Below are 53,883 nucleotides of genomic sequence, written 5' to 3'. Positions count from 1 at the left end.
CATGGAAAGAGGAGGGGTGGTTGAGAAAAGACTAGCATATGTCATTCTCTCACGTAAAAAGTACACCTACTTTGTTTTTGAAAAAAGTTAGACCTTTTTATGGACACATTTTAACATGTCAGTGTTTTTTTTTTTTTTTTTTTTTTTTTTTGAAGTTATGGTTTTTGACTTTGGTAATCACTCCTTGAAATCTATAAATTGGCTTCCGAAAATTACTATATAACTATTAAATCATGTGCGAAAAGAAACTGTGATATTAGTAGCATTTCACTGTTTAAGACTTCGCCAAATTCTTTTTAAAAATCTTTCAAGTCAAGGGCTAAAGACTCCATCCGAGTTTTTAATTATAAATTTGAAAAGTTAATATAAGTTATTAGGATAAATTTAAAACACATCGTTTCAATATTTTTAAAATAATTAAAAAAAATTGTTTTGATTTTCTTAAAAATTCAAATTGGTTTTTAACTGTGTTATTAGTTAATTCACCAGGTTTGACCGGGTTAACTTTATATATATATATATATATATATATATATATATATATATATATATATATAATTTGAAAGAATTCATAATCATTAATAAAATAAATTTATAATTTTTGCAAAATAGATTTTGATTTAGATGAGTTTGGATATATATTTTTTTAAATTACCATCAGGACGGGTTATAGTGCTTTTTTTTTTATCATTGTTTTCACCTTTAATCTTCTTATAATGTAAAACTTTGGATTTGAATCAATGTAATCTAGGTGTTTGTGGTTTTGTCTCTATGAATACCTTTATTTTGATAGTAGAAGATACTGTTTGGGAACGCGGTTGAAACCACGTTCCCTCAATTTTTATTTATTTATTTTTTTTGTTAAAATTAATTTTTTTTATATTTTCATATCGTTTTGATGTGCTGATTTTAAAAAATAAAAAAAATATCATTTTAATATATTTTTAAGCGAAAAACACACCACCGCTACCACAATCCCACACATAAATAAAGTATCTTGCATTATTGTTTATATTGCCTTGGAGAGATTACGTGCAATGCACTAAATTTATTTGAAGATTTGATGCAAAAACAAAGAGTATTTTTAGGGAAAAAAAACACTAAATCAAAGAAACTCAGCACCACATTAAAAAAAAAAAAACACGAAAGGACTAAGTTATTAAAAAATTTAAGAACATTGAAATTGATTTATTACTTTCTCAAACAACAGGATGGGATTAGTTCATTTTGTTAAACTATAAGCACTAAGTTGTAATTTGCCCTAATAAACCCAAAATTCCTCAAGAAAAGTATAGTTGTAATAACTGATCCAAGGATCGATCTAAGATAAGGTTTGAGTCATGGGTTGAAGGATCAACATTGAGTTTTTTTTTTTTATATAGAAAAAGGATTAAAATGATTTGTTTTTTAAAAGTCAACAGGTTGAGAATCGAGTTTTGACTGAATCAATTTTTAATCGACTAAAATAACATATTAACCTGAGTTTTTGACCATGTCAACTATATTTTTTTTCTTTAACTCGAATAGCTTGGGCTAGCCAAGTCCCAAGTGACCCTTCAAATTAGTCCAGTTTTATAACCATGGACAAAAAATTAATTTATATTTTAAAATCTCAACTCAATTCCTACAACAATTTAGAAATTAAAACTCAAATTGTATTTATTTATTTGAGTTTAGAAATACTTGTTGGTATTGGAAAGTTATCAAGGAGGTTAAAAAGGATTGTTTTGATGAGATTTTAGTGGTTGCAATGAAGTTCCATCCTGGAATAGTGATGTAGAGAGGTCTCAATCCAAACATTCCATAGTTCATGTATTACATTCAAGAAAACAAAAATTACTGGGGGTGTCAATGAAAACTGTATAACTCGGAGGGTCAAACAATAAAACAAATACAATAGTAGTAAAAAAAAAAGAAGCCGACAACGCTAGGGCCACATCCATCCATTAAAATATATAGCAAAAAAAAGCAGTTCCATTTTTAAATTTTATTTTTCTCAAAAACCAATAAAAACAAAAATCAAAATCCCTCTTTTCTCCTCTCTCTCTCTCTCTCCAAAAACCCTAATTCTATCGATTCGGTTTCACCCTCGACCAATCCTAATCTCCGCCGTCCGATCTATCACACCGCCATATCTCTCACTCTCTCTCCTCAGGTCTGCCTCCCTCCCTCCCTTCTCCTCTTTCTCTCTCTAAGTTCTTGCACTCAATTTTGATTTGGTTATAATTAATTGACGGAACATCAATCGAATTAGGGATTTGAATTCGATTTTCTTGCTCTCTTTAAGACTTAGAATCTAGATGTTTTGGAGACTTTTTTATGGATCTATCAATTTTGACTATTATCAATTGACCGATAATTCTGTCATCTGTGATCGTAATCAGTGGAGTAATGTTGTTTCTAAGTTATTAAAGGATTGAAAATTCCGGTGCCGTAAAATTTACATTCGAAGGAGAAGGAAATTAATACTTCGTTTGTTGTCTTGCGGCAGTTCTTTTTTTTTTTTTTTGTTTCGAAGGAGAGATCATTTTTTAGTGTCTGGCTTGGTCTGCTTATGATGAGATGGAAAATTAGATTTTTTTTATTAAAGGTTTGTTTAGGATTGTGTTAGTGTTTAAAATGTTTTTTGGTTTAGAAATGTATCAAAAATATTATTTTTTTATTTTTAAAAAATTATTTTTAATATCAGCATACTAAAACAATAATAATAATAAAAATTTAATAATTTTTTTTTAAAATTTAAAGAAACGCTGTTTGTACATTTCCAAATAGAATCTCAGTCTCGAGAATTGAGACTTGATTAGGGTGAAATTCATTGCAAGTTTTGGTTAGTTTTATCTGGCGGGTCATTTTATTGTTTTTGATTATGTTGTTGCTATAGTGGTGTTATATCTTAGTTGTAAAGCACTGGAGTTGATTGTTAGCATGTTAGCCCTTTTGGAGAAAATTTTACCAGAAATGCATGAACAATTAATTCAGATAAAAAGTAATCATACAGTGATACACTATTGTATTTGTGTTGAGCTTTATTAGACATGTTACATAGGGTAACAGTGATTGTTTGGGTTTAAATAACATTATTGATTGTTGTAGGAGAAGTTAGGATGCTAATAGACAGTTAGGTTGAGTACTTGAGTTGATGTGGTTCTTTGTGGTTGCTCCTCTTGATTACACTGTGGGATTGCTTGAAGAAATTAAGTTCATAAGGGTGATTGAATCTCGAATTCAACTTTGCTTTAATGCTCAACGATTCTTTTTGGTGATAGAGAAACAGAAATGACACAATTCTGTCTATGGGTGTGTTTTTCTAAACTGCATTTGGAAATGTGGATCACTTCATTGAGATTCTGTAAGGCCAGTGACTTTGGAATGCAGTCTTAATGGGTGATGGTGTGAAGATTGGAATAACATTGTTACTTAAGCAGTTGTTGGAATTGAATTTTGTGTTTGTTTCTTTTACAGCTAATGTAGTAATGTACCTGCAAACTTATCTAGCATCTATAAAAATAAACCTAGACAATTTATTCTCTTCAAAGGATCTATGAGGTTTGCTTGGTTGAACGATGCTGTTTTTGAACTATTATTTTTTACTTTTAAGGTCCTAATGGTACTGAATATTTATGCTCTGGAAGAAGAGGCCTCGTTTGTGGAGATTATTCACTGCCTTGCTTGTGCTTAGGACAACCCTAGCTCTTTTGACGACTCTTTAACATTTGAAATTACATCATTGGATGATATTTGGACCTTTCAAGTGATTCTCAACTGTTGGCATCACAATAAATTTTGAAACATTGCTATAGCCAAATGGGGACACAATAGAGCTGAAGGATTGGAACAACAGTTAAAGGCACACAAGAGTTGGCAATTTAGCTGTTTGAATGCTTCCAGAGTAGTTTTTCTTGCAATAAAGGAGGTGTGTTGGAACAAAATTATAGGCTTTTAGTTGTTGACAGAATTAGCTGATCAAAATGTTCGTATGGTTTGTTAAGCAATGTGCTCCTTAGAGGGTAGTCAAGGATATGGCAGTATTGGGGTTCCCTGGTTAATAATAGCCTCCGTATGATTTCCGGATCATCCATTTTAGAAGCCAGAAGCTTTGCTCAACTAAATCAGTTTCAACAGTTTTAAGTTCATGACTAGGGTGAAGAATTTTTTGATGCTTTGTTAAATAGGAGAGAGCTATCTATCGTGGGGAATCTTGTGATTCAGTAGTAATGCTTAACTTTATTACCACAGTATTTTGTAATTTCCTTGATTGTTCTGAGGATGACATGTACGAGTTATCACTAAAATAAATTCTCAAACTTCACATTCCTGATGTATATAGTCTGCATTTTCCTGTATTCTGATTTGGAACAACTTTTCTGGCAATTTAAAATGAATGATATTCGTGGTAGTAAATTACACATGAAAAGTGAGTGAATGTGTTTTTGCAAAATAAAGAGCAGGGAAAAGATGGTTAGTTATACAGTGGGTACTTTTGGTTTGGTTCTCTGAGAAGCATGCTCAATATGGACAACATGCCAGAATGTGCATTTATGAGTTGGCCAAACTAATACTACCTATGTATTCTATACAATATTAGTCCTCAGGGTATCAGTATTTGTAATGAACAGTTTTTTGAATTTCACATTCTTCATGTATACTGGTGGTTTCTTCTTTCAATTTAAAGATCTGCAACAGGCATCACTAAAACATCATTTAAATGAGATATGGTCATTGGTGTTTAGGCCTGTGTTTACTCGTTATGTGTCCATTTCTGCAGATATGAGATTCTGACTCTTTAATAAATAGCATACTATCTGTATCTTATAAGCATAAACTGACTTGTTTTTTGGCTTCCATATAAACTCTTATGAAGATATTGTGGTGGATGTTTACTGGTTGTTATACTGTCTGATTTAATGATGATCCACCTGACTGAGTTACTTGTCTTTTCCCACAACTGTATACTAAATGTCTTAATCATTATTGTAGACATCACAGGAACATATTTTCCTTTTGAGATGTCTCCAGCTTCAAAATCAAAGTCAAAGGACAAAAAGGCTGGCAAGGAACCCCAGAAGGCTTCATCAAAGCCTTCGGGACCTGCTAATGCAGGAAGTGGTATCTCAGCTAGTGCATACAATCCACTGTCTGGAACATTTCATACCATTGAAACAGTGCCGACATCCTCTGCTTCACCTCTACACAATAATAGTCGTTTCCGAAACATTGACGAGACAGATGATCATCTTGGAGGCTCGCTTGGAGCTGGGGTTGAGTATGATTCTGTTTCGAATAATGGTAGCTGGTCTGGCGAGTCAGAAGATCATAAAGAGAAGACATCTAATCATCCAGTCCGGCAAGAAACAATACCAGGCACTGAAAATGATAAGCGGGAAAAAATCCGCCAGAAGAATGAGAAAAAGCATCAGCGTCAAAAGGAGAGGCGAGCACATGAGTTGCATGAGCGGTGCACTGGCTATCTTATGTCGAGAAAGCTGGAAGCACTAGCTCAACAGCTTGTTGCAATGGGATTTTTGCATGAACGGGCAACAATGGCTCTTATATTGAATGAAGGCAAGTTAGAAGAATCTGTAACATGGTTGTTTGAAGAGGGTGAACATGCAGATAAGCACAGAGATCAAAACCTTGGTGGGGGTACTTTGAAAATTGATATATCAGAAGAGCTTGCTCGGATTGTAGAAATGGAAATCAGATATAAGTGCACAAAGCAGGAGGTTGAAAGAGCTGTGGTTGCCTCTGAAGGTGATCTTGAGAAGGCAGTAGAAAGTTTAAGACAACTGAAGCTAGATCCACCTTCTTCTCCTCCAAAACCTGATGAAAATGGTGATCCTCCAACGTCAAGTAATGATAAGCATTCTTTAGCAGGTAGCCAGAATATGGTGAGACCACAACCAAAGCTCAACCCAACTTCCATGATACAGCAAAGAAGAGATGATAAAGATTTTAACTATACAAAAGCTGCTGTTCTGGTGGCAGGATCTTTGGAATCAGGTAGTAAAAATGTGCAGTCCTTGAAGAGAATACAACCGAAGTCGGAGTGGCCAAGACCTCAGCCAACTCCTACTCCAACTGACAAGAGATGGTCAAGTGTGGGATCAAATCCTTCTGTCTCTCACTCTTTGGCATCTCCTTTGCATGGGCCACCTCCACCTGCCAAGACAGAAACCAGTTATGTTGCTGTTGGAAGTGAATACAAGAGCCTTCAGCCTGGAACTATTAGAGAACCGGTTATTATGATGCAGCGGCCTCATTCTGTAAATTCAAAGCAGGTTCCAACTGCAAGCATAAGCTCATCTCCTCCTGGAACAGCCACTGGTTGGTATCCCACCAATAGTGCTGATATCATGAAGTCAAATGGCTTGATGCCACACATTCCTAGCACAAGAAGCCCCAGCCCAAACATTCCGAGTTCGAATCAGATGTTCCACCAATTTCATTATCAACAACCGCAGTATTTTGTCCCCAGCAGTGGCCCAGGGGATTCTCCTGGAACCAGCAAAGTAAATGGCTTATGGAGTAGAGCTGGTGCATCGCCATCACTTGCTGCTGCTTCTTCCCTTGGACTTTTCTCTGGTTTGGGCTCAACAGGTTCATCAGGGGCAACCTCTCCAGTTGATTGGAGCACTTCCGGGTCAATGGAGCAGTTAGATTACACCAGCATAGACTGGAGTTTGAATCGAGGTTTATCTTCCCCAAGGCCTGGTGGATTGTGGTTAGGACCAAGTTTAAAGAGCAGTGCTCAAGCGTATGTTTCCACCGGCGCTTCTGGCTTTGGTGCTAGATTGGCAATGAGAGCAGCTCCCAGCAGCAATGGCATACCGATTCCGGGATTGCGGGATGGTGGTGTGGCTAATTCAGAAACATCCACCTCCGGTTCCCATGAATGGACCTCTCCATTTGAAGGGAATGATATCTTTGGCTTGTCAAGACAGTTTGTTTCATCTCCTTCGCTGTAGGGGCGGCAGGGGATGATTTCAATGAATGAATGAAAAAGATAAAAAGGAAGAAGAAAAGAAAGACCTCAAAATGTGTTTGAATTTGATGTTGGTTCCTTTTGTTGATTTTTGGTGAGTATCATTCCGGTTTCGAAAGTCCTTTGCCTTCGATCCCCTTTTCCCCTTCCTTTTCATTGATTTGCTATCCGTCAAGTCATAATTTGAAAAAAATGATGAAGGGAAATTAAGTTCCATTCACTTGAAGTAGCATAAATCAGATGCGCTATTAAAAAAAAAAAATCAATTAATTTTTATATATTTACATTGCTTTGATTTATAGATTTTAAAAATTAAAAAAATATTATTTTAATGTATTTTTGAATGAAAAATATTTTAAAAATAATAATTATTTTTAGATGATTTGACATTTTCAGTACAATAACTTTATTGGTTAAAGATCATTTTATCAATAAATAATTAGATAGACTAAGAATCTTATTTCTCTCTTATAAAAATAAAATAAAAACAAAAAAAACTCGCCAATAAAACTCACTTTTATGTGAGCAAGGAGTCCGAAACAGTGCTTTTAGGCGAGGGGTAAAAATAAACGTGGTAATGAATATTTATGAATCGGTTTTATATTATTTATTCTTGAATCTAAATTCAAATCTAAAATAATTATTCAATTTTGATTGAATATGAATTTTTTATACTCATCCAATTAGGTTTTAAATATTTTTTTAGGATCCATGAACTCAACCTAAGTTTAAAATATGAAGTCAAATACTATGATTTATAACTATTTAATACTTAATTTATTTGTATACATGTAAGTTTTTCAAACTTTAATGCTATTTATTTATTTTAAGTTGAGTTCACGTCAAGTAAACCTAATAACTTACCTTCAAATTTTACCTAAACCTAATTAATTCTAAAAGTTTTTTATCGATTCACATCAATATTAATAAGATGAGTTTAGGTGAAATTATCATCCCCAAGATTAAATTTTGCATATGATGAATAATCCTTCAATTTCATTATTCAACATCATGCTTTATAGGATATTCATATTGATAAAAAAAACTAAAAAAGAAAGGGATTTTACTTTACCCTTGCTCATAAAAACACTATTCATTAAAATAATGTTTTGTTTCTTCTTTTCTGTTTTTTTATTTTTTTTAATTTCAATTCTATCTTTTAATATTAAGTTTATTGATGATTGTGTTTTATAATTTTTTTCAAATTAATTTTTATGAGGTTATTCAAATCTCATTACTTGCATTATAGGTTTGGAGGGTTGATTTGAAGTTTTTTCTCCCTCTTCTTTATTAGTTTTTTTTCTTCTCAAATTCATCATTCAACATTTAGTTTATTGAGAATTATACTTCGTGATTTATTTCAGCTTGTTTTTTATGAGGTTATCTTCATTTTATGATTCGGGTCACAAGTTTGACTAGTTAACTCGAGTTGAATTAAGTTGCTTTTTATATCTTATTTGTAATTGAATCTTTTTTCAATTTCATATTTTAACACCAAGTTAACTGGAAATTAGACTTTATAATTTCTTTTAATTTACTTTTTATTGAATTATCCTGATCTTATGATCTATGTTACGGGTTTGACTGGTTAACTCAAATTATTTTTTTGTTCTTTTTAATTTTATCATTCAACAATAAGTTTATTGAAAATTGAAATTCACAATTTATTTCTACTTTTTATAGGTTGTTTTGATTTACTTTTTATAGAATTATTATAATCTCATGACTTTGCATGCAGATTGACAAGTTAACCCAGACTATTCTAAATTAATATAATATGTTTCCATCTTACTATTCATGAAAAAAATTTCTATTTTTACCAATCATCTGGATTGTCTTTGAACCCACCAAGTTAAATTAATCACATCACATCAATACTCATGCAATTTAAATCTTTTTTTCTACTAAAAAAGATATTAGCTACACCTATATATTTTTTATGTTATTTTATTTTTTTAATTCTCCCAGCAGTTCAGCATATATTCTGATAATACCCCCTCCCATCAACATGTCTAAAGCTTTCTTTATTCCCAGCTACATAGCTTCATTAGCTTCAGAAAAAGGTATTACAGTTGCAACTACAGCAAGATTTTGACTCGAAATTGCTTGGATATCTTTCCCTATCCAACCACCTAGCATTTGCTATTATTCGTTCTGATTAACAAAAATTGTGAAGACTACTCACAGCAGAAAAGAGGCAGCGAAAATTCGAAGTTGCACCTCAATGAATGATACAATTATTCAGATGTGACCATTGTTTTATACAAGAGAATAATTCACTCAACAGACCGGGAAAATTCGGGTGGAGAGCTACAAGTTGTTGAAGCAGGTTGTTGATACCATTGATTTGCTTCACGAGCAAGGAAGTTGGCTTCTGCAATTAGAAAGAATGATGATGTGAAAGAGTCAAATTTACAAATAACATGAGGAATGTGAAGAAGAGGTTTCTTCTTTCATTGAGTGCGCCTTGAGTTTTTCCTAAAAGATGAAAACTAGCCTCTGATTGTGTACCTTAATCCCTCTTGCTTTTAATGCATCTCTAAGTAAATGGAAACCTACTTCAGTGATATTAGGGATTTGCTCTTCAAGCTTCAGGAATTCTAGTGAGGCATTTATGAAATAGGAAGCTAATGGGCGGGACTAGCTTTACCTGACACAAAAACATCCTGGTACTCATCTTCGTCATATATAAATTGCGGAGGATCTGGTGAGCCAATCCCAACTATTGTGCTTCCACTGCATGGAATATATGGGAAATGGAATTCAGATTGAGGTACAATGGATGTTCTAATATTATCAACTTGTCTTCTTTTGGCATATCAACATTAAAATATACAACTACGCAAACAAATTTCAAAAGCTACAACTGATTAGATACTTCATGCAAACAGTTTGTTTTATTCCAACTCTCCTTGCACCATTAGAGATCAACTACCAATGCTCAATTATTAAGAGGTGTGAAATAAACAAGATCATCTTGTAAAACTTGAAAGCAAGCACAGAAAAGAGAACCTAGAAAGCATACGAGTGATAAGATTTTTAACAATATACACATGGTAGGGCATAACATTCACAGAATATGATAAAGATACTAACACTGTATCAAGGCTTGCACCACCTTACATTCAATCACAGCTCATTCACGGCAAACAGGCTGAATTTAACAGTTAAGAGACACCTCCAAGGCAAGAATATAACCTCATTCCATCCTTATTTCAATGTCGGTATGAAACGTACATGCACTTGAATGATTACATTCAGAAATGAGCTTCAAATGCTTAAATGCAGCCGAAACAGGTTGCATTAATGAATATTTAAGGCAGCATTGAGTAGTTGCAGATAGATTAAGGTTTAAAGAGGGTATAGGGTTTGGAAATGGAGAAAGGATGGCCTTCTTCTGAACTATTGAAAAATTTGTACTTGACATTAGGAGTATTAGAGAAGCTAAACTATCAGTTTCAACTTCTCCCTCTCTCTCAAGGAGAAAAGCATTCAAGTGTACTCTAGTTGGGCCAATGCATAAGAGGATGTCTAAATATCAAAAGATAAATAGTTGACCTGATTGTATATCTGCTGTGTAAGTGAGCTGTAATGACCATTAGGATAACTGCTGTGTTACAGAAAATTATGCAGCCTGTATAGAGGATTTGAAGGCCTATTGGACAGCATGGTTGCTCAAACGACCAGCATTTAACTTGAACCTAAACTATCGTTGTGAACATGGGGTTATTACATGTTGATATCAGAACTACAAAAATTACAATGACAAGGTGCATTAAAGAGTTTGTCACTTGCCATTACCATAGCTTACAGTAACCAATGCATTGAAGTGCAAAAAATCAAATCTCATTAAAATTCATCAGAAATAAAACACTATCAGAAAACCATTTTGCTGACTTAAGCCAAATGTTGATTAAATATGAAGATTCAAATCGCAATCCAGCACCATACCTTCCAGACATGAAAACAGCATCATATTGTCCACGACCAGCTGCAGCTATACGCTGTTTTAATCTTTTGAGAGAGGGGAGAACTTCAAAGGCAGGAGGTTCTGCAAGAAAACCATTCAAGAATATATAAATAATGAATATTCCATCCCTGAAAAGTAAGAAAATCAAAATGTATGATTGGACCAGCCCTGGCTATCCAAGAACTACCATGAGCATAGCAGAATCAGGATGATAAGGGAGTCTATAACCTGCAATACCCACCCTTTATGCCTAAAAAAGAGAGGATAAATGGACAAAGAGATGGGCACCAGTATTGATGTGAGAACACGGTGCAAGCAAGTGTTAGGGTTAGATTAAGGGTCAACCAGCCCAAAGCCAACTATGCATGCATAAAAGTATCCTCTATTTCTGTCTTTTGTTGTGCAATTATCCCATCATTGCCCCAACCATCAAATAGCATGTTTAATGTTTCTGTCACCTTTTACCACCATAAATATCATTTGTGGTAGAAAAGGTGCCACCAGTACTCCTAGCAGAAATCGATATTTAATTCCATGATCTGCTGGTCTAGATTTGGTGCATAGGTAGTAGTGATGATGGTGGCAACATGGCATGAGCGGAAGTGGTCCAGATTAGGCCCAGTTGCTTCTTCTTTATATTGACCTAGAGAGAGTGTTATTGTTTTGATTTTGTAATAATTTGATCATAAAACTTGGAGGTTTTTAAGAATTGGGACACAAGTCATGCATCAAGCATGATACCGAATCAATGTTGATGCAGTTATGGATGGAGGGTCCTAATTGTAAACGGAATGCATAGTAGAGGGACTCTAATCAAATTAGTAGCTGAGGGAACTGGTTGATCAAACTACATAGTACAGGGACCATGAGTGTAATTGACCCTACATTCATTCATATATTCTGAAAATGCATCAATAAGAGCCAGCTTGTGTGATAACCAATAAATTTGGATCCAGCAGTTTTTTTTATATATATATATTTTATGTGTAATGCATATGGCAGGGGACAGCAAGGTGTAACTATGTTACTGGGTTTATATATTCTACAACAAAACTTGTGCTTTCCAGTTACCTTGTTATTCAATTATTATGCTAAGAACTGAAACCAAACTGTTTATTCAGACATCTAAAACAAACAAAGGTTTTCGTGCGGGTTTACCTAATCTGAAAGCAGGGGGATTGGAGAAAGAAAGAAAGATAACTTCATATTCCGGAAAGGAGAACAAAAGGATGACAAGCTCAAGTATCTGTAGATTCATACCCAAATCATTGATACATACATCTTGAGATATTCCATTCCTTGAGATCTTCTCCAGCAATGTTAAAGGATCAGCTTGACTGGTTTTATCCAATTGAAAGCACTGAAAAATAAAAAAGTTCTCTTATCAAGAGATGTGCTGATATTAAAGAAACCCAAACAATTTTCTATTCCATAATACTAATACCAAATTACCTTGTAAACTTCTGCAGTTGAACATGACTGCGGGGGCTTCATGAGAACCATTGGAATGCCTGAAGATACTGGTGAAGGAATATCTTGAACAATCTAAAAAACCAGAGCAAAAACTTCAGAAAGTTCTCTAGCTAAACAAAATTGCATTTCCTGACATGCATGCACATTTGAGGCAGGCATCTATAATGGCAAATGGGTGTGCATGTCCTTCTAAAAGTAACTGAAAAATTAGTTCAAGCAATTCATTTGTTTTGCTGAGAAAAGGTTGCAACTTCCCCCACTGCCTACCTGGCTTTCAAATGATTTCCTAACTGCACGATTCTGTATGACTCATCCTAACATTTGCATGATCCTTTTATGCACAATACTGCCTCAACTATTAACTCCACACAGTTTGAGGTTGGGACATGAATCTTTTATCTTCATTCTGCCTTGTCTAGAAGCCTAGACCTAGTTTGTTTGGTACCAAACTACAGCCACACTATCTATGCATGATATAACAACATCACAGCTAAAGGTTACTAAACAGAAACGCCACCTAAGCACCATAAGTGGCCCCCCACAGTCTTCCAGACTAAACTAAACCAGCCCTTAGTCGTCCAGAAAGGGAATGGTTTGCAACTATACTTATGAAACCAGCTTATTATTCATAGCAAAAGCAATATATAAAAGGAAGGAATTTGACCTTCTCACAAGAATGAGGGAAATCTCAATCAAGTCTGTAATTGAACAATCACCCTCCATCGGCAATTGAGAGGAATGAAATAAGGAAGGTCTTCAAGTTGATTGTTAAACCGAAATTCATACATACCTCACCACGGCCAGTACAGTAGGCTGCTCCATGAGAAAAAAAGAAAGGGATATCTGAACCAATCTCACTTGACCATTCTTGGAGTTCCTTCTCAGTAGCAAGACAACCACTGAATTGATTTGCGGCCCACAGGGCAGTAGCGGCATTGCTGCTCCCACCACCAAGTCCTGCTCCAGTGGGCACCTTTTTGTCTAAATGAATCTGCCAACAATTTCAAATATTCAGTATTATTCTTCAATTACTGTGTTCATATCTAGAAACAGATCTTCAAATACACTAACCAATAGAACTTCTTACCCAAAAGAAATTGTCAGTGCCAGTCTTTTTCCTGTAAAGGTTAAGGGCTTTAATTATCTGCAAGAAGAAAGTTCAGAAAATAAAAGTTCACAAGCAATACACAGCAAGAACAATATCAGTTATGCCTTACCAAATTATCTTCAGTAAGAGGTACACCAGACACATTGGTTGATAATCGATCAATTCTTTTTGATGGTGACAAAGAGAACTTAATTACATCTCCGAGACTAATCACCTGAGGGGACAAGAGGGGAAAAAAATATGAACTTGTGAAATTCAAATGACGGAAGAAACTAAAACCAAACACAGCATTAAAAAAGAAAAATGCTAAACCAATCAGGTTTCTTTTTCCGATTTCACTTTGGTATACTAGTGTGCATAAATCTAACAAGAAAACTAAAGGCATTCACTGCTAGAATTTGTACAAGCTTACATGAAATAGAGATGCCAAATCATGATACCCATCTTCTCTCTTACTGGTTATTCTCAAGAAAACATTAACCTGCACCAAATAAGAATACCAAAATGCACATACATTTATTAAGAAAACTAAACAAACCCAATGATCATAAAGTTGAAGCACAAGCAAGGCATGAGAACACTAGCAAACAAACCTTGCAAGGTGAGAAAAGAGTGAGCCTTGAGAGAGGAGCCTGTTTATCCACCTCATCCGCCAACTTGTTTACCCTTCCATCAGGATCATACACCAGCTAAATTACCCCAACAACCAAAAAAAACCAAAACAAAAAACCCCAAAAGTTCAAAACTTGAATTCAAAGCATAAACAACAAACCATGCTAAAATGAAAGCAAAACCAACCAAATAAAACAAACACAAAAAAGAAAAAAAACAGTTCAAAACTTTGAACCCAAAACACAAACAACAAAGGATTCTAAACTAGAAGTGCACACCTCTACTTGTTTTCTTGTGGCTTTCACAACTGGGGTCCTTTGAAATTGAAGTTTTTGACAAAAAGAAAAGGACCCACTTGGCTTAAATGAAGAGATGTTGCTTTTACTTGAGAGATTGCAAGATGTTTGAATGGGAAAAGTATTGCAGAGAAGATGAGAAGAAGCCATGGTGGCTGTGTTTGCTCTTGGTATTGCTATCACAGGCACATAAATTCAGTGTTAAAATAGTGAAATTCAAGCTCCAAGTGTACAGTATTTGGTATGACTGCTGGGCATGATTCTCGAGCGTGTTTCTCGCATAAAATGTTTATACTTTGGTTGGCGTTTTTCGTGGATTTTTTCTATTGTTTAGGCAACCTGGCACGTGACAAACTATAAAATTAATTTTTTTTTATTTCTATAAAAAATATAATAAAAAAAGTAAAGTGGGTAGGATAGGGAAGCTTGGTTATGAAAAAAATAAATAAATTATAATTTCTTCATTGTGTTGAGTGACGTGTTTAAAATCTTATTAATTAGTTTTAAAAGTTTATTATATTATAGAAAACATGAAAAAATAAATTATTAATTTTTTTAATCAAAATAATATTTTTTTAATTTTTTTAATTCGATAAACCGGTCCGGGTTTTTTTTTTAGCATGTAAAGGAGGAGAATGCAGTAAAGGTTGGCCCACGTTATCTTGGATTTTGTTGCCTTGTAATCTCCCTCCTCTTCATTCTCCATTCCTCACCAGAAGGAGGCAGCAGAGCAACCAACACAGGCTAACAATATTATAACAATTGAAAAAAACGATGTCTCTGTCTCTGCCTCTGCCTTCTCGTTCTTCACAAATTCGAACCCTTGCAATAACCCCAGCAAGCAGAAAGCACAAGTTCTTGCACATTCCAGTACAACAATGGACACCATCAAGACCACTTCAACACTTACACACAAATCACCAATATTATTTATCAAGAACGTCCTTTCAATGTATGTCTCGAAGCCAACAACAAGAATATGAAGTTGAAAGGCTTTTTTCTAACCTTAACCAGGTCACCTTGAAGAGAGAACCTGGTATCCCAGTTCTGTCTTTTTTTTTATATATAAAAAATACTTTAATCCGTTCTCTTTGTTGCATGCAATTCTGTCTTCATGTCGTTCCTCTGTGTTTTCAGGAAGTTTATCTAGTGCAATACTTCTGGTTGCTGGCACTACGGTATATATATGTGTATTCTTGTTGGTTGTACGTGTTCATACGCAGTTTTATACTTTAATTTAGCATGGCTAAGTATCTCCATTATCTAGATAGGTGCTGGGATCCTGGCAATTCCTGCTGTGACTCAAGAATCTGGATTTTTGGCCTCTTCGGTTGCCTGCATTCTTTGCTGGATCTTTATGGTAACAATCTTTACCAAGATTAGTTCAACTATGATGGCATTCTAGGATATAAATAATTCTACATAAATGTAATGAAAGAATCTGTTTTTGTCTCTGTTTCTAACTGTAGCTGTTCTGGGCTTCCATCTGCATGGTCGTTTATGGTCTTAGTTTGGTGATTTTTGCTTTTTATACTACTGTGTAGGTTACTACGGGATTGCTCATTGCTGAAGTAAATGTGAACACAATGTGTGAATTGGGTTCAGGTGGTGTGTCTTTGGTAAGTACAGTCTAGGATTGAAATTAATTTCTGCAGTTTAATGTTTTGTATCTCTATGAGAAATTTATGATAAAATTAGGATTAGATCAGTAACTGCTGTTTGTGGGCTCTCTCTTTAAATTTGGCTCGATCGAAACTCTTCCTGTCTTCTGTGCTGAAATGAGATTAGAACACTTCGATTATATTAAAACCATCTTTGGATGTTAGACTGACAAAGAAAAATGTAATCGAAGTTTGAATATTTGCAAGCCATGGTGTAAGAATGAAAATCTGTGCTTGTATGTCCATGATCAAATGCTTATTCAGTATGGTTGATGGAAACTTGATCTGATTAGCTCCATAATCAGCGTCATATACTAGAGCAGAGTTTTCTTCAAAAAGAAGGGAGTATAATATTATTTACTTTGTATCTTAATTTTGCTGATATTCTCTATTTAGCTTATAGTTTCTGTTTTTCTGGTGGCTGATTTAAGGTGTCAATGGCCAAGAGGACACTTGGGGTGGCAGGAGTTCAATTTTCTTGGTAGGCTATTAAGTCATTTTTATGCTTTTATCCTTTTAGGCCTCTCATTGATAGTATTATGCACTTTTAATGAAAATATATGTTGGAAGAAAAGATTTTATTGGTTGTCATTTTTTCCTATATACTTGCTGAGGATGAGAAAGGGAGAGCAGCTTCTCTAGCTCATGAATTTCAGACACTCTGTGCATTGTTGCTTACAGTTTAAGTTATTTTGGCTTGAATTGAACATAAAGAACATTCGTTGTGATTTGTTTTGCAGTTGGTCATACATATTCATCCATTATGCCCTTCTCATTGCTTATGTGGCTCGCTCTTCAGATATTTTGACGAACTTTCTCGGCATTCCATTGTACGAGCCATAATTCTAGCTTTTTAATGTGCCTAAGTGTTCGCCCTAATTTGTATGTCTCACTTTGTTGTTTCATCGGCAGTCTTTGTCAATTAATTTTTGTCAGCAGTTTATGCATTTTGTATGTGCTGACAGGTTGCATTGTGTTTGCAGATGGGAAAGTGCAACCTTATTCTCTCTAGTGTTTGGAGGCATATGCTACTTTGGAAGGTTGGTTATATGTTTCCTATATCCTTAGCTTAAGTAATCAGAAGCATCATGCATTGTTTCATACCATCACTGTTTGCTGTGTAACTTGGAATCATCAATTTCTGCATTGTTCTGTCATGCCTTGATAGGTCCAGCACAAATATTATGAAGGTTCTCTTTGGGTGAGAACTTTATCATATTTTTTACTGAAAAATATACTGAAATATATATATATATATATATATATCTCTGCTTATTCAAGCTTTGGCTGCTTAAATACCTAAAGTCAAGTACAGATAAAACTGAAATACAAAGAGAATGATATAACTGAAATACAAAGAAAATTTTAAAACCACTAATAACTTGGAATTAATTAGGATGTAACTGAAGGCCATAAATGGTATTGTAACTGGTGTAACCACTCCTTTCATTACTCCTTGATAGCCACGATCCATGTTTAATGGCTTCTTCTATTATGCATGCATTCACTCATGTCTAGCTCATCCTAAATATTTGGGATTTGGTTTATGACCCCTCTTAGAATGACGTGGACTCTTAGGTTCTTCAGATCGTGGCTTAACAATACCTCCCCCCACCAAGCGGAACCTTGTCCTCAAGGTTTATGTGTGGAAATTGCTCAAGCAATGACTTAGTTGGCTCCCATGTGGCCTCCTCTACTGGTAGTCGTTGCCACTGTATCAAGCTCTCCTCTTCAAATTTGTTTCCTTGTTTGAACCAACGGGTGTCCAAAATCTGTTGTGGTTCCAATATAATTAGGCCTTCATCAGTCACCGGTGGCAATTCTGTAGAAGGCACCACTAGATTGCCCACGTATTTCTTAAGTAGAGAGACGTGGAAGATCAGGTGAATACGACTGCCCTTTGGCAGTTGAAGTTTAAGCAACCGCGTTGATTTTTTGAACTACTGGATAAGGACCGTAAAATCGACTTTCAAGCTTTTGGTGCGCACATTTAAAAACCGATTGTTGTCGATAGGGGTGTAACTTGAGAAACATCATATCACCTACTGCAAAAGTCACATCCTTTCTGTTTTTGTTTGTTGTTTGCTTCATACGATTAATGGAATTCTCCAAATTTATCTTTAGGTGACGTAGTAACTCATCTCTAGACATGAGATTCTTGTCCACCTAATGCACTACGCATCACCAACCTGGTAATTGGGAAGGAGAGGAGGAAGTCGACCATACAATGCCTGGAATGGAGTCATTCTATAATAGAGGCATGGAATGTGGTATTATACCAGATCTCAGCCTAAGGAATATAGGGGCTCCACTTGTGCAACCATTGATGAACAAAACACCGAAGATATTGTTCGACACAACGGTTTACCATCTTCGTTTGGCCGTCTGTTTGCGGGTGATAAGCAGAGATGAGTTTTAGTTATGTAACTGACATGTGAAATAATTGTTGCCAAAATTGACTGATAAATATGGGATCTCGATCGCTAATGATTGATTTAGGAATGCCATGCAGCTTGATAACCCCTTCCACAAATCTTTCAGCTACTCCTTTTGCATTAAATGGATGGGATAAAGTTAAGAAATGGGTGAATTTACTTAACCTGTCAACCACTACTAAGATTGTATCTTTGCCATATTCTTGGTATTGCGTGCTTCATACAATAACTTAGTGCGTAACAGTTCACATGTAGGAATTATCACTATGTGTTTAAACAACCATAATCCTTGGCGTTGTGAATATGATCCATTGGGTTGAGCCTTGGCTACCCGCTCTACTGACTGAATATACTTATTCCCATTGTATGCTTCTTTAATTTCATCCCACAAGGTTACAATGGCTAAGTGCAAATGATGAAGTGTGGGGCTGTTTAGCCTGCGGGAAAGTGCATCTGCAGTTGAGTTTTCACGGCCTGAATGATAAATAATTTCATAGTCATAACCTAGTAGTTTGGCTACCGATTTTTGTTGTTCTTGTGTTGCTACTCGTTGATCCAGGAGATACTTTAAGCTATGCTGGTCGGTTTCAATAAAGAATTTTCTTCCCAGTATATAAGGATGCCATAAATGGATGGCTTCTACAATTGCAAGCATTTTCCTAGCGTATGATGACCAAGATTTCTTGGCGACTCTCGGTGCACGACTCATATAGGCGATGAGTTTGCCTTGTTGTGTTAGAACTACACCAATGCCCTCTTCTGAAGCATCTGTTTCAATTGTGAAAGAATTATTGAAATTAGGCATGACTAAAGTGGGAGTGGTTGTCATGGCTTGCTTGAGAGCCGAGAAGGCTGTCTCTGCCTCATCATGCCATCTAAATTTCCCCTTTCTTAATAAATTGGTGAGGGGTCGAGCGATGATGCTGTAATTTTGGACAAACTTCCTGTAGTAACTTGTCAATCCTAAAAAACCACACAATTCAGAAATATTAGTAGGTTGGGGCCATGCAAGCATGGCTGTAATTTTTTTATCATCAACATTCACTCCTTGAGGTGTAATGATATGCCCTAGATACTCCAATTCTTATTGGCTGATAACACATTTGCTAGCTTTAGCAAAAAATTGATGTTGTCTTAAAATTTACAGAGTTTATGCAATGTGTTCCACATGTTTATCCCAAGTAGTACTATAGATGAGGATATCATCAAAGAAAACTAGAATGAATTTTCAAAGGTGAGGTCGAAAGATAGTGTTCATGATGGCCTGAAATGTGGAGGGTGCATCACATAGGCCAAAAAGCATAACGAGGTATTCATAATGGGCATTGTGAGTATGAAAAGCAGTCTTAGGAATATCAGAAGGATTGACCCTTACTTGGTGAAATCCGGCTCGTAAATCCAGCTTCGTAAAATATGCAGCTCCATATAATTCGTCAAGCATATCCTCCACTGTTGGAATGAGGAATCAGTCTTTGATAGTTATATTATTTAGTGCGCGATAGTCTGTGCAAAATCTCCAACTACTATCTTTTTTTCATACGAGTAACACCGGTGAAGAAAAGGGACTGGTGCTCGTACGTATATGTCCTGATTTCAGCATCTCCTGCACTTGTTTTTCAATTTCTTCTTTTTGAAAGTAAGCATATCTATAGGGCCGTACATTAACCGGTTTAGTGCCCTACTTAAGTGTAATGTAGTAGGCAACCTAGCGCACAGGTGGTAGGCATTAGGGTTCTTAGAACACGTCATGATACTCCTTTATTACGTGTTGTATGCCTTTATTGCCATAGTCTATATTCTAAATTTTGTCCTCTGTGGTTGAAAGAAAGCATACTGCAAATAACATAAATTGCTGTCGATGATCTTTTGAGACTTCTTTTAAAGTAGCCTCTTGAATAGATTGCTCGCCCAATCCTTGCAACCTTCGAGCTTGATTATTCCAAATGAAGTCCATAGTTAAGTCTTTCCAAATACAAACCACTAATCCCAACAATTCTAACCATTGGATGCCCAACACTAGATCAAGCCCTGATAATGGCAGAGAGAAGAGGGTGAGATAAAATTCAATGCCTTGTAAATTCATGGGTACCTTATAAAATTTTCCTTGGCAATGTAGACGTTGGCCATTAGCAACTCGAACAATGAACGGTTTGGTTGGTTTCACTGGTAAATGTAGCATGCTTGCTAAGCGATCACTGATGAAGTTATGTGTGGATCCACTGTTTATCAACATCATCACCGTGTGAGAGCCCACATTCACTGTTGATCGCATTGTTCTTGGGGGCGGTCCACCCTGTTAATGCATGTAAAATGATTTCAGGTTCCAATTCTGGTTTGCGTACCTCTCATGTCTCTTTCCCTTGTTCAAACCCCCTTGTTTGTGGGTGAGTAATATCTTCATAGGACATATTACCAGCATCTGTGTAACCTTTCAAGAGTAATAACTGAGGTTATTGACATTTGTGCCCAGCCGCAAACTTTTCATTACAATTGAAACAAAGGCCTTGCACTCTTCTTCTCTACATCTCCTCCCATGATAAATGCCTAAGTGGAGCAGACCGATTAGCATGAGTTACATGATTGGGTGGTGGAAGAGTTAGAGGAGTTTTTGGAGGTGGTGGTCATATGAATCACCTCTGTCTTGTAAGTTGTTTGTCTCTCATTCTTGTTAAATTAATGACCTCCTTGAGGGATTGCGGTTTAAACATCCGAATCCCTTCAGAAATCTTTGTCTTCGGACCCCCCATCAATGTTCCCACCAATGCTTTCTGTGTCCAACCCTGTAACTTATTTCCAAGCTTCTCAAACTCCCGTTGATAATCCCTCAATGTCCCCACCTGTTTGATTTTTTAGAGAGCTTTATCAAAATCTTCACAGATTGATGGTCTGAAACGAGCCCATAACTCTTCTTGAAATTTTTCCCATGAAATTACTTGCCCTTCTCCCTACAACGTCCTTCGAAGCCATTGCCACCACTGGTTGGCCTCCCCTTCAAGGTGGTAAGCAACCATGGCTACCTTTTGGTTTTCAACCGTGTCCAAGTATTCAAAGAATTGTTCCACACGGTTGAACCATTCGGTTGGGTCATCCCCTGAAAATCATGGAAAGTCCGGTTTTACTATTTTGAAGGAGATAATCTGCCGACCCTCATCGTTCCCTTCTCTATGATAATTGTTGCGGTTGTGATTCTCTTGATTTGTGCTCAACATATTGGAAAGTCGATTAAGAGTTTCCTCAAAATGTTGGAGTTTATCATTCATTCCCAACTCCATTCTCTGAAGACCATCTTGAACCATCCCAAGTAAAGATTCCAGGTGCTCAATACGCTCCTTGTTGGTTCCCATAACTGCTCTAATACCACTGATAGGTCTTAGCACAAATATTATGAAGGTTCTCTTCGGGTGAGAACTGTACCACATTTTTTTACTGAAAAATATATTTATCCTCTTATTCAAGCTTTGGCTGCTTAAATACCCAAAGTCAAGTACAAATAAAACTGAAATACAAAGAGAACTTTAAAACCACTAATAACTTGGAATTAATTAGGATGTAACTAATGACCATAAATGGTGTTGTAACTAATGTAACCACTCTTTCCATTACTCCTTGATAGCCACAACCCATGTTTAATGGCTTCTTCTATTATGCATGTATTCATTCACATCCAACCCATCCTAAATATTTGGGATTTGGTTTATGGCCCCTCTTAAAATGATGTGGACTCTTAGGTTCTTCAGATCGTGGCTTAACATGCCTGCATATGGAGCTTCCTGCATTGTACAAAGTTCAAAGATAATTTTAGAGGTCCAAGACAATTGACTGCTTGGCCTGCATTGGATGAGTGCCCCTTTCTATATACAACTAAAGTTTGGCATTTGCACTTTACTACCTTGCTGCGATGAAGTTGTCAATCTTGCTCTTCAGATTCTACTTTCAAGGGAAAATAATGAAAACTGATGAATGGTATACTATATGATGATGTCTACTTTAATATGGAGATAAAGCTAAAACTTATTCCTCGAGGTTTATTGAAATTCACTTCTAAGTTGGTCAGTTGTAATTGGTGCGTGTAGACGTGGTGTAACATGTTAAAAAATCATCTCAACCTAAAAGTTTAAGCTATTAGATGAGTTTTCAGGATATAATTTATATTATTCTTTTAATACACCCCTCAAGTGAAAGCTTTTTGGGTTTGGAACTTGTATGTGTCCACCACTACCTTGTGCTATTAATTAATTTTATCAAATAGAATAGGGTGGTGAGATTCAAACTCATAATTGTTTGGTCAGCAAAGCTCTGATACCATGTTAAAAAATCATCTCAACCCAAAAACTTAAACTATTAGATGAGATTCCTAAGAATAGTTTTAAATTACTCTCTAACACACTCCCTCAAGTAAAAAGCCTTTGAGCTTGAAACTTGCATAGTTCACACTATCTCGTGCTTAATTTTTATTAATTAAAATGAGGGTGGTGAGATTCAAACTCGTGACCGTTTGATTAATAAAGCTCTAATACAATGTCAAAGAATTATCTCGACTTAAAAACTTAAGCTATTAAATAAGATTTCAAGATATGATTTATATTATTCTGTTTACATGACATACTAAAACTTTTGTGATTTGGTACAAATATATGATGATATATGCATGTCTTGCATCTTGAATTTTGGTAGGCTTTGTAGAGGATCAGATTTAGTTCATGTTTCTTTTGCAGACATCTCTATATCTCTTTTTTTCTATAAATTGAATGAAGAAAAGATAACTTCAAATCCAATTTTATTACAGCCAGCGCTTCATTGGAGCAGTCAATGGAGTTCTAGTATTTGGAATCATCATTTCTTTTACATCTCTTGTGGTAATTCTCTTTATGAATGTATTAATTTCACCTTTTGTGCATATAGACGACTACAGATTATATGATCTTCACTGCTGAATAAAACGCTATATGTGTTACTTAAGAAATATTAATCCATTGACGACGTTAATCATGTGAATTCCTTGAACAAACATCTTGCATATGCACTAAGCGGGTTGTCTTGGATGGTCTGATGTGAAAAAAGTGCAGATCATGAAGGAAAAGTATTGAAATCGTCAATCAGATTTAGACATTCATATTTCTTTGTTAAATAAATTGTTGAGGTTGCTAAACTACATATTTAGTAGAATTATCTCATCAGCAAGTTATAGGAAAGTTTGGAGTAGCCTGGCTTCCTCATGGTAAAACTGCTGCTATGACAACTACTTTCAAAAACGTCTGTGAACAGGATTTCTGTAATGTTTCCTGGAAATTTTTTTTTTTTCAAACTGCGTCTCAAACATAGAACTTGAGAACTTCACTTCTATTCTCAGCAAGACTTCCACCGGTCCATACAGACTGACTCTAGGATAGTCATCAAACTTTTACCTCTTCCCTGGAAAAAGTTGGAAAATAAAAGGAGAAAAGGGCGGCGAATTAGAAGGAAGAGATAAACAGTGATTTTCTGAATCTAAAGTCTTGTTTGTTTACTTTCTCATCACTCTCAGGCAACTAGTTCTATCAAATGATGTTGTAATTAAAGTGGTGAATGTGCTTCTTTGCATGTTATATGCGAAGGGAAATTAAATTTTGTTTTGTTAGGTGGCTGCAAGTGGAGACCTGCATTTAGACGCTCTTTTGAAAGCCAACTTTTCAGCTGTTCCTATGAGTATACCCATAATTGCACTTTCATTTGTTTATCAGGTAACATTACTGACCTGTAGTGTTTCCACGTTGAAGCAATTGTAACATTTTCTATCTGCTTTGTTCAGAATGTAGTACCCGTTCTTTGCACAAATCTTGAAGGAAACCTATCAAAAGTAAGGTGACTGATCTTATCATCATAATTTTGCTTGTTACTACTCTGAGTGTGTTTTTTGGACTAAATAAATCTTCTTGGTAATCTTATTTGCATTGTTATCAACAATTCAAACCATTGCATTTTTTCTTTATAAAATCCTCCAAGAATGAGAATGAGAATGAGAATAGATGATTAGTTGCTTCAAACAGTTGATAGTGTTGACAGGCTCCACAAAGTTGGTTTGTATATAAGGTGGTCTAAAGTTCTTGATTGATTGAGGAATCATGTCATTTCATTTTTAGCTTTGTCATAATTCCAAGGGCTATTTCATGTCTTTTAATTCATCTTACTCGTTCTGAAAATTTTTAACTGGTGCCCTCTGATGAAAGCAAGACTAGGGATTTAGTTTGTATGGTACATAGGTTATTGTCATAGACTTGTAGCTTTCAACCACATGCAGTTGTCAACGTTCAAGATTTGTTGAAGTTCCTTCGACTGCCTTCATTCTGGAAATTTGGTTTAATTATTGAAATTTTATAAAGGGATTTGAACTTTAGCTTACACAGCTGGCTTCTTTGCCTGACTGCCTGTCTTACATGTTATACTCTATACCTTGTTTTCCTTTCTGCTATTATGATCTTTGTCGCGGGTGCGCGGCGTCGCGGCGAAAATTCCACTTTTTAGAATCTAGGAAGTGTGTATGGTATCTATCTGGTAAATGTGGGGAGACAAGAAAATAGTCTTTTGTTGGTAGGAAAATGGAATGGGAGTCGCCACCTAGTATTTTGGTCACTAGGAACCCTAACTGGTCTCAAAGATTGGGTACGGGGACTGGTTGCGTAAAGGGAAGGTATTAGCACCCCAAATACGCCCTACCTAAAGTAAGCTGCATTGTTTATTTGTCTGATAAAATTCAAGGTCTCGTTGTGTTTCCTAGTTGTTGGTCCGTCTATGGTTCAAGAAAAGTCCTCCTCAATAAGGAGGTCCTTATCTTAAGGGGTAAAACCTAATCCTTCTAACGTTTATGTATGTTGGTCCGTCTATGGTTCAAGAAAAGTCCTCCTCAATAAGGAGGTCCTTATCTTATCGGGTAAAACCTAACCGTTCTAATGTCTATGTAAAAAAACCCATATTTTTAATATCAGGAATACGTTTTATGTATAAATTCGTAATCCCAAATACTAAAAGAAGACAAAAAGATTTTTTTAGAATTTTTGAAATATTGGCCTAGTTCTCATGGCTTGAATAAACTGGTTATTAAAGCCAAAATGCATGCTAATACATATATTGTTTTGAAATTTCCTTTGTTGTGTGAAAATATGATGTTAGAATATTTATATATATATATATTGGAGAGACTAAGCCGTATGCATGAAAACAAAACATTTTTTTTTGTAATTATGTATTTTTTGATGTTTTGACGAAAATCGGGTATTTTAATACCGGATTTGTATCTTTACCGTATAAAAATACAAACCGACATTGATCAAAATACAGTAATAAAATTACAACAAAATCGCATATTTTTTAAATGATTTTTGAAGAACCCTTTTTTATTTTTTTATTTTTTTTTTGTTTTAAAACATGTATACATATATAAATAATACAAAACAATATAATATATAAATATATAATATTAAATGGGTTGGGCTGGTCCGGCCCAACCAACTGGGCCGGACTCAGCCCAAAAAATGTTGGGCCGATTTCGGCCCAAAATGGATTGGGCCGATCTCGGCCCAAAATGGATTGGGCCGATCTCGGCCCAAAAAACTGATATTCTTCTCTGGGCCAGACCCGGCCCAGAAGACAGGGCTGGGCCAGGATCTGCCTGGCCCAGACCAAACGGGCGGGGGGAATTAATTCCCCCCCACCCCTGCATGCAGAACGCTACTCGTTCTGCATGCAGAGAAGGAAAAAAATAAACACCAGAACAAGGGGGGAGGAAGAATTACCTGGCGCGGAGGAGGCGATGGCTTGCTGATTGGAATGCTTCGCTGGTGGTGCTGTGGTGGAGGCCGGTGGCGGTGTCGTGGCTCACGGACGGCGGCTCCAAGCGGCGGTGCTGCTATTTCAAACGGTGGAGGGTGAGGTTACTGCTCTTCCCTTCTCCTCCGTATGCCTTCCTCTTCTTTCGTTTTCGGTGGTTTCCCTTTATCCTCCCGGTTTGTTGTCAAGTTTCCTACCCCGTTTCAAGCTTTTCCTTCCTCTCCGTTTGAGTTTATCAGTGGTTCCCTTTTTATTCGGTTCTGTTCTCTGTTTCTCTCTATTTCCTCTTCTTTCGGTCCTCTCTCTTTTTTTCCTTTTTTTTTTTTTCCTCTTTCGGTCTATTTATAGAGCCAAAGGGCGGGGCTTTTTATGGTTGCACATGGGGAGCAAGGGCTGCGGCGGTTGGTCGGCCATTTGGGTGCAGCTGTCGAGGTTCCGCTCCCTGTTTTTCGGGTAGGCGCGCGGCGGGTGGTCGGCCAGCGGGCGTGGCTGGCGAGGTGCGGCTCCCTCGGTTTTCTGGCAAGGCATGCGGTCAAGAGAGAGACAGCACACTTGAAGAAGAAAAACCCACCATTTTGCTTTCTTCCCCTGCTGCACGTCCATGGGAGGAAGAAAGAGGAACAGTGTCGTTCAAAACGACACCGTTCCGATCTTCTCTTTTTTTTTTTTTGCATGAAACGGCGTCGTTTTAGGCAAAACGCGCCGTTTCATTTAAGTCCAGCAAGACGCCAAAACGCGTCAATTTGCAAAGCAGCCCTCAATCATCTTTTGTTCATTTCAATTGCGCCCCTGCCAAAATTAGTCCCTGCCCTTATAGTTGGCCGCGTTTTTCAGTTTGGTCCTTGGCCTCTGATTTATGCAATTGAGCCCTCAATTGATTAATAAACTTTCAATTTCTTCAATTAGGCCCCTGAACCGAATAATTGCAGCCCCTCCATTTACGCGCCTCTTCCAATTTGGTCCCTGGTTTCGGATTTTCTTAATTAAGTCCCCAATTGGCCCTTAAACTTCAATATTTATGCAATTAAGCCCCTGATTTGAACTAATAAATTCCTAAAAAATATATTTTGGCCCCAGAACTTAAATTTCTTCTAATTAAAGCCCAAATTGACTTAAAAATCAATTTTTCTTACAATCAAATCTCCTATAAATTCATTTAAGAATCCAATTAAGTCCATAAACATCCAAATTTGGGCTTTTCTCCTCAAATTTCAAATTTCCCTTCTCAACAGGGCTCTCCTCCTTCAAGAATATACTGTCAAAAATCCAATCTTTGTATTTTTACCCTCCTTGACCAATTTTCCAACCATTTTCTGAGCGCTTCTGCCTCCTGTTATTTTCCTAACCTCCTTTGGCTATATATTTTTATATACATTTTGTGGGGACCCAAAAATGGGTTACAACAATCTTCTTCTTGAATTGTTGTACACAGTGAGTTCATCATGTTTTCTATTTTCAGGACTGCCATTGTTCTAGGCACAGCTATTCCCCTTGGTTTGTTTCTTGTATGGGATGGTGTAATTCTTGGATCCATTTCAACCCCTGAGATGGCTGATAAGATTGCTGATCCATTACAACAGCTGCTATCTACCAATGGAGTTGTGGGAGTAAGTGTTTTTGAAAAACTGTTAACCTCATAGGTTCTGCTTCTAAATGACTTGCAAAAGGTATGGTGGGAAGTAAACACTATGGTTTGTTTCATTTACTGTTTCTTTTTATCCATTCTGCAGCCCATAATACAAGCCTTCTCATTACTTGCAATTGGAACATCTTATATTGGATTCGTTTTGGGACTTTCCGACTTCCTCGCTGACTGTGAGAGAACCTTCCTCTAATAATTATGACAAACTATAATCATATGCATGTCTGATCATGTTAAGTATATGACCAATTGTAAAAGGTTTCTTGGTTCAAAGTCGGCTATTTTCTGTGTAGTTTTTCTTTTTGGCTCTCTTTTATTTTCCCTTCATGTTTCTTGCAATCCTAGTCATATTAAGGTTACGGAACTCTTTTTTACAATTTCTGAATTTGTTAAAAGTGTAATCTATCTCATTCCTTAGGAAGATAACTTGTTTGCTATTTTTGTTAATATTCAGTTCTAAAGCTCCCAGCAGGTGAGAACAAGCCTCTGCCCTACATCTTGACTTTGATTCCACCACTGGTGTTAGCATTGCTGGACCCTGAAATTTTCTTCAAGGCCCTGGACTTTGCAGGGACATATGGAGGTATGCAAGCAAAGTATTCTCCTTTTCTTAGTGTCCTTTATGTTAAAATTCTATTGTTTGTTTAGATTATCCTTGAGTTGGCTCACCTCTCAGAGAGCCGCAAGATTGTCTGAAATATTCTTTCTTTACTTGTGAAGTTAAACATTTGTATGATTATTCATGCAAAGTTTAAAAACTTAATATGGACTGACATGCCTTTGTTGCTCCATGTTATTGTTAGTATTGGTGCTCTTTGGAATTATTCCTGCTGCAATGGCATGGTCAGACAGGTACTCAAGTTCATCAACATCTATCAAACTACCACAACTGGTTCCTGGAGGAAAAGTTACCCTTTCTCTTGTGATGGGAGCTGCTGGGTGCATCATTCTTTCTGAAATACTAGAGAACTTCATGCACCTTTAATTTAGCGTCCACTTTTTTTTTCCTTCCTGTTTTACTTCCAATTTGCCTTATTTTTGTACAAAATGACCGTAAGGTTGTCGGTTTTGACAATCAAAATCTTTGTTTTGATATTGATCTTCGAGATCTAGCTATAAACAGCTTCACATTTGATCATCAATTCCAGTTCTCCTATGATAAGGCAACAGTCATAACAATTCGGAACTACTCCACGAGCATTCAAGTATCAATACAAATCAAACTGAAAAAAACTACAACTGATGTTTAGTCAAGCATTTCTGCATAACGCAGTGATATTCCATTTCCAGATTTTTCTCTCCACATTTTGTCACTCTTCACACTACTTGTGGGGCTCCTACTGAAACTTGCTGAATTAAGCGAAAATGATGTGCTTGCTCGGCTTTCATCGTCTATTTCTACGCTGAAGCTGTCTCTTTTAAATGATTTATCATACCTTCGAAATCCATTGAATTCAAACGTGCTGTAGAAGTAAGATTTGGCTGCAGCAAGATCTTGAATCAATTGGCATGATTTTCTCTCTGTTATGCATTCTAGCGCAGATGCCACCTGAAAGGAAATAAGAAGATAAAATGTATTTTAATTCCTTGCATAACAATCAACCATCTTTTTTCATGCTGATTCCTATGTATGATTCTTGTTGCGATTGGATTTCATTGACAAACTCTAAGCAATTACCTTATCCATGGTTAATCGTTTCTTAGGATTGTCACAGAGACATTTCTGTGTCACTAGACCAATCCAGTAAAGCTGTTCAGAATCAAGGGAGCTGTCAATTCTGGGGTCAAGTATTTCAAGAAGCCTCTTGTATTTCAGAAATGGCCTTGCCTGTTCAAGAATCATTGTGGAAAATATGTAAATAATTTCAAGCATGATTACTTTGATAAACTAAAAATTCTGCCCAAATTTGACAGTTTCCAGTTAAGATGGGATTTCTCATACATTAACACATTCTTAAGGTGGAATTAAAATTTTCTAGTCGTTCTATTTGTAGCTATTTAAGTTAGGAATCAATTTTCAAAAGTAAATGTATGGTATTTTGGTTGTTACCCATTTCACAAGACCTTTCTCCCCTAGCTTCTTGTCTGCAGCATTCCTGCCAGTGATCAGCTCCAGTAGGACTATGCCAAAGGCATAGACATCTGTCCTTGTTGAAAGCTTCCTGTTTTCTTGATATTCTGGGGCTACGTATCCAGTTTCAAAATCTATATCATCTGATGGATTTTCTGTTGAGAGGCCGAAATCTCCAAGCTGATTTTTACATTAAACATCAAGACAAAATATTCAGTTTCTGAAGCATGATGACTAAGGGTGTGTTGATATTGATAGAATAGCGTTTTAGTATCTAGATTTGAGTAATTACATTACCATTGGTTCAAAATCATGATTTAGAGCAATGTTTCTTGTTCTCATGTTTCCATGAATTATGTTGTTCTTATGCAGGTAGTCTAAACCTCTAGCAGCACCCATTGCTACCTTCATCCTTTCTGTCCATGTCAAAGGTAAGGGGCAGTGCTCTGCATCATGCAAGAGATTTTACGCAGTTTTCTTCTTAGAATTATTGAATGTCAGGGATAAAAGAAATTGAGTTTCTGTTTAAAGATTGAATTGCATGTTCATGTTGAATAGATTTTACTTACTTGATATGTGTTGATTAACTGAACCATTGCATGCATACTCGTATACAAGCAGTCTGACACTTGGTTCTGTACAGGATCCCAGTAGCATGAGCACATTGTCATGTCTAGCTTTCTTGAGCAGATGGACTGCTGATTTGAAATTCATCTCTCCTTGATGGCTTGAAGATTTGTGTTGCTTGACGACAATTTTCAGATTATTACTTAGCTTACCCCTGCAAGCAGTACCAATTCCACCTTCATATATAGTGTTCTTTGCTGAAAAATCATCTGTAGCAGCTTGAAGTTCTTCAAACGTGAAGTCCCTTATCCATCCACTATGCGGTCGCCTAATCTTGCAAAGGTTACATATTGAATTTTGAAATATCACTTCAGGTTGCCATTCTTCCACCACCACTTCATCTCCGCCGCTGCTCCGTGTTAGTGCTTCAACCTGGCTTGGTTGAATGACTTCTGTTTGCCCTATCAATGAATCATTATAAATATTCTTGTCTTAGAAAATATTTGTTTGAGAACTGTATCCAAGACATCAAAAGTGTACTGTAAACGCAACAAATTTTGGTCGGAAAAGTATAAGAATTTATGCAAATGCGAACCAAACTGTGAATGCATATGCATAGACCTACAAACTTACTTGGAGGGAGAAGTTCAATGCTGAAAAACTCTTGCTCCTCTAGGGATCCGGGAATTATTTCATCATAAGATAGACAGATGTTGCGTACTCTTTCATTTTGATTGGCTTCTGTTGAATCTTTTGGTCCTCTCAACTGTTCAATGCTGTTGTTGCGTTTCATTCTTGATATCCCACACGAAAGCTTTCGGAGGAAGTATTTTCTGTCTTTCTTCATTGTTCTGTGAAAGGATCAGTTAATTTTACAGTTTTTGATGAGCATCACAGGCTGTTTAGACAATCAATCATTTAAGAAACACAAATATCCAGCAGCAAATCAAGGGAAGCATAAACATATCTGATAATTCAAACATTTTAGGTTAATTAGAAACTCTCTTTTCAATTTCCAAGCCATTCAAATTGGGAATTTTGAATTGAAATGCAGACATGCACTCGCTACTACGCATATATAGAGCTTAGCAAGAGTTGGATATAATTAACAAGGAGTGAACAACTTTGCATGCAATAGTGCAGTCCTACTTGCACCTGTCAAGTATAATCCATGTTGCCTTCAAATCTTGAGCTATCTTTAAAGCAACTGTCTTTGGTGAAGGCCCTGTAGCCACCTCTATCTTCAACTCAACCTGGGATTTCATGCAAAAGTTTTTATTAGACGTTTCAGAAATACCATGATTAGAACTCAAAATTTCCAAAGCCTGCCACTGACCCCAGGACAAGCAGTTCATACTGAGTTGCATCTTCCTTAGATTCTGCACGGTTAAGTGGCTAAATACCTTTTGTATTTCATACAGCTTGGATAGCTCCTTGAGTTCCCCATGATTTTCATACTCATTTATCTTCCCTGTAACTTCTCTGTCAACAATATTCTGATTTACTCCGAACATGGAACTGTCTGTTCTGCTTTTGTATCCCACTAAAAAATGTAGAGAAAAGAAACACACAGTACTAAATAAATACAAGAACAGATTCATAAGCGAAAAGGGCATAAAATCTTCTTTAGTTTTTATTATTAAAAACTCCTAGGAATTTTTTGCTCGAGAACAATTTTTTGAACAAAAGAAGTTAGCCCCATGATCAGCTCATCCAGAATCAGCATATATATTTTGCCTTGCAGATAAATTCTGGTGTAAGTTTACTTACAAGGGGTATTGACCAAGTGAAGAACACCAAGAAGGGTGACCATATCTCCAGGCTTAAGTGATAACCCATGCAGTGCCCACTTGATGGCACTTGAACTAACTTCCCTTGATGCATCTTGGATCACCAAAACCCTCTGAGCTCCTTCCATGGACAACAAAATGACTAATTATTTCTTCGTAAATTCTCTACAGAAGAACATTTGGGTATCCAAAGAGGCACTTAGTTTTACTTTTTATGATGTTTCCTAGCGTAGAGGAGGACTACTGGCTCGACTCTTTAGTTGTCAGTATATATGTTTTGTTCCGTCCAAGGATAAGCCAACTCGATTCTTCAACAAATGTCGTGTTTGTGTTTGTATTTGTATATTATTAGGGCAAAAGGACAAGAGATCACTGAGAAAGTTGTGGTAAGCCCTTAGGATTAAGTGTCGAGGAACTCTACCAGCACGACCATGATAAGAATCCTGGAACCAGTTCTCCTTGTTTGCTTCTCTTGGTTTTGTCGAGCATCTGTTGCTTTCTCTGATCGGCATGTCTTAATCCTTTGAGTATAAATATTAAGGTGGAGCTAGTCACAGTTACGGTGGTTACGTTCTCTCTATTTTATTTTTTTTAATCTTTTGAGTTTAAATATTAAGGTTAACAATTTAACATCCATTAAGATTTTGGTAAATTTCTCCGATCGATATAAATTACGAGGCTAATATTATTTTAGAAGAAAATTTAGTTTTAAATTACAAGTCTTTAAATTATTTTAGAAGTCTCTGGTCGGCATATTTTAATTAAGTGGCTTTTCGGTCGACAATTTAATCTTTTGAGTTTAAATATTAAGGTGGAACTAGTCACAGTTTCGGTGGTTACGTTCTCTCTATTTTTTTTTTAATCTTTTGAGTTTAAATATTAAGGTTAACATCCATTAAGATTTTGGTAAATTTCTCCGTCTAATATTATTTTAGAAGAAAATTGAGCTTTAATATTATTTTAGAAGAAAATTTAGTTTTAATTAACTCATAAACTAATAAAAAATACCAAACACAACAATAATTAAGAATTGAGATTGATTGATTGAGCCATGAGGTGAAAGTATACATAATCATCATGCAACAACAGTAGGGTAGAACTTTGTGTACATTTAAACTTCAAAGTCTATAAACTACTATGGCTCTTGAACATGTGATGAAGCAATCCACATATAATTAAAGATACTAATTCCTAAAAAAACTAAGTAAATAAGGTTCGATAGGAGTATGACACAAAGATAATTTATACCTAGGCACCAACACTATTGAAAAAAAAAACCCCACCCAATAATATCAATTCGCGAATGAGAAGTATACGGATGATACCACGAAGTCAGTTGTTTTTCGATAAGTCATTTCAGTACTTTAGAGAACCAAGGAAGGGAGAATATCTCACAAACTCACACAACAAGGTGCAACAAAGAAGTCTTATTAATCTCAAGATTGTGTAACCCTGCATGTCTAATTATAACATTATTTATACTTACTCTAGACTAAAATAAACCCTAATGGGCCTCTTATGTGGACGGACTTATATGAGGTTCACTTACAACTAAACCCAAAACATAAAGAAATAAAAATAACACAAAGCTTGGTATTGTTGTATATAGCAAGGAAAATAAAAGCTAAATAATCTGATTTTCCTAGTTTATAAGTTGTTATAGTTGAATAACCCTTCCTTGCATTCATGGGAGTAGTTGTCGCCACTATAAGCCCTTTGTAGACTAGGAAAATCCTGACCTGATTTGCCACCCTTTTAGTTCATTGTTTAGCTTGGATTTCCTTGTATAACTTGAACAAATAATAAAGTCAATTTCTCCCTTTGTTGCTAATTTAATTACTTGTTTGTTTAGGAGAATAAATTGCTGACTTTCTATCCTTGTAACATTAGAAAGACAAGCCTAACAAGGCTGTTATGGAGTCAAACACATCACCCCCTTGATCCACACGAATTGAGCTCTTTTTTTACTTGGATTAGATGAGTTGGAGATTGTTCTTCATGCTCCCTAAGCGTCCCAAGCTCCTCTAGGTCCATCTTGCTCTATATGTTCCGAACAAACTCATTCAATGCCTCTTTAAGTTTTTTTGCCCTAACACTTGTATTTGGCCTATTTGGCACCTCCAAAGGGTCTTTGGCATAATTAAGCTTTGTGTTGGGTTGATCCTCATCATAAAATCTTTTTCTCATTCCTTGAACCTTAATAATAGGGTTTGAACTTGAGGCTTTATGATTTTTATTTTTCAAAAAGAAAATGAAACTTTGTTTGCCTGAATATATTGTTTAGAAGACAATATTCTAACCGTTGTACTACAAGCGATTCTTTTATGGTTTCCGTGGAAAAGCTATTAAAAACATTTTTCTCATAATATTTAAAACAAAGAGATAGATGGTCCACATTACATTTCCCATCGAGCTATTTTTTTAATGTCAGGTACTATTTAAAGAAGAAAAAATTTGTGATTATAATCATCAACTCGACTAGGTCTAATAATATAGTTTTATTTAATATTTAAAAAAGTAATCATGATGATTGCACAAAAAAACACTTACCAAAAAGGAAAATATTATTAAGCTTAATTCCAAGACAACCCAATATTAAATGATAAAATTAAAAAAAAATAATGATGTTCAATTCTCAACAATCCAAATATAGAAGGATGAAATTGAAAAAAAATCAACAAAAAAAATAAAACACAAGCAAAATCGAGTAAGTCCGCTAAACCTCATAAACTAGATTATGTGAATGGGATAACCTAACAGATGGAAAAATAAGAAAAATTATGAAGCCCAATTATTAAATAAGTGAAATGTTTAAGGATAAAATAAAAAATATTTATTCTTTAAAAAAACGATAAAAAAAAAGATTGGAGTCAATCCGAGATAATCTACCAGACTCGCGATCCAGGTTATGAGACTATATAACTCCATAGAAAGGAAAGCAAAGAAAATTATCGAACCCCAATTTCAGCAAACCCAATGTATAATGATGTACTTGAAAAGGAAAATCAATGTAAAAAAAAAGATCTAAAAAAAGACTAATGTAGGCCTAAGTTAACATTTCAAATGCGTGACTCGGTTATGAGACCATGATTACTCCATAAAAAAATCATGAATCCTAATTTCCAATAAACTCAATGTTGAAGAATGAAATGGAAAAAAAATTAATTTTAAAAAATAACCCAAACCAAATAATAACAATCAAAACAATGAGGACCAAATTTAACACAAAAACAAAATGACACACCTTTCATTTTTGGCTAGGACAATGCAATTCCTAAGGAGAGGAGAGAGAAAAGAAGGAGGATAAAAAAAATGTCATTGAAGCCTCACCGTCATCCCTCAACCAACATGCATCGCCTTTGTCGAATGACCTCGCTGCACTACGTCCAATGCCACCAAGGAATCTGACATTTGACCACTTGATGAAGTCACAAGTGTTGTTAGAATACGATAGGCTTCCTCCACATGGTTGTGCGAGCATCGCATGTACTAGCCAAGTTGTCCCATTTATTGATGTCATCCCATCATATTTGTTTTTGTATCAATTTTGATCCTTTTAATCTTAATTATTTCACATCATCATAATTTAATTTTATTTCGTCAAACCAAACATCAATGAAGTACCATAATTTTTCTTGATATTGTGGGATTTTCATATCTAGGTAACCAGAACAAACTACCAAGTCAAATCCCAAATAAATACAATGTGAAAAATCAAATTGATAAAAAAAAGTTGGGTGGCCAAAAAAACATAAAGGACATGGACATTTCCCCTGACTGTGCAAATCAGCCCCTAGTGTTAGCAAAAAAAGGGCTGAACATTCGTATAAGCTTCAAATTCGGGCCGTGAAGCTCTAATTCTTTTAAATCAATGATATGTGAATTTTAATTTTTTAAACCAAGCGACGAAATATTTCTTTGACATTACAAGATCCTATATGTAGGCATAGAAAACAAATCAGAAGACTGATTAGTACTTAAAAGTGTATTTTTATCAAGGTTTTATATCATCACATTGCACTTAATGTATCATTAAATTCCCTAACTTGACCATGTTTTATAATATCAAGTCCGATAACATAAGATATCTTTAATTTATGGTAAATGCTTATTTTGAATGTAGGCATATCTCACAATTTAAAGGATTAATTGATGTGTTGAAAGTTAAAAGACAAAGAGAGGGCTAAGCTTAAAGAAGAGATGCTGGTTGAATTCAAACTGGAACACCATTCAGTTATTGGATCATAACTGGAGCTGTAGAATATGGATTTAGGTCTGGTTTATATGGATGGAAAGCTAAGACATAGGTCTAAAACTTTAATGAAGAGTCTAAGATTCAAAACGGCCGTTTTCAAGTTCAAATTGTAACAACTAAAGAGAAGTCAGAATCTGTCCTGCAGCCCCAACACTGTTCAGTGTTGAGCCCATATCGCAAGTTCTAGAAGTCCAAATGAGATCATTCTTGTTTTGTTGGAAAGCTGAGACATATGCCCGGAACTTTCATGAAGACTATCTATTTAAATTCTGATGTTAGCAATGATATTTTGTTTAGACAAGAAGATAATGGTTGTCACCAAGTCAAGAGGTGGCCACCCACTCAATAATTAGTCTTCAAATCAATAGTTCCGAATTTTAGCCTATAAAAGGAGGCATTTGCCATACATTTAGATATCTTGGTTTTCAGATCAAGATCTTGCTCTTGCTCTCTTTCTTTGTATTTTGTAATGTTTAAGTTTTATTTCATGTTATATTAATCTCTTGTTTATGCTTTTCATTTCCTTTCCTTTACTTAGTTAATGTATATCATTATTATGTTTTTATTTTGTTTATTCATGTTCCTCATCTTCATTATGTTTAGCTAGGTTTATTTTGTCAAGGTGAAAAGGGTACATTAATGGTGTAAGAATAAGTATAGTATAAACTCAACATGGACTTTAATGTTTGATACTAACATGTTTTGTATTTGTTATCTTACTTACTCTTAATACCTTGCTTGTTAAATGGTTAATCTAGATTTGTGTTGTATAACCCTTGGTACAATAAATACTTGATCCTTTCACAACCAACTGTATGGTATAACCGACACCTGTGTTATGAAATGAACTTGATTTGTTGTTAACATAAGTTATCGCCATGAATACTTGACAACATTTACAAGTATTGATATTACTCAAATAAGATAATTAATATGATCATGTTAATAAGTTATAACCCGATTAAAACCTTCTTTGTGTGTGGTTTCCTGTTAAGTAATAAAAAGAGTTTATATTATACTTATTTGAAATACCATTAGTGGATTCTCTAACCTTGACATTTGTTTTATCCTTGTTTAATCCTTACATCAATATCACATCTCAAAAGTTCTCTTCAACGCCTTTTCATTTATTATTTGTAATTTTATATAGTTGACCTTCATGTGGTTCAACCCCGGTTTTACCGGGTTATTTATTACTTCGACACTCCTGCACTTGGGATAAGACATCAATATTTTGATCGTGTCAGATATTTGGCGTTGTTGTCAGGGAGGTAAGTTAATGTATAAATTAGATATTTTATTTTATTTTTCTTTTCACTTTTATTGTTTTTCTAATTTTTGTTTCTTTCTTTGCTTTTTTCTTTCCTTCTGCACTTACATGAGAGTTTGGACACACACATTAAGTGGTAGACTTTCTAGGAAATCCTCATCATTTTCAGAAAACATGGCCGAAGAGGATAATTAGTCGCTTTATAATGAGAATAATCATGTTAAAACACTTAGAGACCACATGAATCCAACAAGAACAAGTGCACCCTCATGTATAGTTTTCCCTCCTGATGCATCTCACTTCAATTTTGAAGCCAGCCATTATTCAACTTTTACCTACTTTTCATGGCTTAGATCTAAAAAATCCATACTTGCATTTGAGAGAATTTGAAGAAGTTTGTAACACTTATAATGACTTAAAGTGTAGCATGAACACCATCAGATTAAAGCCTTTTCCTTTTAAAAAAAAAATAAAGCTAAAACATGGCTACAAAATCTTAGGTCAGGATCCATTCGTGCTTGGGATGAAATGCAACAACAGTTTTTGAAGAAGTTTTTTCCATCTCATAGAACAAACTCTTTCAAAAGACAAATCACCACATTCACTAAAAAGCCAGAAGAAACATTTTACCAGTGTTGGGATAGGTATAAAGACTTGCTTAATACATGTCCTCATCATGGTTTTGAAACATGGAGATTGGTTTCACACTTTTATGAAGGGTTAACACCTAAAGATAGGCAAATGGTGGAATTGATGTGCAATGAAACTTTTAAAGATAAAGACCTTGATGAAGCTATGAAATACATGGACTTGTTAGCTAAAAATGCTTAGAATTGGGACACTACAGGTACTTATGAGGCACCGGGTAATACTCAACCTCATACATCTAGTGGAGGTATGTATAACCTTAGGGAAGATCATGACCTCCAAGCTAAATTTGCATCTTTAGTTAGAAAAGTCGAGGCACTAGAATTGAAAAGGAGTGGTCAATTGAAATCTGTTCAAAAAATTGCATGTCAAGTCTGTGAAACAAATAAACACTCAACCAATGATTTTCCAACTTTGCCATATTTCAAGGAATGTCTCTATGAACAAGCCAATGCTTTAAATAGTTTCCAAAGGCCAAATCAGAATCCATACTCACAAACGTATAACCCTAGTTGGAGAAATCATCCAAATTTCAGTTGGAAGTGGTAACAATAATGCAAAAATTTCACAGCCACCATTTCCAGCACACCATAATTTTTTAAATTCTCATGGATTTGTACCTCATTATGCTCCCTCTCCTAGAAAAAATCTTGAGGAAACACTGCATGCATTCATTGAAAAGCAAGAGACAATCAACACTCAAAATGCTCAAAATATGGCAGATTTGAAAGATACTTTTGCGAAGTTCACATCTGTTTTCAATTTTCAGGAGAAAAGTAAGTTTCCATCTCAACCTCAGTAAAATCCCAAAGGGCAATACAATTCAAGTGCGAGTAGCTCCGAAAGTCAACACATGGATCAAGTCAAATCAGTCATTACTTTCCGCAATGGTAAGGTTATTGAAAAACCTATTCTTGAACCTTGTGAGAAAGATGACAAGTTAATCTCTGAGGGTAAGGAAATGGTTGAACCTGAACATTGCAAAGAAAAGACTGATTCCCCACCAGCACTTCTATCCCCTCATGCCATGACCAAACAAAGAAAAATCAATCACAATTTTGAAATCTTTGAAACTTTCAAACAGGTAAGAATCAATATACCTTTGTTGGATGCTATTAAACAGGTACTTTCTTATGCTAAGTTTTTAAAAGACTTGTGCACCGTGAAGAGAAAACTGAATGTGAGAGAAAGCCTTTTTAGCCAAACAAGTAAGTGTCATTCTTCAAAACAATAATGCTTTGAAATATAAAGACCCTGGTTGTCTTACAATTTCATGCTTTATTGGAGAACATAAAATTGAAAAAGCTTTACTTGATCTTGGAGCTAGTGTGAATTTACTTCCATATTCAGTTTTTCAAAGTCTTAATCTATATGAGTTAAAACCAACTTATGTAATTCTTTTACTTGCGGATAAATCTGTAAAAGTGCCTAGAGAAATAGTTGAAGATGTGTTAGTACAAGTTGATAAATTCATTTATCTTGTGGATTTTATTGTTTTGGATACACAACCTATTACAACATGTAATTCAATTCCAGTTATTTTAGGACGTCAATTTCTTGCAACTTCTAATGCATTGATTAATTGTAGGAATGGAGTGAGGAAGTTATCTTTTGGAAACATGACATTAGAGAAACATGACATTAGAGATGAATGTTTTTAACATTTGCAAGCAACATGGAGATGATAATGATTTATAAGAAGTAGATTTTATTGAAAAATTAGTTTATGATCAATTTGAAACTACTTCTAGTAAAACCGTGTTTATGAATTTGAAGATTTGCAAATGACTTATTTTCAGGAAGAATAGAAGGCAAGTAGTTGGAGACCAAAAATTAAGGAATTGCCACCACGATCAATTGAGTCCATATCTTCAAGTGTTCAACCACCAAAACCTGATTTGAAGCCGTTACCATTTAATATCAAATAGTCATTTTTGGGAGAAAATGAAACTTTTCCGATAATAATTTCTTCCAAACTTAATACTCATCAATAAGGTAAGTTATTACAAACTCTGAAAATGCACAAAAACGCATTAGGATGGACCATAGCTGACATAAAAAGAATTAGTCCTTTGATATGCACACACAATATTTATTTGGAGGAAAATGCTAAACCCTCTAGAGAAATGCAACGAAGGCTTAATCCTAATATGAAAGAAGTAGTGAGGAATGAAGTCATTAAGCTTTTAAATAATGAAATCATTTATCCTATTTCTGACAGCAAATGGGTAAGTCCTACCCAAGTTATACATAAAAAGTCTGGAGTCACTGTGATAACAAATGAGAAAAATGAGTTAATTCCAACTAGGACTATTACTGGTTGGCGCATGTGCATTGATTATAGGAAACTTGATTCAATGACTAGAAAAGATCATTTTCCTTTACCTTTCATGGATCAAATCCTAGAAAGAGTTGCAAGTCATGAATTTTATTGTTTCTTAGATGGCTATTCAGGTTATAACCAAATTGAAATTGCATTGGAAGATCAAGAGAAGACTACTTTCACATGTCTATTTGGTACTTTTGCATATCGAAGGATGTCTTTTGGATTATGTAATGCACCAACCACATTTCAAAGATGCATGCTTGGTATATTTAATGATATGGTTGAACGTTTTCTTGAAATTTTTATGGATGACTTTTCTGTTTTTGGTGATTCATTTGATGATTGTTTAACTAACTTGAAAAAGGTTTTGAACAGGTGTGAAGAGAAGAATCTTGTGCTGAATTGGGAAAAATATCATTTTATGGTAACAAACGACATTGTACTTGGTCACATTGTTTCATCAACAAGAATTGAGGTTGACAAATTTAAAATCGAGTTAATTGTCAACTTGCCAACACTAAAATCTGTTAAAGATGTTAGATTATTCTTAGGACATGCTGGTTTTTATAAAAGGTTCATCAAAGATTTTAGTGTAATATCTAAGCTATTGTGTAACCTTCTAACAAATGATAATGTTTTTGAATGAACTGAACATTGTGAAGAAGCCTTTGTTAAGCTCAAGAACTTGCTTACTTCTGCTCCTGTCATTCAACCTCTTGATTGGTCATAACCTTTTGAAATAATGTGTGACGCTAGTGATTATGCTGTGGGTGCTGTTTTGGGACAAAGAAAAGATAAGAAACCTTATGTGATTTATTATTGACACGATCAAAGAGTTTAATGTCTTCTCCCAAGTGTAGGAGTGTCAAAGTAATAAATAATCCGGCAAGACCGGGGTCGAACCATAGGGAGGTTAACTATATAAATTATAAATAATAATAATAATAATGATGATGATGATTAGGGGTGTTCAAAAAAACCGATAAACCGAGAAAACTAATAAAAAATTAACTGAGAAAACCGAACCGAGATAAAAAACCGATTAAACCAATTTTTAAAACCATAAAATCTTGCCAGTTCGGTTTGGTTTCGGTTTTAGAACCAAAACCGGTGAACCGAATCGAATAAAGCAGGTTTAAATACCAGTTAACCAAATCCTAATCCTAATAACACAAAGCCGCCGCCCAGAGACAATTTTTCTCTTCTTCCTTTCCCTTTCGTCCACTCTGCCTCCTGCATCTCCTTCTCTAACCTAACCCTAATAACATAACACAAAGTCGCCACCCAGACCAGATATAATTTTTCTCTTATTCATTTCCCTTTCATCTACTTTGCCTCCTACATCTGTCTCTTCTCTAGCCAAACAAAAGCTCACATCTCTATCTCCTTGGCTTCTCTCTTTACATCTGCGTAAGGCGTCGCGATCCTCCTCCTCTATACTTGCAGGCTTGCAACAAAAGGAGAGGGCTCCTTCAATAGAGAAAAAACGACAAGGTAAAGTTTATCTCTGACCTTCCTATACGAATCCCCTCTTATATTATACATGTTATTAGTCAAAATGGCAGATGCTTGTCTTAGAAAATTGCTTTGATTGTATCCGAGAAAAATTAATGATGGGAGGCGATCCTCCTCCTCTATACTTGCAGGCTTGCAGCAGAAGGAGAGGGCTCCTTCATTAGAGAAAAAACAACAAGGTAAAGTTTATCTCTGACCTTCCTGTGCTAATCCCCTCTTATATTATACATGTTATTAATTAGTCAAAATGACAGATGCTTGTCTTAGAAAATTGCTTTGATTGTATCTGAACACATGTTGGCTTAAATGAGTTGACAATTTAAATTTCTGGGTTTAAATTTAAATAATTTGTTAATATAATTTTGTAATTGAAGAAATAAAATGAAGAGATCAAATGAATGATTGGAGGCAAAACCCATTTTTCTTTTCTTTTTATGGTTGTCTATTCTTGGTAATAAATTCAATAGTTTTCTTATTTCTGTGTGCTGTTGTTTTCTCAATTCTATGTGTTGTTGGTAATGATTTATATAACTGAGCTTGATAATGATAAAATGTTAGTGTAATTGTCCCTTGTTAGATTGATCACACTATCATCTGAGTTAGTTTTAGCTTTTTATTAATTTTTGTTGTCCTTTCGAGATGAGCATAGTGTACTGGGCAGTTCTGTTAGTGGCTCATCTGAGCTTTGTTTTGGCTTTGTTGAGAGTTCTATTAGTGTCAAGTGGACCGTGGAAGTGTTTATTTGTGAGTTTAACTGCATTTTTGCAGATTCTTTCGAATATATATTGTTTTGGGTAATTGATTTACTTTGTTAATTCCCTTTAAAATTCTGCATTGTTAACTCTTTTAATAGTTGAACTCTAATATGTTACTAATTTGCTAATGTTTCTTTATAGCATTATCCTTGCTGGATCTTTTGGCTTTTGCTGTTGCTGGAAGTTTTGGATGCTGCTGCTGGTGCTGGATTTTTTTCTTCAAGATGTTTATGATAATTTATTAGTGGTTGTTTATGCTGGCTTTGCTAATGTATATGTTTGTTAATATAAACTTTTCTAGTTTGAACACCTCTTTTAATTTGAGGATAATACATCTTGCATCTTGCATATTGCATTGATTTAGATTTTCATAGCCTATTTCCTTCGCATATTAAAGATAGCAAGATGTGAAGCATTTCAAATTTATTGTTACTGATTAGAAAATTTGATTTGATTAAAAAGCTTATAACAAACTAAACCAAATTAGAAAATTTTAAAGAGTTTTGATTAAAAAGCCTATAAACTTAGCCCAACAAGAAAATTTAAAAGCCCAATTTAATGTAAGCCCATTTTAAAAAATTCAAAAAGCCCATTAATGGTATGATTAGATTTTCCGGTTTTATAGCAAAAAAACCAAATTTAACTGAACCGAACCGGTTCGGTTTGAACTTTAAAAAATTTGAGTTACTCGGTTCGGTTGGTTTTTGTAGTTCAAACCGAACCAAACCGAACCATGAACATGCCTGATGATGATGATGAGTTAAAGAGGACTTTGGGATGTAAGATTAATATGAAGATTAAACAATGATAAAAACAGTTGTTAAGGTTAGAGGATCCACTAATGATATTTCAAATAAGTATAATATAAACTCTTTTTATTACTCAACTGGAAACCACACACAAAGAAGGTTCCAATTGGATGATTTATCATTAATAGCTCATTATAAATTATTAACATGATCATATTAATTATCTTAATTAAGTAACACCAAACTTTTAAATATTATCAGGAATTCATGATGCTAACTTATGTTAACAACAAATCAAGTTTCTTTCATAGCATAGGTGTAGGTTATACCATACGGTTGGCTATGAAAGTGCCAAACATTTGTTGTACCAAGTTAAACAACACAAATTTAGATTAACCATTTAACAAGCAAGATATTAAGAATTAATAAGATAAAAATGATAAGCCATATTAATAGCAAGTTGTTTAGGATATAATCATTGAAGTCCATATTGAGTTTATATTATACTTATCCTAACACCATTAGTAAAACCTTTTCACCTTGACATAATAAACTTAGATAAACATAATGAAGAAGAGAAACATAAATAAACAAGAGGAGAACATGATTATATAAGTATAGTAAAGGAAATGAAAGTCATAAACAAGAGATTAATGAAAGCAAAACTTAAGCATTACAAAAATATAAAGAAAGAGAGCAAGAACATGATCTTGATCTGAAAACCAAGATGCCTAAATGCATGACAAATGCCTCCTTTTATAGGCCAAAATTTGAAACTATTGATTTGATGACTAATTGTTGAGTGGGTGGCCACCTCTTGACTTGGTAACAATCCTTATCTTCTTGTTTGTAGAAAATGTCATTGCTAACATCAGAATTTGAATAGATAGTCTTCATGAAAGTTCTGGAAAATTGTCCCAGCTTTCCAACAAAACAAGAAAAAGGTAATTTGGACTTCTAGAACTCGAGATATGGGCTGAATACTGAACAATGTCTAGGCTGCAGGACAGATTCCGACTTCTTTGTTGTTGCTACAATTTGAACTTGAAAATGGTCCTTTTGAATCTTGGACTTTTCATGAAAGTTTTAGGCCTATGTCTTATCTTTCTATCCATATAAACCAGACCTAAATCCAAGTTCTACAACTTCAGTTATGATCCAATAACCGAATGATGTTCCAATTTGAATTCAACCAGCATCTCTTTTCTAAGCTTCCCTCTCTTTGTCTTCTCAATTTCAGTAGTTAAACTCATCAATCAATCCTTTGATTTATGTGATAGGCCTGCATTTAAAATGAATATTTACCATAAATTAAATGTATCTTATATTATCAGACTTGTTATTATAAAACATGCTCTAGTTAAGGAGTTATTGATATTTCAAGTGCAAAATGATGATATAAAACCTTGATAAAAATGCACTTTTAAGTACTAATCACACCCCCCAACCAGCTTATTACTAGTCCCTAGTAATCAAAGCGTTAAAATAGAAAAACAGTTTGCAAGTTCCACAAAGCAAGGCATTTGTCAAGATTGACAATAGATTCCACATCTGACATCACACAAATCAATGATTAATTTCCTGATGAATCTTTACTTTCTATTTCTACAATACCTTGGTTTGCTAATATTGTCAATTTTCTTGCAAAAAGAGATTTGCCAGCTAATTGGAGCACCCAAGACAAAAGAAAGTTTTTGAACGAATTAAAAAACTTTTATTGGGATGACCCTTACTTATTCAAATATTATCATAATCAAATATTTCAAAGATGCATTCCCGACAATGAGGTAAGTAGTGTCATTAAATTTTATCATTCTGAGGCATGTGAAGGTCATTTCTCATCAAAGAAGAAGACTGCAAAAATCTTACAATGTGGATTTTATCGGCCCACCATGTTTAAGGACACACATGCATTTTGTAAAATATGCGAAAATTGTCAAAAGTTAGGATCTATTTCAAAACGTCACATGATGCCTTTAAATCCTATTCTTGTTATTGAAATGTTTGATTGTTGGGGTATAGATTTCATGGGTCCATTTCCTCATCATTTGGTTTTGTGTACATATTAGTCGCAGTGGATTATGTTTCAAAATGGATAGAGGCAATTTCAAGTCAAAACAATGATCATAAAACAGTGATCAAGTTTTTGAAAGAAAATATTTTGAGTCGATTTGGAATCCCTCGAGCTATGATAAGTGATGGTGGAACACATTTCTGCAACAAGCCATTTGAATCGTTAATGAAGAAATATGGAATCACACACAAAGTTGCCACCCCTTATCACTCTAAAAAAAGTAGAAAAGTAGAACTTGCTAATAGGGAGATCAAACAAATTTTGGAAAAAACAGTGAACCCTAATCGGAAAGACTGGTCTTTAAGACTTAATGATACATTTTGGGCTTATCGAATTGCTTTTAAAACATCATTAGGTATGTCACCTTATAGGTTGGTTTATGGAAAACCTTGTCACTTGCCTGTGGAACTTGAACACAAAGCTTATTCGGCTATTAAAGCTTTCAATTCAAACCTTGATGATGCTAGCCAGCTGCATAAGTTACAAATAAATGAGCTTGAGGAAATAAAAAAATGATGCATATGAGAATTCAAAAATTTATAAAGCAAGAATCAAAGGTTTCATGACAAGAGAATCTTGAGAAAAACATTTGATGTTGGTCAAAAAGTTTTGCTTTATAATTCTCGACTCCATTAATTAACTAGAAAGCTAAAATCAAGATGGAGCGGTCCATTTATTGTGAAACATGTGTATCCTTATGGGGCCTTTGATATTTAGAATCCAAAGAATGGTAATGTTTTTAAGGAAAATGGACATCATTTGAAAGCTTACTTTGATAATTTTCCTAGTGAAATGAATCCATTGGTTTGAACGATCATGTATATAAAGGTTGATTATTTTGTTTTTCTCATATTTTTTGTGTGTTTCTTTTTGGTGGACTCTTGTTTTGCTAGTCTTTCTCCAACCCCGGTCAAATGGCGGATAACGGTACTCCGTGACTCTTAAGTCAGTTCTTTCAGTTTCCCATGATAACTGATATCTGTGTATATGTTTGTTCAATTCCTCATTCCTTCTCTTTTCTTTGCGTCTCTTTTCCACTTTTCATCTAAAAAATGGACACCACTCTTGAAAAATTAAAAAAAGTATTTTCCCGTTTTGCCTCAAAATGCGATTACAAAAATTTACCGTGCTAGGTGTAAAAGATTGAGGTTGTTAATGAACCATGAAATTCCTGAAGATATTCGCTGGATGATTGAAGCAAAGGTCCGATTATCAGGTGAGTCTTCCAATTCTTTTATTTCATACATGCTTGGGATATGTAAAAGCACTTTTGCAAAGAAACGTCGTGCAAAATGACTGAAAGTCTGTCACTGATGTGCCAGATGGACTTGTAATGCACAATGTCGTTCTTTAGGAATGATATCTATAAACCGTGAAGATAAAATACAATTCATTAAGAATGACTTGAGTAAGGAGTCTTTAGATAATCTTCGATTAACTCTTGAGACGCATCCTAGTGGAGATGTGCATCGTGCAATTCATGATTTATGGCCCTATTTTCATAAAGAACATGATCGACTTAGTCTTGAAAATCTGACTAAAAAAGACCTTGTTTGTCAGTTTTTAAGAAAACTGGATGAGAAGCTTATCCCCGACCCATAAAGGGCGTTTAAGCCGTTCTTGGATGTAAAACCAAGAGAAGATGTGAGCCACAATCACAACTACTTGTACATACATGTTTTTTTAAAACACAAAAAGAAAGAAAGAGAGAGTGAGACTCCAGCTGACCTATATATAAGTGGTATGATTGCATTTTCAATTTCTCATCTATAAAATCTTCTCTTTCTTCCCTTCATTTCTACTCAACCCATAAATTCAACATATATAGAAGAGTGTAGGAATGGTAGGTTCCTTGGGTAATCAAATAAAAAATATTTGTGTTTTTGGTGGATCCAGTCCTGGGAAAGAAAAGTAGTTTTTAGAATTATCAAATCATCTTAGTCGGGTACTAGCTGAGAGAAAGATTCATTTAGTGTATGAGGGAGGCGGCCTTGGGTTAATAGGGAGTGTGTCAACAGCTGCATTTTTAGGAGGTAGTCAAGTTTTGGGTATCATTCCCAAAACTTTAGCCAAAGTGAATATCATCGGAAAAACAGTTGGGAGAGGAATTACAGGTCTCCACAATGTCTAAACGAATGAATGCAATGTTTGATCATGCCGACGCCTTCATTGCCTTACCAGGTGGTCTGGGCATATTAGAAGAGATATTTCATATTTCCTCTTGGGCCCAACTGAACATTCACAAAAAACCTATAGGTTTGTTAAATGTTAATGGTTTTTATGATAATTTGTTGTCTTTTCTTGATCATGTTGTGGAACATAATTTTCTAACATCTTCGGCATAACAAATCATAATCTCTACTGCTACTGCTGAACAACTTATTGATCAATTGTAATCTTTCATTCATGAAATTGATTCCTCCATGAGTCGAATAGACTGGTCAAATAAGGAAAGCCGTAAAAAGCTTAGATTGGATTTGAGCCTTAGTTTATAAAAACTTGTGTCCTTTTGTTTTATTAATAGCATAATATTTTTCTATTTTGTTATTTTTTATATTTGTTTAAGTGTGTTTTAGGCTTGTCAGTAGTCGCTGCTTCAGGTGATGTCTTCTATACTCTACCTTTCTACCTTAGAAAATTGAGAAGCAATGTCTCATTTTGGTTGGGGGGAGAGGGTAGTAGTTGTAAGTAAAAAAAAAAACCGAACATTTTGTTGTTATTAAAACCATTTGACAAAACTGTTATTGTTAAGATGGTAGAGTAAGGAGGAATTTTATTGACTCTTGATACGCATCTTAGTAATCATTCAAGAACAAGGTTCTATCACACACTTCTTATTAAATATTTAGATTTATAAACTCTCGCATTATTATCACTTGATTATGCTCATATACTTATTTAACAAGTATTTATAAATCATCATTTTCACACACACATTTTAACACATACAAGTGGGTTGCACATTGGATCATTACATTAATTATGTTCTTTTGTTAAAGGTAACAACTAAGGGAAAGGGATAACATATAATTTGTAAAAAAATGATAATAAATATAATATTGATGATAATAAAAACGTAGATAAGTTTGGTTTCGTAGCCTCCCTAACCTAAGCAATTAAGTCTGAAGGGGTGTTTTAACACCTAATATCCTAAAGTCAACAAACTTGGGAGCTATTGGCCTAGTGCTTGTTACATGGGTTGAGGAGAAAAGCTTAAGGGAATCAAACATTGCACTATATATGTATCAATATCTACAACCCGAGTTACTAAGCTCGTAGGGGTGTCTCAACACCTAATGCCCTAAGACTAACTGGTTTGGGAGTCATTAGCCTAAAGCTCATTACATGGGTTAAAGATGCATTGTGTTTTAAGTTATATGTATATATATTAAAAAAAAGAAAAAATAATAATAATCCCAACCCAAGGAAGTTAACCTTAGAAAAACATTAGAACAAAATTGTGTTTTCATCCAAGTAAAGCCCTATAACTATGTGTTGATATACCGAGCACAAAAGGAAGGTTTATTAATATCTTGGTAAAGAGGTATGAAGCAGACATATAAATCTAATGAGAGTTTGTTTATTAGCACCCCTAGTACACCCTACCTAAGGTAAGCTGCTTGGTGTTTGGTTTGTCTTATAATTGCTATGGTGTTGGTGTTTTCCAATCCCATCAGTTTTCCTAGGATAAGTTTGCTATGATGAACAAACTTGGAATCAAAGTCTAAAAAGAAAGAACTCTTGGTCAATGTGGTTCACACCCTTAGATATGTCTACAAAGTACCAAGGAGAACCAATACAAATCTCTTGAAATCTGTGTTTGATTCAAACTAAATTTATAACCTATGATTTATGAGATAGGTAAGATGGAAATCTAAGGAGATTTAATGTGCTTAAGAGCTCATTTTTCTCTTAGTATTTCAAGTGTTTGCGACTCGTAAATCACAAGGAAAAGGAACAAAGATTTAGAAATCTAAGGAAATTCAGAGCGCTTTAAAAGCCTCCTTTTACCTTAGTATTTCATACTCTCACGGCTCGTAAACCGTGGAGTCAAAAATTAAAAAGTCCTCAATTATAATCAAGGCTTCTTTCAAGGCTATGTGATGACTTATTATTCCTAGAAAATTATTTTGGATATTTACCACTGAGAGTTTCTTTATCCAAATATTAACAGTGAATAATAACAAGTTATTCCCAATAATATTTTGGATATTCATCCTTTTAGGATTTCTTTATCCAAACATTAACGGTGAATAAATAGATGAATTCCCCCCAAAATAAGATTTTTTTTGTATTTTTTGGAATATTGACCAATACCCTTTGGAGTTTTACAAACATGTTGTAAAATCCAGAATGCAAGAAAATAATATTTTTGTTGTATTTAACAAATCAATGCGAAAACACATTTTTGAAACTTTCAAATATTTGTTATATATATATATATATATATATATATATATATATATATATATATTTCACATTGCGTCAAAAACCGGGTATTCTAAATGCGAGATTGATATTTTTTTACAACATAAAAAAAAATTCAGACCTTAAAATAAATATGTCAGAAAATCATAAATCTCTTTTTATTTCTTTTATTTTTTTTGAAAAAAAGGAAACAGTAGGTTTGGCTAGGTCACTTGCCTCAGCAAGGGACCCGACTTGACATAAAATTTCAATTACTGTTTAAGTGAATTATAATTCACTTGAACAGTAACCACAAAAGGGATGCACAGTAACATATGTAATTAAAATGCAAAGTGAAGAGAATGCATGGACTTACTTGGCGCTGAAACAGGCGAAGGAGATGGCACTGCAGTTGCTGCACCCGGCCGGTGGTTACTGGTTCTGGCGAGAAAAAAAACAATGGCCACGCTGGTTTTGGCCTCTTTTCCTTGCTTCTTCCTATTTTCTTCTCTTCTCTTTCCCTCCTTCTCTGTTCTGCTTTCTTTTTCTTGAAAGCTGGCGTTGAACAGACGAAGACGACAGGTGCTGAAGCTTCTGCGTTCAACCAATGGTTGCTGCTTCTAGGGACAACGAAAGCGATGGCCACGCCGGTTTTGGTCTTTGTTCGTTTTCTCTCCTTCTATTGATGCTTTCTCTGGAGATGACGAAGATGACGGCGATGAAGGCGTGTTGTGCTGGTGGAGTTGTCGCCCTTGCCTCTGTGTTTTCCTTGCTTTTGACTGTGTCGTTATTATGGTTTTCTTTGCCCTGCCTCTCTCTCGTTTCTTCTTCCTCTCTTTCTCTCCTGTTCAGTGACGGTTTAGACAGTATTCCCCTCCAAGATCAAAGGAAAACCCCCTCTCTATATTCTGCAGATCTCCCTCGTTTCTGTAGGTCTGTCCTTGACAAAACAAATCCCCCTTTCTTTAGCAGCAGCGCCTCCTCTTTATTTGCTACAGAATTCCCCGTTTCTTCTCCTCCTCTCCTCCTTTTCTCCTCTCCTTTTTTTTGTCCCCTTTAGGTCAGTAGAGGAGGCTTATATATAGCCTATATGCAGCTCCATTTATGAAACAAAATCTGGGGACACAATCGCGGGTGGCTTGCAATCGAATAAAGCAAATTAGGAAACCAAATATTCTGATTGATTTGTGATCTTGGTAATTATTCTCCACGTGTAGAATCCTAGCCATTAAATGATGGCGCAGCTCTCCTCTGTGTTCTTCTACAGTTGGCCTAGGTGTTCAAAGCTATTGCCTTTGGACCAGATGAGAAAAACTGGCGGGGCTTGTATTGACGAGTTCGTTGCGTGCAGAACATTGGTTTGTTCTGCATGCAACATAATTAATTTTGGATTCCTTATAATTTTAACACCTTTCAATTCAGTTCTTGAAAAAAAAGAGAGTCCAAATCAGCCCGTAATCCCTCGAATCAGACCTGCGAGCTAGAACCCTTCTCGCGGCAGGATTCCCTACTTTCTCACTAGATATTCAAATGGGAATATCTTGAGCTTCTGATATTGAAATCAAGCGATTCAAAAGCCCAAATTCATCTACATGTCTCGGACTACAACTTTGATGAAGGATTCAAAGTGAGATAACATCTTTTTAGATAGCAAAATCTGGCAGGAATCTGGTTGGTCAAAAAGATTTTCTTGATCTGACAATGCCGAGCATCCAAATCTGAGTGAGAGTCTGCCCTAAGAACAGTGACCCCTAGGACCCAATAAAGGTGTAGGTCAATTTTTCAACATGTCATGAGTGACAGAATATAGTTAGGATGGTCAGATATCGTACGAAACCAAGTCAGAATCAGAGCCTAAGTTGGAACAAAAAATTGCAACAGTAGCAGAATCAGTTTTTTTTTATTAAATGCAAATGTTGAGGGATTTATATGAAGACTCCTTATCAACCTAAGAAACCTGACGCTTTTGGCAGCAAAGGGGGAGGATCAAAAGAGTAGAAAACAACTCAAACAGGGTTCGAAAAAAATATTTCTTTCTCCTCTGCCTTTGTTAATTTTCCATCAAACATGAGCTACACTCCTGTATTTGGTTCAAAAGGCGTACACACCATCTTCAACACGTGGGGTCCAAAAATGAGTAACAACAGATGGAAAGCTAAGACATAGGCCTAAAACTTTCATGAAGAGTCCAAGATTCAAAACGGCCATTTTCAAGTTCAAATTGTAAACAAAAAAGAAGTCGTAATCTATCCTGTAGCCCTGATATTGTTCAGTGTTCAGCCTATATCTGGAGTTCTAGAAGTCAAAATGAGCTCATTATTGTTTTGTTAGAAAGCTGAGACACATGCCCAGAACTTTAATGAAGACTATCTGTTCACATTCTGATGTTAACAATGATATTTTGTTCAGACAAGAAGATAATGGTTGTGACCAAGTCAAGAGGTGGCCACCCACTCAATAATTAGTCATCAAATCAATAGTTCCGAATTTTAGCCTATAAAAGGAGGCATTTGCCATACATTTAGACATCTTGGTTTTCATATCAAAATCTTGCTCTTGCTCTATTTCTTTGTATTTTGTAATGTTCAAGTTTTATTTCATGTTATATTAATCTCTTGTTTATGCTTTTCATTTCCTTTCCTTTACTTAGTTAATGTATATCATTATTATGTTTTTATTTTGTTTATTCATGTTCCTCATCTTCATTATGTTTAGCTAGGTTTATTTTGTCAAGGTGAAAAGGGTATATTAGTGGTGTAAGAATAAGTATAGTATAAACTCAACATGGACTTTAATGTTTGATACTAACATGTTTTGTATTTGTTATCTTACTTACTCTTAATAGCTTGCTTGTTAAATGGTTAATCTAGATTTGTGTTGTATAACCCTTAGTACAATAAATACTTGATCCTTTCACAACCAACTGTATGGTATAACCGACACCTGTGTTTTGAAATGAATTTGATTTGTTGTTGACATAAGTTATCACCATGAATATCTGACAACATTTACAATATTGGTATTACTCAAATAAGATAATTAATATGATCATGTTAGTAAGTTATAACCCAATTGTAACATCCTTTGTGTGTGGTTTTGTAAACCCCGGGAAAAAAAAATAAAAATAAATAAAGGTTGTTTAAATTGAAAACTAACTACATGAGAAATAAAAGTAAGGAAATTCATGTATGTGGTTAAATAAAAGACAGGAATTCAGAAATTTGTTAATATAATTTCCGGGCGAAATAATTCGAGACATTATAATAAGCAGGTAATGTTGAGGGTTGGATTTAATTGAAGAGAATGATGCACTTAAAGGAAATGGGGCCTAAATGCAAATAAGAAAAATTATAGAGTATAAATACTCTCTCCTCACCAAAATCTACAGGAACAATAAGGAGAGAAAATAGAGAGTTTTATACATATTCTTGAAAAATCAAGAGAGAGAAACACTAAAACTTCAAGAACCCATCC

General features: G+C 35.1%; 4 protein-coding genes across 8 annotated transcripts; 2 read left to right on the top strand and 2 right to left on the bottom strand.

Moving 5' to 3' along the window:
* Window positions 1-1,988: 1,988 nt before the first annotated feature.
* On the top strand, window positions 1,989-7,100 carry LOC7486653 (uncharacterized). Of its 2 annotated transcripts, XM_024588620.2 has the most exons (3): window positions 1,989-2,155; window positions 3,599-3,913; window positions 4,978-7,100. In XM_024588620.2, the coding sequence occupies exon 3, from the start codon at window positions 5,007-5,009 to the stop codon at window positions 6,963-6,965; it is 1,959 nt and encodes a 652-aa protein (XP_024444388.2). In that variant the 5' UTR covers window positions 1,989-2,155; window positions 3,599-3,913; window positions 4,978-5,006; the 3' UTR covers window positions 6,966-7,100. The 2 variants fall into 2 exon arrangements, with proteins under 2 accessions (XP_024444388.2, XP_002299651.3); XM_002299615.4 differs by lacking the exon at window positions 3,599-3,913.
* Window positions 7,101-8,991: 1,891 nt separating this feature from the next.
* On the bottom strand, window positions 8,992-14,742 carry LOC7472988 (4-diphosphocytidyl-2-C-methyl-D-erythritol kinase, chloroplastic/chromoplastic). Its single transcript, XM_002298114.4, has 11 exons — window positions 14,424-14,742; window positions 14,127-14,222; window positions 13,946-14,014; window positions 13,643-13,747; window positions 13,513-13,569; window positions 13,216-13,416; window positions 12,405-12,497; window positions 12,213-12,312; window positions 10,934-11,033; window positions 9,633-9,718; window positions 8,992-9,356 (listed from the first exon to the last, which is right to left on the bottom strand). The coding sequence occupies exons 1-11, from the start codon at window positions 14,589-14,591 to the stop codon at window positions 9,259-9,261; spliced, it is 1,173 nt and encodes a 390-aa protein (XP_002298150.4). The 5' UTR covers window positions 14,592-14,742; the 3' UTR covers window positions 8,992-9,258.
* A 368-nt stretch (window positions 14,743-15,110) lies between these two features.
* LOC18094954 (uncharacterized) lies at window positions 15,111-31,327 on the top strand. 3 transcript variants are annotated; one of them, XM_024598252.2, is made up of 15 exons: window positions 15,111-15,477; window positions 15,579-15,619; window positions 15,709-15,801; window positions 15,986-16,060; window positions 16,534-16,583; window positions 16,843-16,932; window positions 17,086-17,142; window positions 23,324-23,393; window positions 24,156-24,257; window positions 24,326-24,378; window positions 27,800-27,947; window positions 28,071-28,155; window positions 28,437-28,565; window positions 30,426-30,484; window positions 30,697-31,327. In XM_024598252.2, exons 1-14 carry the CDS (start codon window positions 15,216-15,218, stop codon window positions 30,440-30,442), a joined length of 1,272 nt encoding a protein of 423 aa, XP_024454020.2. In that variant the 5' UTR covers window positions 15,111-15,215; the 3' UTR covers window positions 30,443-30,484; window positions 30,697-31,327. The 3 variants fall into 3 exon arrangements, with proteins under 3 accessions (XP_024454020.2, XP_052305991.1, XP_024454016.2); XM_024598248.2 differs by lacking the exons at window positions 30,426-30,484; window positions 30,697-31,327 and adding an exon at window positions 28,786-29,124 and having other exon boundaries at window positions 15,114-15,477; XM_052450031.1 differs by lacking the exons at window positions 27,800-27,947; window positions 30,426-30,484; window positions 30,697-31,327 and adding an exon at window positions 28,786-29,124 and having other exon boundaries at window positions 15,112-15,477; window positions 24,326-24,373.
* LOC7472987 (probable serine/threonine-protein kinase PBL18) lies at window positions 29,159-32,836 on the bottom strand. Of its 2 annotated transcripts, XM_024598243.2 has the most exons (10): window positions 32,620-32,835; window positions 32,391-32,531; window positions 32,024-32,163; window positions 31,776-31,873; window positions 31,254-31,471; window positions 30,623-31,081; window positions 30,351-30,499; window positions 30,033-30,233; window positions 29,661-29,810; window positions 29,159-29,531 (listed from the first exon to the last, which is right to left on the bottom strand). In XM_024598243.2, the coding sequence occupies exons 2-10, from the start codon at window positions 32,431-32,433 to the stop codon at window positions 29,229-29,231; spliced, it is 1,761 nt and encodes a 586-aa protein (XP_024454011.2). In that variant the 5' UTR covers window positions 32,434-32,531; window positions 32,620-32,835; the 3' UTR covers window positions 29,159-29,228. The 2 variants fall into 2 exon arrangements, with proteins under 2 accessions (XP_024454011.2, XP_024454003.2); XM_024598235.2 differs by having other exon boundaries at window positions 32,391-32,836.
* Window positions 32,837-53,883: the final 21,047 nt, after the last annotated feature.

This window comes from Populus trichocarpa, chromosome 1 (genome assembly GCF_000002775.5).
Source record: "Populus trichocarpa isolate Nisqually-1 chromosome 1, P.trichocarpa_v4.1, whole genome shotgun sequence".
Classification (NCBI taxonomy): Eukaryota; Viridiplantae; Streptophyta; class Magnoliopsida; order Malpighiales; family Salicaceae; genus Populus; species Populus trichocarpa.
Note: the sequence above shows the minus strand (reverse complement) of the source record. Positions and strands in the feature narration are given on the sequence as shown.

Coding starts and splice junctions, on each gene's coding strand:
- LOC7486653 (XM_002299615.4), top strand. CDS start 5,007: ATGTCTCCAGCTTCAAAATCAAAGTCAAAGGACAAAAAGGCTGGCAAG.
- LOC7472988 (XM_002298114.4), bottom strand. CDS start 14,591: ATGGCTTCTTCTCATCTTCTCTGCAATACTTTTCCCATTCAAACATCT. Junction 13,748..13,945: donor ATTTGGCATCTCTATTTCAT/GTAAGCTTGTAC, acceptor TTGTCCCCTCAG/GTGATTAGTCTCGGAGATGT. Junction 12,313..12,404: donor CAACTGCAGAAGTTTACAAG/GTAATTTGGTAT, acceptor TTTATTTTTCAG/TGCTTTCAATTGGATAAAAC.
- LOC18094954 (XM_024598248.2), top strand. CDS start 15,216: ATGTCTCTGTCTCTGCCTCTGCCTTCTCGTTCTTCACAAATTCGAACC. Junction 15,802..15,985: donor TTCTTTGCTGGATCTTTATG/GTAACAATCTTT, acceptor ACTACTGTGTAG/GTTACTACGGGATTGCTCAT. Junction 23,394..24,155: donor TTTCTTTTACATCTCTTGTG/GTAATTCTCTTT, acceptor TTGTTTTGTTAG/GTGGCTGCAAGTGGAGACCT.
- LOC7472987 (XM_024598235.2), bottom strand. CDS start 32,538: ATGGAAGGAGCTCAGAGGGTTTTGGTGATCCAAGATGCATCAAGGGAA. Junction 30,500..30,622: donor AGTTAATCAACACATATCAA/GTAAGTAAAATC, acceptor TGCATGATGCAG/AGCACTGCCCCTTACCTTTG. Junction 30,234..30,350: donor ATCATGATTTTGAACCAATG/GTAATGTAATTA, acceptor TGTAAAAATCAG/CTTGGAGATTTCGGCCTCTC.